Here is a 72,089-nt window from a genome sequence, read left to right as displayed (position 1 = left end):
GACGGGGAGTCTTTGTGGATTGGCCCGGGGACGGCGCAACCATTGCAGTGCGGTGGGGCGGGCAACGGGGTTTTGGACGGGGCCACGGATGGCAGAGGCAGGCTGCTCTGCCGTTGGTCGCTGGCTCTTCGGGGAAGATTCTGAACAGTGTCAGCTGGGAGGCACAAGACGGCCATCAAGCCATCCGGCATAGATCGGACAGTACCAAAATAAAATAAAATTGTGTGACCCCAATTTAGTCTTCAGTCAACAGACGTGTGACCACTCTCGTACCTTGCTGTTGATCTCTTAGTGTATTTTTTCGGATCAAAGAGATATGTCGTTCTTAACTTTATGCGTTATCTGCATCTTCAGACACATCGTCTTCCGACTCACTGCAGCTGCTCCAACAAGGTAAGCATACACCAGAAGGGAGCTACAGTCCCCACTCAACAGTTCCCTGCATCGAATGCACGTGCCTGACATGGACAGCCACAACAATTGCAGGGCCATCGACAAGTCAGCACATGATGCTCAGTCCTATGGATGGCAGCCAGATAGGTTGTACCCTCATCTTACTTGTGTGCAACATTTATGGCTTTGTTATTCATCTGAGCACGGAAAATAGATCATCACATTTCACTGTATATTCATGTTGATCTCTTACGGGTCTTGTTCATGAGTTCACGCTGTTCCATAGTTCAGCTAAGATACTTGTTCTTTAGGTAACGTTGTTCCATAGTTATCATCCATCAGCCAATGCTATCCCATAGGCTGGTGATAATAGTATTATACCACTTCTAGTATTACCTATGTTGTTCTTTCATACTTTTGTGTGCCATCTAGTTAATCTCGAGTACAAACGATACATATTTTGTAGCTTTCATCTCTGTTCTCCCTTTAGTTTATGAGACCTGTTGCTGCTAGTTAATCCCAGTCCTACTATTTATGTCGTCTCCTACAGGCACTCATTTAAATAAATCTAACTACTAGTTGTCTTCCATGCATGTCAGATATAATTGCACACACTGATATATCCACAAGAACCTCACGGAGCAATGTGAAGGCCAATAAAATTGATGTCAATGATACCCAATATGATGGAACATGTAAAGGCAGTTCTTCAGAAGACTTGCAGAAAGATGATGAATCCTCTTCACCCCACAAGGTCCTTGCTCTAACTTAGCCTGTGATATGGGTACAACATGCATATAATGTCCTGGAGTGTATCTACTCTGTTGCAATGCCATGTGCTTAGCATGCTGATCATGCATGTAAATATGCCATGCCTTCCTGTTTTTCAGTACCTATTCCATTCATGATAACATGTTTTCAAATTCAAGTACTGTCATTCTACTCTATCGCAATGCCATCTGCTTAATTTGGACATCATGCTTCTGAATATCTTATGCATTGTTATTCATCAGTATGTACTTCATCTGTCTGCCATACCATGTTTTTTTACATTGAAGTGATGTTCTAGTGCTCTGTTGCAATGCCATCTTATTTTCCCAATCATACACGTGTATGTTGCCTTGGTTATTTCTGTACGTATTCCGCTAGCATATAGTTTTACATTCAACTAGTTTTTTCTGTTGTGTTGTCCTGTCGTATCCCTAGCTCTTACACCATACTCCCTCCATCCAGATTACATGTTACCGAAATGGATAAAAAAGGATGTATCCAGAACTGAAATACGCCTAGACCCATCCATTTTTTTCCGGATGGAGGGAATACATGTCAATATGTCATGCCTTCCTATTCTTCAGTACCTATTCCATCTCTCTGCTGCCGCATGTTTTATAATTAAACCACCATTCTTCTATACAAGGCATGCAAGGGGAAGACGACTATATTAGAATCAGAAGGGTTACAAACAAAGCCTTTGCAAAAGATCCAAACGCCGGGAGATAATAAACCAACTCCAGTTTTTATAGATACTTCTCCAGCACAGAGAAACCCAACAACTACTGATAATAAGCAGATTCCAGTGGCCAAAGAACTAGTCCGCTCCAGTCGAGCAAAAATATGTCAACTCAATTCTAAGAAGTGTGTGCGTATCCTTTCATCATGAAATTTTATAGCATGCTGATCATATTTTCTACATGTTTCTTACCCATCTCTCTTTTAGAAAATAAGCTTAACAGATAGAAGAATTTCTGCAATGGTATCGTTTGTGAGGAAAGATTCTTGCAGGAATTCTCTGTGCTCCAATGTAGATGTAAGTACCTGTTGTATATCACTATATTTTTACATCAGCATGTATTTTGTTAATCGGCGTGAATCCAACCTTTATCTGATCTAAATTTAGTTGTAGCAAAATGTATGATTAAAGGCCACAATGTTGATTTTTGTAAGGAAAACTGCCTGGTAGTTTTGCATCCTGAGCTGCATGAGTTTACTATCTCATATCAGTGGGTTTGAATACTTTGGTTCTGAAGTGGGTTTTCAGTGTTTTTTTACTGTGTTGTCCTGTCATATCCCTAGCTCTTACATCATACTCCCTCCGTCCGGATTAAATGTCGCAGAAATGGATAAAACTGGATGTATCTAGAACTGAAATATGCCTAGACTCGTACATTTATTTCCGGATGGAGGGAATACATGTCAACATGTCATGTCTTTCTATTCTTCAGTACCTATTCCATCTCTGCTGTAGCATGTTTTATAACGGAATCACCATTCTTCTATATAAGGCATGCAAGGGGAAGACGGCTCTATTAGAATCTGAAGGGTTACAAACCAGGTCTTTGAAAAAGATCCAAACGCCAGGAGATAATAAACCAACTCCATTTTTCATAGATACTGCTCCAGCACAGAGAAACCCAACTCCCACTGATAATAAGCAGATTCCAGTGGCCAAAGAACTAGTCCACTCCAGTCTAGCAAAAGAATGTCAACTCCATTCTAAGAAGCGCGTGCGTATCCTCGCATCATGAAATTTTATAGCATTCTGATCATATTTTCTATATGTTTCTTACCCATCTCTCTTTTAGAAAGTAAGGTTAAACGATAGAAGACTTCCTCCATTGGGATCGTATTCGAGGAAAATATCTTGCGGGAATTCTCTGTACTCCAATGCTGATGTAAGTACCTGTTGTATATCACTATATTTTTACATCAACATGTATTTTGTTAATCGGCGTGAATCTAACCTTTATCTGATCTAAAATTAGTTGTAGCAAAATGTTAAAGGCACTAATGTTGATTTTTGTAAGGAAAACTTCCTGGTAGTTTTGCATACTGAGCTGCATGAATGTACTATCTCATATCACGCACATTACTGAATTGTAGTGTTTCTCTGGTTGCCCATTCATTCATTGTGTCAATGTTGCTTTCGTACTACCTTACCTGGCTGATGATAGTTGTGCTATATTGTGTTAATTTGGTGTAGGCTACTTGCCCAAACGTTCATTGTGTCAATGTTGCTTTCCTATTATCTGACTTGGCCAATGATAGCAATGCTAGTGTGTTAATTTTGTGCAGGCTGTTGAAGAAGAAGACAAACTCTGAAAACAGCAAGGCAACCCCATTGTCTCTTTCCAGTAAATCTAGGCCAGGTAATATGGCAATAACTCATGATTAATCTGTTTGGTTCCCGTCCTAATTTATGTTATGATGCAGTGGTCGAGACACTCTCCACTATCAATAATACAAGCCTGCCAAAATCGCCATCTGAATCTGTTCAGTATCCTCTGTCTCGAATGCAACGAAATAAATGTATGTTTGTGAACTAATTAATGGCTGAAGCAATGATGGAAATGGTGGATGAATCAGAGGTGCAGAGTCGTGCGACACAACAACTGATCAATGTTTTCAGAGACAGTGTAGCAAAGCAGAAAGAACTTGCCCACATGCTTATGGGCGTCATCTGTGCTGATGTTGCAGATTGTGACGTTGTAGATGGTTAGGTTCTTCTCATTTATTTGCACTGGTATCGACCTTTGATTGCCTAGTGGATGTAATTTCCTGTAATATATGCTGGATGTGCAACGTTATTCCCTATATGTCGTACCTTTGCATGATCGGTTTTGGTCCTGTGCATAATTGCACGTCGTAATGGGCTCAAATTATCTAATTTAGCCTAAAGACATGTACGAACTTTAGTGGGCCCATTAAGTTAATGGGCCGTTACTAGGCCGAAAGTTAATGGTCGGCCCTCTTACCTCCCGGGTCGTTAACAGGACGACATTGAAGCGGGCAACAGGTGGCCCCAGTTTATTTCACGGGCCGTTAACAGGACGTTACTAAGTTTGAGCTACATATGGCCCAACTATAATGTAGGCCTTTAGCAGGCCGAAAGAGACAGCGGGCTTGTACTGGACCATGAAGACCATGGGCCGCTAAGAGGCCGAAAGTCAGGTCGTATTGTAAATGGCCCGACTGTGTTGTGGGCCTTTAGCAGGCCGAAAGAGAAACCGGGTTGGTATTGGACCATGAAGGGCATGGGTCGTTAAAGGGCCAAAACTAAGGTCCGACTACAAATGGCCCAACTCATTTATGGTCCGTTAACAGGCCGAAAGTCACACAGGGCCGGGAATTGGCCCAACACTTAAATGGGTCGCTAAAAGGCCAAAACTCAGGTCCGACTAAAAATGGCCCAACTGATTTATGGGCCGTCAACAGACTGAAAGTGACACCGGGCCAGAAAATTGGCCCAACACTTAATTGGGCCGCTAAAAGGCCGAAACTCAGGTCCGACAACAAATGGCCCATCAGATTTATGGGCCATCAACAGGCTGAAAGACACACTGGGCCGGAAACTAGCCCAACATTTAAATGGGTCGCTAAAAGGCCGAAAGATGTACATCCTGAAAATTGGCCCATCCATTAAACGGGCCGTTAACAGGCCGAAATCTCATCAGGCCGATATTGAGCCCAGATATATAGCGGGCTGTTAACGGGCTCGAACTGACGATGGGCTGCAATGCTGTCAAATCTGTAACGGGCCATTGACGGGCCGAATTGGCTCATCTCGTATGGGTCGTGGGCTTAAATGGACCTGACACAAGTAGGCCTTATATGGGCTAGCCTGCTAATTTTTACTGGGCCGGCCTTTTCACATGAATGGGCCTCTGTTGGGCCGTGCCACGTGTCGACGTACCATAGGCGTCTTCCGTCCAATGAGTGGATGACATCTGTCCCAACGGTGAGCCGACATGTGTTTCCTCCAGCCAATGATGATTTTACATGTGGAAAATTCCCATTGGTCGGGGCTGTTAATGGGTTATCGGATCCAAAACCCGACCCAATAGCTTAACGGCGTTCCGTTACGGTGGATGCCACATGTCGATCACCCTTGACGAAAGCACTTCTGTGACGCGCGATTTATCATCATGGAAGTGGACACTTCAGTGATGATAATTTTGGTAATGTCATGGAACATTTCTACGACAGCACAGGTATGACTATCTTGATTCTGTCATAAATTTGTCATGGATGTACATGCATGACAAAAAACGCGACCTACTGTGACAAACACGTATCATCACGGAAGTGTATTTTTTTTTGTAGTGATGACTTATTATCCTACAAAAGCAAATCAGATTATAACTGCACCAACTAATCCTATTATGAGCATGCCAGGTTCGGTGGCAACGCCGAACCCAACCCTAGCTACAGCTGCAACCACTCGACCACTAGTAAATTATGGGTCGACATACATGCCACAGTTCCTACCAACAACTAGTAGTCCTACTCCTCCTATGCCACTGCCACAAGTTTCATCGTCCACTATGGATGATGGTCTAGCTAATCTTAGAGAGGAGATGGCTAAGATGCTTCGAGAGAATTTTGAAGTTGAGTTACCTCGGAATCGGATTTACCAAAAGCCATACCCCGAGTACTTTGATGCCATCCAGTGCCCTCCAGGATATAAAATTTTAGATTTTGTTAAGTTCAATGGAGAGGGCACAAAAACCACATGGGAGCATGTTAGTCAATACTTGACACAATTAGGTGAAGCAGGGTCACTAAATGAGTTGAAAGTGCGTTTATTTCCTTTTCATTGACTGGTACTGCATTTTCATGGTTTTCTTCTTTACCACATGGTTCCATTCGAGTTTGGTCGCAGCTAGAGCAGAAATTTCATGATCACTTTTACAGCGGTGACAATGAACTCAAGTTGTCACACCTAACATCGTTAAACAAAAGCATGATGAATCGGTCTCCGATTACGTCAAGAGATTCAGAGAAACGAAAAACAGTGTTTTAGTTTGGTGATAACCGAGAGAGACTTGGCAGACCTAGTGCTGAGTGGTTTGGGAAATCCCATTAGAGAAAAGCTAGAAGGCTATGAGTTCTTAAATATTAACCAAGTCTTACAAAGAGCTTTGGCTCAGGAAAGCCGAAGCAAAGATCTCAAAGAAGTTCATAGATACAAAGCCGATCGTCCAAAGATGAATATGGTTGAATATGATAGTGGTCACTCAGACGATGAGGGTGATGTTTTTGCTACTGAATTTGTTTGGCCATCTAAGGCCAAACCCTTTACTTCGAATGATCTGAAACCGATTCATAAGAATCGTGATGAAAAGATGAAGTTTACTTTTAACATTGCTAAGTGTGATAGAATATTTGATGCTTTGTTGCAGGCTAAGAATATTAGAATATCTCATACTTTACCCCCTTTGAAGAGCTAAAACAGCGCGCTTATTACAAGTATCATAATTCTTTTTCTCATGCTACTAATGATTGCAATATTTTTCGACGACAGATACAATCGGCCATTAATGACGGACGATTGAACTTTTCTGAGATGCAAGTTGATAAACAGCCCTTTCCAATGAACACCATGGATTTAGAAGGGAAGAAGCTGCTCATTCGGCCGGAGGTAGCCGAATCTGCTAATAAAGATAATGTCATTGTTGGTGATCCCAGGAAAGACAAGGAGGGCGACAAGGTCCTGGGGAGACATGTTGTGCTTGATAAGCAACTCGATGGCAAGGAAGTGATCAAAATCACCATCAAGAATCCTACACTCGGGGGGAAAACACAGGTGCAGCAGGACACTCGAGTTAAATTTGTTAAGCCCAAGAGTCCTGAAGTTGGCAAGTGGAAGATGAACAAAGCTAAAGTACAGTGCAAACGAATCAAACCAACTTTTGATATGTTGCTGTCCAGGTACGCCAACCAGTCGGCTGGTTCTAGCTCTAACCGGCCATCACACTTGAAGCGACCAAGGTCACCATTAGATGATATGTTCAGTCGGTATACGAAACCGAGTGGACCAAGGGCGCAGTTTTTAGAAGAGCAGAGGCAATATGTGTGGGATCGACTTGATTACTCATAAAACGGTCGACTGAACATTGGTGACTATCAGTCGGCTGGTCAAAATATGCGACAGAATGGAAACTATCCTAGTGTAAGAATGCACCCAGGTGGAAGCTATCCGAATGAAAAAATGTGGCCAGGTAGATTCCATCTGAGTAAATACTATCCGAGTGGATTCCATCCGAGTGAATTTCATCTGAGTGGATTCCACCCGAATGAAATCCATCCGAGTGGATTCCATCCGAGTAAAAAGGTGCGCCCGAGTGGAAATTTCATGCATATGGAAAGTCAACTTAAAGAATGGCGTGTTAAGTCACCAAGTGTTGCAGCAGTTGAGTCGGGAAAAGGCAAGGAGAAAATGGATGTCGACTCACTTATCTTGGGCGCCGAAACATTCCCCATACAGCAGCCAACTGTGCATAACCACTCGACTGAGACGATACTTACTATCGCGCCAAAGCACTTGGCTAATGACCCTGAAGCAAGCACCAGACAAATAAAGATGAGAGATCCTAAATACACTCAGCTAAAGTGGTGTCCTCCAGGGCTAACAAAGACATAGAAGAGGAAACTGCAGAGGTTAAGGAGTCAAGAGATGGCAGAGCAGGAGGCCGAGAAGCAAAGGGATAAGTTGTTCAATGATACTCGGCCCATGGTTCCAGCAAAACAAGTGTGGAGGCCTAAACAAATACAAGATACATTAGCTTCTACATCTATCACAGAAGTACCTACACCACCCAAGGAGGATGATGCGAGAGCTATTACATCGTCTGCGACAGTTCTTACTTCTCCTTCACTCGGACAGATTTCAGAATCAGTCGATCCACTTGAAGAAGAGGCTGATATGTTGGATTATGAGTCCACGCCGGTTCATGAAGGTATGGATATCAATATGGTATATTACTTACCTGCTGAGTTTCGTGTTGTAGATGAGGAAGGGGAAGTGGCTCAGCTGGATTTTGGCCCTAAAAATGCAATATTCAAGAAGCCAAAAGACCCAGTAACGCATCTAAAACCGTTGTATCATAGAGGTCATATCAATGGGTCGCCGCTCACTTGGATGCTTGTTGATGGAGGTGCCGTGGTAAATCTTATGCCCTATTCAGTCTTCAAGGAATTGGGTTTGCCTGATGAAGAATTGATCAAGACCAATATGGTGCTCAACGGATTTGAAGGCAAAGAGAAAACTGAAGCCAAAGCTAGGTGTGATGTATGTGGAGCTTACAGTCGGAAGCAAAACTTTGGCTACTGCATTCTTTGTCGCTGAGGTGCAAGGTAACTACAACGTCATACTAGGCCGTGATTGGGTCCATGCAAACCAGTGCGTACCATCCACTATGCACCAGTTTCTGATCCAATGGGTTGATGATGAAGTGGAAGTCATTCATGCGGATAACTTGGCCTGTGTTGCTTTGGCCGATGCATCGGTGGATTGGAAACATCCCAATGCTACTTGCTTGATAGGACGTGACTTCTTAGAGTTTGATTTTCTCAACGCGACCATGAATGATTTCGTGCCCATCTCTTTAAAGCCGACTGAATGCAGTCGGCTCCAAGGTATGATATGTTTAAATGGATTCTAGTTCCGAGTGGTTACAAAAGTGTCTTGAAAAATATCGGTCCAGCGAGAACGATGTGTATGAGTCTATTGTGGAGTTGGATGACATGGATAAACTTGGACAAGGTTTTACATCGGCCGATCCGTTAGAGGAGGTAGATATCGGAGATGGTCCAGTCAGCCAACCGACATTTGTAAACAAAAATTTGAAAGCCGATTGTAAAGCTAAGTTAATCGAGCTATTGAAAGAATATGTTTGTTGCTTTGCATGGGAATATCATGACATGCCAGGTTTAAGCCAAGAACTAGTGGAGCATCGGTTACCTATAAAAGCCGGTTTTAGACCTTACAAACAATCGGCCAGAAAGTTTAATCCAAAAACATATGACCGAATCAAGGAAGAGATCGGTCGTTTGCTTAAAGCTAATTTCATTCGACCTTGCAGGTATGCCGAGTGGATTTCTAACATTGTCCCAGTGGAGAAGAAAGGATCTGGCAAGTTGAGGGTGTGCATTGACTTCAGAGATTTGAATAGGGCTACACCCAAAGATGAGTATCCCATGCCAATAGCCGATATGCTTATTAATGATGCCTCTGGACATAAGGTTATTAGCTTTCTAGATGGTAATGTCGGATACAATCAAATTTTTATGGCCGAAGAGGACATGTCCAAGACAGCTTTTCGATGCCCTGGTTTCCTTGGTTTATTCGAGTGGACAGTGATGACATTCGGATTAAAAATGCTGGAGCTACGTATCAAAGGGCTATGAATTTGATTTTTCATGATTTACTCGGTGTCATACTTGAAGTTTATATTGATGATATTGTTGTCAAATCGGATGCTTTTGAATCTCACTTGGCCGATTTGCGTTTAATTTTTGAAAGAATGAAAAAATATGGACTGAAGATGAATCCTTTAAAGTGTGCATTCGGCGTGTCAGCTGGCAAGTTTTTGGGTTTCATTATTCATGAAGATGGCATAGAGATTGATCCCAAAAAGATAGAGGCCATACAGAAAGTAGAGGCTCCAACATGCAAGAGAGATATGCAAAAATTCCTTGGCAAGGTCAATTATTTAATAAGGTTCCTAGCTAATCTATCAGGGAAAGTTGATGCATTTACTCCTATCCTTTGGTTAAAAAATGATGTTGATTTCACTTGGGGGGCAAAACAACAAGAAGCCTTTGATATGATCAAGAATTATTTGTGCACTCCTCCGGTGATGAAAGCACCCAGGCATAGGGAGCCTTTTAAGCTTTATATCGCAGCAGAGGAAGGTGTTATTGGTGTTGTTTTGACTCAAGGTACCGAAGTAAAAGAGCATGCCATTACATATTTGAGCAGACGCTTATTGGACGCCGAGACAAGGTATACATTTATTGAAAAACTATGTCTATGCTTATATTATGCTTGCACAAAATTGAGACATTACCTAGTGCCGAGTGCTTGTGTAGCGCTTGTCAAACTGATGTCAGTAAGTACATGTTGCATAGGCCAATTCTTAGTGGTAGAATTGGCAAGTGGGCTTATGCTTTGATTCAATATGATTTGGCTTATGAATCTCTAAAATCCATGAAAGGCCAAATTGTTGCTAATTTCATTGTTGAACATCGGATTAATGACAAGCATGATGTTGATATAAACCTTGTTTCATTAGTACCTTGGAGATTATATTTTGATGGTTCAGTTTGTAGCAATGGCCAAGGTGATGGTATTGTTTATATATCTCCTCATGGTGCTGTTTTCGAAGCCTCATGCCGCCTAGAATATTTTTGCACAAACAATCAAGCCAAATATGAAGCATTGTTATTCGACCTAGAGATGTTGCTTGCTATAGGTGTTACACATATTGAGGCTTGATTCGTTACTAGTGGTACAGCAAGTATCCAAAGTCTTTAAGTGTTTGGACGAATCACTTAATGTTTATCTTGATAAATGTCTAGATATAATTTCTACTTTGGATTGTTTTAGCATTGCTCATATATCTAGGCATGACAATTGGAAAGCAAATGATCTGGCACAACAAGCATCTGGATATCATGTTGATCATGGCATGTTTCATGTCTCTCAAAGACCGATGTCTTGTCTTGCCAATATGGGAGAGGCCGAACCCAAACATACTGATTCGGCCATTAACAAGAAATCTAGTGCAGGTGACATTTCCGACTGGAGGAAGCCCATTGTTGATTACTTGTGGAATCCGAGTGAAAGGGTGGACAGGGCTGTTCGGCGTATGGCTTTCAAGTATACAATGAGAGATGATGGTCTTTATCGCCAAACAGTCAATGATGTTCTTGTAAAGTGCTTGGATGAGGATCAGGCGAGAGTTGCTATGGGAGAGGTACATGAAGGCATTTGTGGTACTCATGAGTCGGCACCCAAGATGAAGTGGTTATCGCGACGTGCTGGGTTTTATTGGCCGACTATGATTAATGATTGCTTCAGATATTATAAACGGTGTGAAGCTTGTCAAAAATTTGGTGATATTCAATTGGCTCATGTTGCTATGTTACATCCTATTATCAAGCCGTGGCCTTTCAGAGGATGAGGTTTAGACTTTATTGGGCAAATCCATCCGTCTTTCTCAAAAGAGCATCGGTTCGTATTGGTGGCAACTGATTATTTCACTAAATGGTCTGAAGCAGTACCTCTCAAGAACATGACACACACGGAGGTAATTCAATTCATAACCGATCACATTATTCATAGATTCAGTATTCCTCAAACGTTAACTATAGATCAAGGTTCATCTTTCATGTCACACCAAGTCAGAGAGTTCGCCGAAACTTATAACATAAAGTTGCTCAATTCCTCTCCGTATTATGCCCAAGCTAATGAACAAGCTGAGTCTAGCAATAAAATTTTAATCAAACTCATCAAGAAGAAGATTGAGGATAATCCAAAGAGATGGCATGAGTTGTTGTCTGAAGCTTTGTGGGCACATAGAATTTCAAGGAATGGTGCTACCAAGGTGACTCCATATGAGCTTGTATATGGCCAAGAGGTTGTTTTACCAGTGGAAGTAAATTTGAATGCTTTGAGAATAGCCAAACAAAATGATTTATCGGCGGTAGACTTTTATAACTTGATGATGGACAATATTGATGAGGTTGCCGATAAACGTTTGGCTGCTTTGAAGTCCATAGAGAGAGACAAGTTGAGGGTTGCAAGAGCTTACAATAAGAAAGTCAAGTTAAAGAATTTTCAAGTTGGTGATCTCGTCTAGAAAGTGATTCTACCGATTGGTTCAAGATATAGAAAACTCGGGAAGTGGTCTCCAAGTTGGGAAGGTCCTTTTAGGATTACAAGAGTAGTTCCCGAAAACTCTTATTTGGTGGAATCCATACAAGGGACGGTGTTACCAAGGGCTCTCAATGGCAAATACTTGAAGAAATACCACCCGAGTGTGTGACAAGAAGCATAAGTAGGCAATGGCCGATATACGATTATCGCCCTTAGCACAAACATGGCCGATACATAATTATCGCCCTGAAAAAATAAATGGCCGATGGAGTGTTGACATCATCCTTAGAACAAACACCGTGCATATTATTTTTTGGCATGCAAGCTTTACCGAAAAACAGGGGGCATGTGTTGACATCAGATTTTGGCACGGCATAAAAAGAAAATGAGATGGCTTCGAGTGAAAGGATTTTCAGCATCAAAACTTTTGCGTTGTCGAATGGAATAACTTTGATGTTTAAGTTATCGACATCCGACCTCATCTTAGGGGCCGAAGCTGTACTCCGAGTGACAGAATTTAGTGTTCCGAGTGTTTTTCGGCCAATTACGCATTCAGGACTACCTCGGATGAAGGAGTACTCTAAAGGAATTGTCTTCGTCTCGTTGAGGCAATTGTTTTTTATATATAAATCATCTTAATCCGAGTTCATATGCAAAAGTTACAGTCGATACGGTCTGGACAGGCCAGGGACCAAAATATTACGCTTGACACCAGAAACACATTGATGAGTGTCTGATGCAATGCGTGAGCAATTAGACCCTCAAGACGCCCTTGAATCGAAAAACCTTCAACACGGAAAAGTTTCGCCTTGTCGAGCCGATCGATTTTCATATATAATTCGTCTCAATCCGAGGTCGTATGAGGCCTGGAGAGACAAATCAAGATCAGGCTATGTTTTCTGTCAGAAAATTCGAGTGAAAAGCTTACCATCCGAGTGAAAACTTACTGATCCAGTGAAAGCTTTCCGTCTGAGTGAAATTATTATCATCCGAGTGAAAATATAATCATCCGAGTGAAAAGATTACCGTCGGAATAAAAACTTGACGATCGAGTAAGAGATTGTCTTCCGAGTGAAATATGGTCATTCGAGTGAAAATTGTCTTCCGAGTGAAAGATTCTAACATCCGAGTAAAAAAGTCCAGTCGGACGATCCGAGTGGATGAGCTCGAATCCGAGTGAAACTGAACATGTGCCCGAGAGTTTATCAAGATGACCTCAGATGGAGAAGTGTTCAATAAGGAAGTTGTGCGTATGGTCAAAACAATAAACTTTGGTTTTGGAGTCATCATCATCAGAGATAGTATATGGCATATAAATTCACTACGAGACTCGAACAATCCAGATGCTACAAGACCGAGTTCGACTGGAAGGCAAAGATGACGTCAAAAAGTATTCAAGATGGCCTTATTTGAAAAAGTGATCAACTTGAGAGTTGTTCATCTCGTCGAGGCGCACAAGTTTAGTATTTGGGACGTCTTGATCGGAGATCATATGCAAGCTCTATGACCCGTGCAAAGAGGAAGACAGAAGTTGGGCCAGATTCGAACTGAATCCAAGTTGGAATTGAACTAGGACTCTAGGACGTGAATTGATATAATTTCTTGTAAGGAAAGCCTAGATGAATCATTTACTTGTACGGGAAGTCCAGCCGCCTCTTATATATATTGGATGATGGCCGATTGAACAACACACAATCGAACAAATCAATATACTACTTTTTCAGTCTACGTTTTATCTCTCCACCGTTTTTGTCTCTCGTTCTTCGTTGTTCTTCGTGTTTGAGAGCTGCGAATCCCGAGGCTCTAGGGGCGAGCGAATCGACCTAGGGCAGCCCATAGCCGCCACAATCCCTGACGGGGTCCCTCCCGGGTGCTTGGGGTTTTGGGTCTGCAAAAGCGCCCGCCGACTGTCCGACGTATCGCGTTGTCGGTCGGGTCTCCTTCGACGTGAGCTGCGGTGCATCATCCCCGGCGTCGAGGGTACACGTGACGTGTTCGTGTGTCAATACTTAATCATCCTTTTTCTCATTTATTTGTGTGTGCCTCAACAAAAATGCCTAATTGGCATGCATGATATTGTCTATGATACTTCCGTGGTGAGCAGCTTGAGGGGGTTCTTCACACGATGATGAGTTTGAACTTCATGATTCATCTCAACTTCAATGCATCTTTTATCACTCGTTACTAGTTTAGTTTAGTCGTTTTATCACCGTTTAGCATCTCTTGGTTGCTAATGTATATTTAGTTATTAGTCGTAATTATATGGAAATTCGCCGGGGCACGTGAGTGCGGGGGCACTCACCAGCCAAGCCCTATCGCCAACTCGATTTGCCTCGCGATTTGTGAGGTAGTTGATCCCGCACGAGGGCACAGTAAAAAAATCCCTCAATAAGTTTAAGTTCCAAGGATGAAACTTACGGCATTTGCATCTAAAAATGCCAAGTTTAAGAGATATAATTTTAAGCAGTTATTTCTATTGATTGTCCAAAATAATTGATTTTTATCGGCCGCTCATACTAATTGATTCTTATCCGTCGCTCGTACTAAGTGCCAACATTGAAACTTAACATATTTTCAAAAATCACCAAAATATATTCAAAATTGATCTTCTTTCAAAGTGTTGGTCACGAGAAACACGAATATGAAAATAGAGCTTAATTTGAATTTTTGTTTAAAAGATATAGAACTTAAAAAATCGGAAGCCAAAATAAAAAGGTGGCACCAGAGCATGAGTGCCCCACATTTCCGTGACGCAAATCCTCGTCCTATAATTATTTGTCGTTTGACTACGGGACTATAGAGTATGTGATGCTATGTTTAACCATATTTGGAAGCTTGCAATGTGGACTATGAATTGTGTGAAGCTATGTTTAATCTAAGTTTGGGGAAAAAGTGCGGTTTGCAGAACATGGGGTTGAAAAATGGGTAGTTTCTCCTTAGGTATCTCTACTTTTTGGATAAGTGTGGATGTCCACAGATATTTAGGGAAGGCCTCTTAGCTCGATATATTAAGATAGAATTACCACAAATGTTTGGATGAAAGAGTATGTCAAACGAAGGTCGAGAGAGAGAGAGAGAGAAGGGTCTCCAAGCCCCCACCCCCACCCCGTGCCATCTCCTCTGAGGCGACTCGGGGGATAAACCTAGCATCGTCGGAGCATTACCCTCATCCTTTCTCTTCCCTCCACGACTGCCAGAGGGGCTCTGCGGCGCGGGTGCACAACCCTAATGAAGGTGGCGGCAGGGATCTGGTGGCTCCATCGCATATTGTGGACCTTGGCTCCCGGGGGGACGGCCCAGATCGGTATCGTGCGATGCGGCGGGCATTACCGGCTGGTTCTGGTGTGTCGGCTTCCACGGCTACACATGCGGCATGGAGGCGGCGGTTGGCGTCGGTGCGACGGTTCCTTTCAAGTCTATCGGAGTTCCATGAGGAAGATTCTTCTCCGACTCTATCTGCTTTGATCCGTGACGGCGCCGGCCCCTGGCAACTAGATTCATCTTCTACCGTGCTAAATCGACGGATCTAATAGGTGGGCGTGGATCCGAGGGAAACCCCTGGCCGTCGCGGCGTCCTCCCCAAAGTCGACACCTTGCGATGCCAATCCCTACCTGGAGGCTTTAGTGTGATCGTATCCCTCCTACCTCCTCCTTGAGCTCAGGCGAACCTGTGCTTTAGGCGATGATTGCACATGGGTGTCGTGCTCCTTCCTTAAGGCGTCGGCCGAAAACTGCTCAAGGTGGTGGAGTTGTTGGTGATTCGGAGTCGACGAGTGATGGCCTGGTCTATGTGTTGCATCCCGCTCGGCTCCTGGTGCTCCCTCAACTGATGCATGGTGATGCCCTCTTCGTGGATATGCGCCCTCATTCGACATCTCGCGTCCGACACTCTATCTTTCCGCTACCAACGTCGGTGCTCATTTGGTCGACCATCTATGTATGTGGGTTTGCTGCTTTGCTTCTCCTTTTGTAGCTTGGGCACCTTGATCTGGGTTCTAGTGGGAACCACTCTGCCGTCCACCGATGCGGCCCCCGTTGAGCTTGAACGAACGGTTGTGGCCCTTTGCGGCGGTGGAAACAGATCAGGTGCTAGCGTGTTCGTATTTGGCCCTTTGGATGTAGTAGGCGCACGATGCTTGCACGGTGGTGCCCGCCTCCCGAGACTTAGTTTGCTAGTTGGTGTTGGCAGCACTGGTCGTCGACAACGGTGCTCTATGCTTTGGCTCAATGTTGTAGTTGCCTTTGAGTTGTTGTGCTTAGCACTTTTTTCGTTTTGCTTTTATTTCTTCTATATTGTGGTGACCTTTTAATCCTAGCCGGTTGATGACTTTATTAATTCAAACTCCTCTCGGACTCGGCCCACGTCTTTTCTCTAAACAAAAGTATGTGTGAGCCGGTACAACCGTAGTCGTTTACTACTTTTATTGAACGTGAAAGGATTTTTCAGCCGTTGGATTGTGCTTTGGACCGGTGCTAACATGCATTGCCGGCCGATGCCCGATATGTCCGGCCGCGACCAGTGATACACACTAGCTAGAGCGTTAGAGCATCCACAGCCGGTTTTCTGAAATCCTTCTCAAACGTTCGTTGACACGCCCAGTCAATGACCGGACATGAGAGAGGGGAAAGAGGACACCGTCAAATCCCTTACCCGTATATATTTGGGTTGTCCGCGAACTCTTATATTGAGGACAAATGTATGAAGGATACAAGTGCTCATGGACACGCCCGGTCAGTCCCTCGCGTAGGACGCGGCTCATATAGTCATATTTTCTCTTCCTTTCTTTTTTCTCTCTTCATCCTCACTAATCAAGTGCAAGTGAACGAAGATATGAAGAAGAAAATGAAATGTATGGGTGCATGAGTGGACAAATAAGGACTCAGAACACACACCCGATATTTGATTGGACGCGTCCGCGGACATTTAGGGTCAGATTTGCTAAATCCGGCTGCAGACGATGCTCTTAGACGACGCATGACACCAGCTAGCTGTCCCCGCGCCCGTCCGGAGTTAGGCGACGCAGCGTAGGTCCCCAGGGTCAATTCTTTCGACTCTGTGTCATTTGATGTCTGCTCGGAAAAGGTGGTAAATTTGTCCTGTCGGCGCTCGGTCTCGATCGGGCTCCTCTAGTCACGCGCCGGTGATACGGTCTGGATTTCTTCGTGATTTCCGGTGAATTTCCAAGTGCCTTGGGACGGAGACATTGTCATTGCGATGCATTTCTTTTATTGACCACGTCGTCGTCTTGGGACAGGGGCCTTTTGGCACGAGAGATCGGAGGAGACCTGAGAGGAGACTGGCTAGCTAACACCCAAGCTGTCTAGCGTAATTAGTTGGTTCTCCAATCACTGGTCTGGAACACACAAGTCGGCGGGATCTTCTGGTCGATCTTGAAAATGGATGAAAAATGGTCTGTGCTTACTTTCAGCGTAACTGCTCAACCAATAAATGAAGGGTGTGTGACACGTGGATGGAGCCTAACTCTTGTTGTTTGGTGGTGCACATCATTAGTCCAACCTAGCTAGGCTCCAGGCCGTGATCCACAGACCTCATGCCACGCATCAATAACTGCACAAATCCAACCACACTACGTACTCCCTCACGTCATTTTTATTCTGCATATAAAAATTGTCTGAAGTCAAACTTCATAAAGTTTGACAATATTTCTATGAAAAATATCAACACCATCAGTGCTAAAGCTATACAATATGAAAATTTAAGTCATGACGCATCTATTGATGTTGATTTCACATTATGAATGTTGTTGTTTTTTCTAAAAAGTTGGTCAAACTTTACGAAGCTTGACTTCAGACAAATCTTATATGCGAACTAAAAAGGACCGAAGGGAGTATTACACATGGTATATTCGTATGTATCAACACGTTAACACCTACGTCCCGGTCGATCTCTCTAGGCCTACCTATAGTTCTATACTACTAACAAGTGCACTTCTATAGGGTTAAGGTTGTTCCACGAAGAGTATACTATGCATCAAATTTGTTCACTTCCGTGAAAATCCGTTCAAATTGTAACCGAATATTTACGGCCAGTGGCAGAGCCGCAAAAATTTGATTAAGGGGGGCCAAATGATGCTAAAACGGTCGGGGAAGGTCAAGTACTGAAAAATGAGCTTTTAGCAGCAGATGATCGTTAAACAAGTGGTGTTCATAAGCAAATTAGTAGCAAATCACTGATATTAGGGGGAGCCAGGGCCCCTGCTGGTCCACATGTCCCCGCCACTATTTACAGGTAGCTTTGGATGACTGGCTCCTGCAACATTGTCTGCAGACTAGTCCCATCGGTTCATGGACGGATAGGATGTTTGATTTGAGGGTCCGCGTTGAAGATGGCCTATCATATATGTGTGGATAGAAGAATAAATCCTATACAACGACGTTTATCTACTGTGTTTTCAGCCGTTAGATTGCGTGCTAGGATGCATTTGGAGACCACCACCACACATGCACGAAACCCTTGGTTCCCTCGTGAACCCATGTTCCATGCACGTGCAATGCACGACCTGCGTTATGCACGCATGCACGTGGGATGGGTACACGAGGAAAGAAAACCCGCACGTGTTGGTGTTGGTATTGGTTTCTTTCTCAAAGCATCTTCAACAAGCGTTCAAAAAGAGCTCCGTGCATTAAAAAAATTATTTTTTGGGCACCGAACAGCTCTAGTAGAAGCTGTAGCGCTAAAAAAATTTGCGCTCACTGAAAAACGCTATCGCGCGTAGCATATTTTGGGCTTTGGATTGGGCGCGCTTCATAATTTACACTGGTCTAGTCGAAGCGGTGCGCAAAGTGTACAAAGGCGAGTCTCACGGGCAGCGGCACGTGAGGGGTCTCCCGAACTTCATGGAAGACGCAGTTAGGGAGTTCTTTTTGAGCGCGCGCTTTTGGGCTTCTGCTAAAGTAATGTTGGGTCCGGCGCACTAAAAGTACTACAGTGGCACGCTAAAACTATTTTAGAACCCAAAATTTTTGTGCACCTGTTGAAGATGCTCTCAGACAGATAACAGATGGATGCATGCCATGCCGATGGCCGAGCTGATCGAGGCAGCTTGCATTTTCGCCTTGGTCGACTGGTCGGGTCTGTCGTCTTGTCCCCGTACGGTCTCCGAGCAGGCGCGGGATCGCGGCGCTCCGGGACAGGGTTTTCGGCATGTGCTCGATATGCATGTCTGGCCGCGGCCAGTGACACCAGCTATAGATCGTGTTAGACTATTACTAGGAGTAACATAAATGATAACATCACACACATATATAGATAGATAAAATAGATGATGTGGCAACTAATTAATAAAAAAAATGAATCTTGTGATACCATAATATGTTACCGTAATATCACACATATCGAGATAAGATGTATCTATATAACTTAATAAATAAATATTGCATGACATCATACATAAATTACACGTACTACCTCTGTATTGAAATACTAGTTTGCCCAACTACAAATATTTTGGTGCGGAAGGAGTACCTATTATAGAGGTATTAATATAGATTAGTAAAATATGCACGTTAGTAGCGTAAGTACCTTGACGAGAAGTCAGGCGAGGCGGCGCAGCAGCCCCGGGGTCAATTCTTTGTCCGTTTGTCAGATGATGCCTCCTAAGACTAGCCACAATGGGAGTAACTTCGGTAGTAACATCGAGTCCAACTCAGCAAATTTGCTTATGTAGGAATGAGTTAATGAGGAGAGATATAGTACTAGTAACTTAGCTAGTTACTGTAACATCACATGTCCCAATGTAATATGAGTCTATAACCTAATAAATGAAGCTTTGCATGTTACCACACTTATGTTACTACCCACTATGAAGGTACTCCCTCCGTCTAGGTGTGTAAGTCATCTTATGAAAACCAAATAATCCCAAAACACTTAGGCGCGGTGCATTAAATTCTACTCCCTCCGTCTAGGTGAGTAAGTCATCTTAGGTTGTGCACCGTGACCAAGGAGGAGGAGAAAACGAGAGAACTTAATGTTTATTTGCTAATTAATAGCATTGCATGCAATGAACTAACCACTGCATGTCGTGTTTGGTAGTTTCAAGTCATTAAAAGCATGCACACCCCACATCTCTTATTGGTTGATATGTCAAGAAACAAGAAACGAGATAGAATTTAATGCACCGCGCCTAAGTGTTTTGGGATTATTTGGTTTTCGTAAGATGACTTACACACCTAGACGGAGGGAGTATCTCGTTTCTTGTTTCTTGACATATCAACCAATAAGAGATGTGGGGTGTGCATGCTTTTAATGACTTGAGACTACCAAACACGACATGCAGTGGTTAGTTTATTGCATGCAATGCTATTAATTAGCAAATGAACATTAAGTTCTCTCGTTTTCTCCTCCTCTTTGATCACGGTGCACAACCTAAGATGACTTACCCACCATTGTGGCTAGTCTAAATCGGAAATTAAGGTGGTAAAATTGTCCTGTCGGCGGCCGGTCGGTGTCGGGCGGTCGTCACTCACGCTGGCCCGGGATACGCTCCGGATTGCTTCGTGTTTTCCGGTGAACCTCGTGCATGCATGCGCAAGTATGTTGGGACAGGGACACGTCTTGGTGACTTTTTTTTTTTTGAACTTTACGTCTTGGTGACTTGGTGGTACTAGTACACTATACGTTGTGATGCGCAAGTGCATTTCTTCTACTGCCGCGTCGTCTTGGGACAGGGACATTTTGGCAGAAGATCGGTGGAGCCAGCGAGCTACACCTGCCCCTAGCTTACACCGACCGTAGCGCCATGATTCTCCAATCACTGCCTGCTCTGGAACACAAGTCGGCGCCATCCTCCGGTCCATGATGAAAATGGTTTCTGCCGCTTTCAGCGTAACTACTCCAGCCAGCCCAGCAGGTAGGCACGCTGCTGACTGACCATCTCGATCCATCGTGGAGACAGCTTATGATACTACGATGGGCTATTGATAATCAATAAACGGAGCTTGCGTGACACATGGATGGAGCCTAACTCCTGTTGTTTACTACACACCAACTGTGGAGGTGCATATCATTAGTCCAACTCCAACCTAGCCAGGCTCCCCTACGTGATCCACACAGGAGATGCCACGCACCAATGATTGCACAAATCCACACACAAAACCCACATACACATGATGTCATCTCGAAAGAAGAAGAGGTACACGTACGTGATATATATTGATATGTATCATCAACATGTATGTTAACACGCACCGGTCGATCGATCTTTCTAGACCTATCTATACGTACGTAGCAGAGATGCAGTAGCTGCCTTAGAGCATCTTCAACAGCGATGGCAAATATCGCGCGTGCGGGAAAAGTTAGTTTTAGCGCGCGCGGAGCGGGTTCGCGCGCTTCAGCGGGCGCAGGAAATTCCGGCGTGTGGGAAAAGGCGACCCTTCTTGCGCTAGATTTGGCGTGTGGCGTCCGGCGCGCTCTACAAACACACGCGTCCGTTGCCGCCAGCCGCACACTCGACTGCTCCCGTCGGCCCTTTCTTCCCCTCGCCGCCCCTCTCTTCTTCGCATCCGGCGCCCCGCCGCCGCCGCCGCGCCCTTCCCCCGCTGCCGCGTCGACGAAGCAGCTCGGGCTACTGCGGCGTTTGCATCCGCCCTTCTGGCTGTTTCTACGTGGAGACCCGCTCCGGCAACGTGCGTCTCAGTCTCGGACGTTCGAGACCGCACATGAGGCCGCCCGCGCCTACGACGCTGCGGCGTGTCGCTTCAGCAGGCCACACTCGCAGGTGAACTTCCACGACGCGCAGACGTGCCAGCAGGTGCAGGACCTCGCGCCGCCGCCCCGTCTTGTAACAGACGAGGGCCGTGAGGAACACCGTAGATCAAGGTGGTCAGAATCGCGATTCTCTTATACGATTCTATGACTTTACGATCCAAACTAACCCCTCTGATTCTACGATTTTACTTCATAGAATCTACGTTCCTACGACCCTAATAGTGAAGATTCTATGATTTGCGATCCTACCGTCGGAGCTCCGATCCGATTCAAAATCACGATTCTGACAACCTTGCCGTAGATGCCAGTGCCGCCTCCTCATTGCCAAGTCGGACGAGCTAGCCATGGTGGAGTGGCGCCAGCGCTACCCACAGGATGTCGCCGACGAGAACGCCTTCTGGGCGGAGAGGACGGCAAAACGCGCGTGGAGCGGGCCGACAGGCGTCGGCAGAAGGCACTCGCGGAGGCGCAGTGCGATCTCGTGTCCGCGGGACAGGGTCGTTCTTTGACGAGGACGATCCTCGTTGGGAAGACGCGTGGCTCGATACCTCGAACGACACCAGTGAGAATGATGAGGACGACTCGAAGTAGGTTCTAGTTGCTCGTATTGGACTAGCTTTTTTATCTATCTATGCTATGATGAAGTATGTACGCTATGTGAACTATCTATGTATCATTTTTTATCTATTTTAATATATGCTTATGTTTTATATTTGTTTGGAATGCATATGTTGTTCGTGCGAGAGCGCGCGCTGCCCAGATTTGCAGCGCCTGCTGGAGCGACTCACGCGCTAAACTTTCAACAGTCGCTGGAGCAAGCGCATCGCGCCGCGCAAAAACTGACGACCCGCGTGCTTCAAAAGGGTTTTTAGCGCGCCGCGCGTAACTTGGCTGTTGGATGCTCTTATACTACTAACAAGTAGTGTTATACTAGTGCATTTGCACAAGGCTAAGCTAGTTCCACGAAGTTCCTTCCTTCATATGCTAGCAAAGAATGAATTAACTACACAAAGTTCCTTCCTTCATATATGCGAGTGAGTTCCTAGCGGGGTCGTGCCTAGCCTCCAAACTGAGTTACCAACCAAAGGCTGGCCGGCGGGAAAACCAGAGGGCCCAATGCCAGCCCACTAGTGCAATTCTCAAGTATTTTATGTGCCAATGATTGGATCATCTTTGCTCACAAGGACCGCGCGCGCCAGTGCCAGTGAATCTTCGCTCCGGCGAGCTGGCTCCTATATATACCGCCTCCCGTGCGGCTCCTTCCCTCACAGGCAGCACACACCCCACCAAAGTCCGGAAATGGAGAGCTCAGTCCAGAGCTGGTGGGTGCTTCCCCTCACCTTGCTCCCGGCCATCTCCGGCGTCCAGCACGACGGCACCACCGGCACCACACTCGCCGCCGTAGCCACCAGCTTCGCCTACGTCGCCGTCCTCGCGTGCCTCGCGTGGGCGGCCGCCGCGCTGCTCTACTGGGCGCACCCGGGCGGCCCTGCATGGGGCCGGTACTGGCGGGGCAGGGGCCAGGGCGCGGGCCTACGACGTGTCATCCCGGGCCCGAAGGGGCTCCCCGTCCTCGGCAGCCTCGGGTTCATGTCCGGGCTGGCGCACCGCTCGCTGGCCGCCGAGGCGGCGCGCCGGCCCGGGGCGAAGCGGCTCATGGCGCTGTCCCTCGGCCCCGTCCGCGCCGTCGTCGCGTCCCACCCGGACGTGGCCAAGGAGATCCTCGACAACCCGGCCTTCGCCGCGCGCCCGCTCAACCACGCCGCCTACGGCCTCATGTTCCACCGCTCCATCGGCTTCGCCGAGCACGGGCCCTACTGGCGCGCGCTCCGCCGCGTCGCGTCGGGCCACCTGTTCGGCCCGAGGCAGGTCGACGCCTTCGCGCCGTACCGTGCGCGCGTCGCCGGCGACGTGGTCGCGGCGCTGCGCGGCGCCGGGGCCGGCGTGGTGGAGCTGCGCGGCGTCCTCCGCCGCGCCTCGCTCTACTACATCATGCGGTTCGTGTTCGGCAAGGAGTACGACGTGTCGGCGCCGCAGTCGTCGTCCGGCGAGGTGGAGGAGCTGCTGGAGATGGTGCACGAAGGGTACGAGCTCCTCGGGAAGGAGAACTGGTGCGACTACTTCCCGGGGCTCGCCGCCGTCGACCCCCAGGGCATCGGGGCGCGGTGCGCCGAGCTCATGCCGCGGGTGAACCGCTTCGTGCACGGCATCATCCGGGAGCACCGCGCCAAGGCGAAGACCTCCGCCGCCAGTGGAGAGGCGCCGCGTGACTTCGTCGACATATTGCTGTCCCTGCAGGACAGCGAGGGGCTCGCCGACGCCGACATCGCCGCGGTGCTCTGGGTACGTACGTACGTACGTAGCATATCATCATGAGCAACAAATACAACTTCTTCACCAAATTAACACGCACATAAATTATCAGCATGGCATCGGTTCCATTTGGAGTAGTATTACGTATGCAGATCACGCCTACTACTTTTGTTGTGATAATAATAATCTTGACAAAGCGGCCAGTGAACGTGACACTTTTAAAAAGCTAGCTAGCGTCCATGCAAAATTCCACCAGCTTTTTCTTCTTTGTTTAGTTTCGAATCATTTTAATGGATAGAGCACTGGGTGTAAAAATACAAGAAAATGGTGGCTGTTTTTTTTCCAGGAGATGATCTTCAGAGGAACGGACGCCATGGCGGTGCTGATGGAGTGGGCCATGGCGCGGCTCGTGCTCCACCGCGACGTGCAGGCCAAGGTGCACCGCGAGCTCGACGAGGTGGTCGGCCGGAGCAGCCCGGTCGCCGAGTCGTCCCTGCCGGCGCTGCCGTACCTGCAGGCGCTGATCAAGGAGGCCCTCCGCGTGCACCCGCCGGGGCCGCTGCTGTCGTGGCGCCACAGGGCGATCTCGGACACGTACGTGGACGGCCACCTCGTCCCCGCCGGCACCACGGCCATGGTGAACCAGTGGGCCATGAGCCGCGACCCGGAGGTGTGGGACGCGCCGCTCGAGTTCCGGCCGGAGCGGTTCCTGGCCGGCGGCGAGGCCCCGGACGTGTCCGTGCTCGGCGCCGACGGCCGGCTCGTGCCGTTCGGGTCCGGCCGGAGGAGCTGCCCGGGCAAGTCCCTGGCCATGACCACGGTGACCGCGTGGATGGCCACCCTGCTGCACGAGTTCGAGTGGGCGCCGGCGGCGCCCGGCGTCGACCTGTCGGAGGTGCTCCGCCTGTCGTGCGAGATGGCGGCGCCGCTCCAGGTCCGGGCGCGCCCGAGGCGCGACGCGTGATGTGCTCGTCGCGCCATGGCCGGCCGGTCGACTCGACCCACCGTCCCTACTACAGTACGTAGCTCGTAGCCCGTGACCCCGTGCTTCACGAAAGTGAATAATTAAAGCTGCCGGCGTAAAATGTACGTGCGCCGAGCGCAGCTCAGTGTTGAGTTTCTTTCTAACGTGTGTGATGTCTGTGCTATGTAATGTAACCCATCAGGTGTGAGCGTGAGAGTGACTGAGTGAGGTTCCACATGGTGTACAAAATTGCAGAACAAAAATCTATAAGAGATTTTGTGCGGAGTGTGCTATAGTACACCGTTGCTTGTCATGTGTAAATGTGCACGTGTTTTGGCTTTTGGGTCGCACTCCAACCTCAGCAACTGTTTTGTGGTTTTTATGGTCTCCTGAATCTTAAAGGAATGGCGGAGTTTCCATGGTTGGGTTTGCTGAACATTAGATACCTGGAAGAAAATATCACGGCAGTCACTTTTTCTGCGAAGCGCGAAGGTGGGGGCGGCATGAGGAACTCCGGCCATGGCGAGGCCGAGCCGTGGACGTGCGGCAGCCAGCGATAACCGGTGGGAGTGAGTTCGAAACTTGACGCGAGGGCGGGGAGGGGAGGTGCGGGGGGTGGCTTAGAGGGGTGGCCGGGGCCAACTGCCAACACGACGGTGGGCGGGGGCAGGTCGAGGTAGGGTGAGGCGGTGCGCAACTGCGTCCACCGGCCATGGGGGACGAAGGCCGGCGATTGGTCGCACGTGAGGAGGAAAGGGAGAAACTGTCACGGGTGGAGAAAGAAGAAAGAGAGGATGAAGAAGAACAATGCACGCACGATGGTCGTTGGATGTTGATGGACCGATGAGTGTGGTCTGTTTGGGCGTTTGACCAGTAAGGTGTCCAAAAAATGAATGCCCCGTTGAGAAACGGAACTCAAACGTGCTCAAAAACAAGTTTGGGTGGCGGATCGGCTGAGCCAAACTCTGTAGTTTGCCCTTTGTGCAACCGAACTCCAGAGACAGCAGCACACTTGCTCTTCCAGTCTAATACCTCTGTCCTACAATATATGACATTTTTACAAGCTATGTTTAGCTTGCAAAAGCGTCTTACATTGTGAAACGGAGGAAATAAATTTATGTCCGGACATTACTCATTTTGTTTTGACCTTCAGGCTAGTACCCATTGTTAAACTCCTACTACTTATTAATAAACGTGGCAAATACATTGCATCTTTAGAGAAGTCTTTCCTACGAAATAGCAACGCTGTTCAAGCAAACCGTGATCTACACCAATTTTCTTTTCAAGTTTATTAAAGTGGGCAGTAATTTGACAAAAATAGGAGCATGCACAGACTTTAGAAATCCCAGATGCGTGGAATTAATTTTTGTTTCTTTCAAAGATCACGATGCGACGTGGATGAGATACAGAACTATTCTCCAACAGGATCACGACGAACCATTTCTCAGAGCTGGCACGGAAGAGATATACAGAGAAGAGACAGACAGACATGGATGTGACGAGCAATTCTGAATGGGGTGAGAACAGCGAGACACGAGCATTTCAGATGGGAATCTGAATAGACTCGCCACGCAACCGAGACCAAACCACAATGGGATTCATTATTATCATCATATCAGGTAGCCCCAATTATTCAGGGCCGCGCCAACAAAAGGTGCAAGATCCGGCACACACAAACAACATACACCCAACATCCCGGACCCCCAACTCTATCAACTGGTGGGTACATAAAAGGGATAAACCAACCACTGCCTGTCCAGGGAATACGTTAGCTGAGCACAATATCCGGCGCTAGATATCGAAATCTCCTCAGGCAGTCCACATGGGGGTTCACTTTGCATACGTTTTTTTCAAACTCGGGTCGCTTCTGTGTATGATGTACACACTACAGCGAGCATAAGTTCAGATGCTCACACTGAGACGGTCCATTCTAGAGGAGAGAGCATGGCCGACCTTGCAGGAAGCCTCACATTCCCAGCTCCGACAGAAGCTTGCGCCACCTAGGAGTCTCCTCGTCAAATATGTAGGTCAGTTTCGACACCAAGACGCCGCTGCCACCAATCTGCAATTCCAAGTTCACAGGAGCACATACAAGTATTAGATGTATATGTCATTACATAAAGAACCATACTGTATGCTAAGTACCAATACCATATGTGTGTTCTAGAAACAAGTTCTATTATGAGCTCTATCATCAAGTTGTCCTATTGTGGAATGTTCCAAATCCTGCTTCACAAACTGTGGACCATCAATCATAGCCTGCACCATTGGGTATCTACTGGACAGTTTGATTTGTCAACAACAACAAAAAGCCTTTAGTCCCAAACAAGTTGGGCTAGGCTAGAGCTCAAACGCATAAGATCTCGCAACCAACTCATGGATCCGGCACGTGGATAGCCAGCTTCCACGCACCCCCGTCCATGGCTAGATCTTTGGTGATACTCCAGTCCTTCAGATCTCTCTTTTCGGACTCCTCCCATGTCAATTTTGGTCTAACCCGACCTCTCTTGACATTATCAGCACGCTTTAGCCATCCACTATGCACCGGAGCTTCTGGAGGCATGCGTTGAATATGCCCAAACCATCGCAGACAATGTTGGACAAGCTTCTCTTCAATCGGTGCTACCCCAACTCTATCACATATATTATCATTCCGGACATCTTTCCTTGCGTGGCCACACATCCATCTCAACATGCGCATCTCCGCTACACTAACTGTTGAACATGTCGCCTTTTGGTCGGCCAACACTCAGCACCATACAACACTGCAGGTCAAATCGCCGCCCGATAGAACCTGCCTTTTAGCTTTTGTGGAACTCTCTTGTCACAGAGAACACCAGAAGCTTGGCACCACTTCATCCATCCGGCCTTCATTCAATGGCTCAAATCTTCATCGATATCACCATCCTTCTACAGCATTGACCCCAAATATCGAAAGGTGTCCTTCTGAGGTACCACCTGCCCATCAAGGCTAACCTCCTCCTCGTGCCTAGTAGTACTAAAACTGCACCTCATGTACTCGGTTTAGTTCTACTATAAGCCTAAAACCTTCCGATTCCAGTTTGATTTGTCAAATTAGAACATTTTTTTACTTGGACCACTTCCTAACTGGCTCTGGGCCAGATGTATAGTTCACTGACTGAATTCAGAATTTTTAATTTACATATCAGGATTTATTCTCCCAGCACCGGCCAGGATTTCTGGTTCCTGGTCCTGGTTGTAATGAACGGGTTCCCTCCAGGATTTGACACTGCTAATAGTTCCACACTTATAAGTTATATCTGCTGAATGGAGCTTACTCAGTAAGATTTGAATACTAACACTCAAGGTGCAACATGGCAAACCCATTTTGTTAATTACTAAGATATGTTACTTAGTTGAGAATAACTGCCTGCCTCAAACACGGCATTAAATTATTGCCTTAAGAATAAATTGCTGCCAACAGGAAACTGATAAGAGGAGGCAAATGTTTCCATAGAAAAGCACGAGGCAGACAACTTACAGATCTCAGTTGTTGAATAGACTTGTAAAGCGACTTTTGGGGAACTACAACATTAATAGCATAGTAGTCCACGGCAACCTTGCCATCAAGTGTGCAATACACTGGACTTATAGTTGGGCCCTGTTCACATAAAGATGGACCAAATGGAATCATAAGTTTGAGTTCAAAATATAAGGTTCATATCACCATATTTAACAATATTGCAGTGTGGATTAGCAATCAAGAGCAAACCTATTAGTGAGTTAGTAATGCATTATTAGTTTAACTGAAGGGACCTAAAAGGCTACAAGGCTACAAGACTACAATTGGAATTTGGCCCAGTCAATGGATGCTACAGATGTCACAATGTTAACACATTAAATGAGAGATATTATGGACCCCAACAGAAATAATAGATGTTACACATCCACTTTCGCTTCAAAGGGGTAGAAATTTTGTGATCAAACATCTGCATCGTTTATTTCGTGGGCACAGGCTATAATCATGCAAACTAATAAGACGCAGATAGAGGTGCTACATTTGTAGAGCGAATTTAATTATATTTTCAGTTATGGATACTGCACTGTATGTTCATATAGTAGAATAGAACTCTGTTTGAAATATAAAGCTAAAATTCTACCATCTACCTGCACAAATGTGTGGGGTTCATGGCTAGTTTTCCAAAATAGAAATGTTCTTTGCTACTGAAGTACTTATAAATTATGATGATACCTGTAATCCACATAATGATGTTTGGCTGAGAACTCTCTCTGCCACTTCTTCTGCACTATTGCCCCTCATATTTGCTGTTACCTTATATGATAATTGAAGGTATCTAAGTTAATCAATCAACTGGGTGTAATAATGTGACATCAAAGATGTAAATATTTACCATTATCTTGCCAGACGCTGTGAGGTGAGCCTCTAATCTTTCAAGCATTTCATGTGAAATCTCTAACACACCTTCACGCCTGTTCAGAGATTTCTTACTTGCTACAAGTGTTGCCTGTGTAGTATTGGACACATAACAAAGTGAGCACAGGTTTTCACTTTGAAAAATTGAACATCACTTGGAATTATCTGTCCTTTGCGAGCCCGCGCCTGTGTGCAAGAGTACCTGGCTTTCCAAAATGATTCCACCATCAATTTCCTTCAAATTATTCTCACGCAAAGTCGTTCCACTACTCACAAGATCCACGATAGCGTCAGCCATACCCATCTTCATAGAGAAAAAAGGAGTTAATATAGTATATTACCCTTAATAGACTCAATAGATTGTGCCCCAATTCAGAAATTAGCAAATCAATATCGAGACAACTATGCCAATATACCACAGTGGCAAAGACGACTACATTTTTCATTGCCACGTATGAATCAAGGCTTGGATCTCCACAATTCACATCCGGTCATATGCAGTATACTCATAAAGCTTCGTGTAATACTGCTATCATACTTAACAAAGGAATAAGAAAGGAAAAAAGTACAGCCTTACAAATAGTACTGTGCAATAGCATAATTGGTAGAGAAAAAAGTGACCGGCATGTTCTAAGTTGGTCCTTGAGTTCTCTTGAGATCTATAGAGTAGTGGTGGACTGAAATGGACAACCCACAACGTTCTGCCATCCAATTTATTTTGAAATAAATACATGAAATAATCAAATGCAAAGGGAGGAGAGGCAATCACATTGAAGCAGACTGAAATTTAATTTAAAAAAATGAATTAAATTAAAGATAGCAATCTCACAGCAGGATATGACTCGAGAGCACCATCACCAGCTAAAAATGAAACATGTTTGAAACCCTTTTCTTTCAAAAACTTTGCACCTACCTGCAATAAAATCAAAAAATCAATGATCAACAAACCAGTTTCCATGAGGGGAGCGGACTAACAAATTAAAGTTTATTCATGACCATACATAACCAAATCCTGTAACGACACGCATGGGTCTTTCTTCAGTCCATTGAGGCATATTTAACAAATCCTCCAGAGTATTGATGCTATCAAAAATACCTTCCTTTGGCACCTGATCATAGAAATGGTTTTTTTCTATGAGTATAGTTAGGCTGTTAGTAATAAATGTACTTGGATATACCATACCGCAAGGGACAGGCGACAATGTCCGAAATCGAGAGCATCATGAATAATAACTAGATCATCATTGCCCTGTCATAAAAAATCTTAAATGTATATCAGCATATATCAAAGGAACTGAAAACAATCAATCAGTAGATCTTAGTCCAGCAGAAACTTCTAAAACTAAAGGTAGCCATACACTGGGCCAAAAGATTTAACATTATTCCTCAAAATTTTACCTGCGCGTATTCACTGATTATGTCATAACCCACAATACCAAGATCAAGATCCCCTGAACATAGTTTACGAACAATATCAGTGGGCCTCTGAAACCAAACCTCCAAATTTGGAACCTGCATACAAAAGTGTATTAGAACTTTACCATAACCATCTATTACTCCCTCTGTTTCACAGTACTTCAAACCACCACAAGTATTTCTGTAGATTAATTAGATATAGGCAGATTTTACAGACACAGCGAATGTAACACTATTTCTAGGCATGAAAGTGTATGCATAAACACTTATAGATTTTAGCTGCCCACCATGCGACAGAACAGGATTAGCAGGGAATCGCTGGAAGTTATATTGTAATTTGTAAACACAAATAGGTCATACAAAAAAAAGGCTCAATATCCCACACTGAAATTTTCAGATACTCAACAGACATGAAGATGCAGGTTCGACATTCTTATTTTTGCTTCCCTGATTTTATCAGATTATCTACTCCCTCCATCCCAAAATAAGTTGAGACACTTATTTTGGGACGGAGGGAGTACATGGCAATGGTGCAACCAAATACGCATTACCCAACAAACTAGTTGTTTTGAACAAACTCCAAACCTAACTGTATGAATAACAGACAAATACCAATTACCCAACAAATTAGATTTATGGGTTGGATGTTGTTTTGAACAAACTTCAAACCTGACTGTATGAACAGCTGACGAATACCCATTACCCAACAAATTAGATTTACAGGTTTAATTTTGTTGACTCTATGAATAACTGGTTGCATAAGTTCCCTTTGCAGAGCTTTGCTGATGCAAAATAGTTAATCGGAAGGGTAAGTTTTACATGAACCAGTAAGGATTTTTTTTTCTATACAGTGAAACTACAGTTTAAGAAGAGAGTCATTGAGCACCGCTTAAGAAGAATGACAAGTATGACCAAAAATCAGTTTGGTTTCATGCCTGGGAGATCGACCATGGAAGCCATTTTCTTGGTACGACAACTTATGGAGAGATACAGGGAGCAAAAGAAGGACTTGCATATGGTGTTCATTGACTTGGAGAAGGCCTATGATAAGATACCGAGAAATGTCATGTGGTGAGCCTTGGAGAAACACAAAGTCCCAGCCAAGTACATTACCCTCATCAAGGACATGTACGATAATGTTGTGACAAGTGTTCGAACAAGTGATGTCGACACTGATGACTTCCCGATTAAGATAGGACTACATCAGGGGTCAGCTTTGAGCCCTTATCTTTTTGCCTTGGTGATGGATGAGGTCACAAGGGATATACAAGGATATATCCCATGGTGTATGCTCTTTGCGGATGATGTGGTGCTAGTTGACGATAGTCGGAAGGGGGTAAATGGGAAGTTAGAGTTATGGAGACAAACCTTGGAATCGAAAGGGTTTAGGCTTAGTAGAACTAAAATTGAGTACATGATGTGCGGTTTCAGTACTATTAGGTGTGAGGAGGAGGAGGATAGCCTTGAGGGGCAGGTGGTACCTCAGAAGAACACCTTTCGATATTTGGGGTCAATGCTACGGGAGGATGGGGGTATTGATGAAGATGTGAACCATCGAATAAAAGCCGGATGGATGAAGTGGCGCCAAGCTTCTGGCATTCTCTATGACAAGAGAGTGACACAAAAGCTAAAAGGCAAGTTCTATAGGACGGTTGTTCGACCCGCAATGTTGTATGGCGCTGAGTGTTGGCCGACTAAAAGGCGACATGTTCAACAATTAGGTGTGGCGGAGATGCGTATGTTGAGATGTATGTGTGGCCACACGAGGAATGATAGAGTCCGGAATGATGATATACGAGATAGAGTTGGGGTAGCACAAATTGAAGAGAAGCTTGTCCAACATCGTTTGAGATGGGGTTTGGGCATATTCAGCGCAGGCCTCCAGAAGCTCCAGTGCATAGCGGGCGGCTAAAGCGGGCGGAGAATGTCAAGAGAGGCCGGGGTAGACCAAATTTGACATGGGAGGAGTCCGTTAAGAGAGACCTGAAGGATTGGAGTATCACCAGAGAACTAGCTATGGACAGAGGTGCGTGGAAGCTTGCTATCCATGTGCCAAAGCCATGAGTTGGTCGCGAGATCTTATGGGTTTCACCTCTAGCCTACCCCAACTTGTTTGGGACTAAAGGCTTGGTTGTTGTTGTTGGTTGTTGTTGTTGTTGTAGTGAAACTACAACACAAAGCAACACAGCACAGCAAACCTAATAAATATTTTAGATTGTTAATGTTCCAGTTGGTCTAAATCTCTGAACATCTTCCAATTTATTATTTATTATGTCAAAGACGGGACACATATTATTATTCTGCAATATTATGGACAATCGATGGATCATCTTGACAGAACTGTTGGGAAAAAAAATCAGATATGGAACAAATCTCCTGATGTATCACATCTTGGCTGATGCAATAAACCGATGCTCCTCTAACTATTTTAAAATAATCAGAAAATTAGAAGGCCACCTCATTGATATGCCCAAATAGAGAATGTTTGTATTGTGGTATTAAGCCCCATGCTAATGTCAATTGTAGATGAAACAAATGCAGGACATGCCGAGGTACAGTGTTTAAGCATGAAAGAGACGCTGCATACGAGCAATGATACGTTAAACAAATCCAATAAACTGTCAAACCACGGTGTCTCTAAACTGTGCCGTCCTATCAATGAGCCAATCAGGGCCTGAAGACTTACTGATTCAGTCCCTGCTCACAGCAACAAAACACTTCTCATGCCTAGATACGGTACACAGTGATGCCGAGGAGACGGAGATGAGAACTCACCTGTGGGATGTCGGCGGTGTATTGCCGCGGGTTGAGCTGCCTCACCGACAACTGGCAACTCTGCACCAAACACCACCACAGCAACAAAATCAGCAAAAACCATCACAAAATTCAGTCCCAGAAATGGAAGCGAGAGACTGGGCACGGGGACGGGACCTTGAGGAGGCTTAGGGTTAGCTCGGCCATGCGGCCCTTGCTGGGGAGCCCGAGGCGGACGACGGAGCGGTCGGCGGACAGCGGCGCGGCCGCCGCCGGCTTGGCGGAGACGGCGGTCGCCGCGGCGGCAGCCCTCGGGGCGAGCAAGCGGGTCCTCGCCGCCGCCGCCGGAGAGGGCGGGGAGGTCCGGAGGCGGAGGGCGGAGGAGGGCGGCGAGGGCGACGGGGAGAGGAGGAAGGGCGCCAGGTCCAGCCGCGCCCCCATCATCGCCGACATTCCGGTATCCCTCTCGGGGTCGAGGCCTGCTCTCCGGGGCGGAGTGGGGAGTGCAGAATGGCCTCTGGCTGCGGCGAAGCGTCGGGCTGCGGCTGCGGCGGCGGCGGCGAGAGGGAAGGGAGTGGGTAGGTAGGTGGGGTGGGGTTTTGGACGGGAGTGGTGGGGTGGGGCTTGGCGGTGAGCCGGTGAGCGAGGACGCGCGGCAGGATGACCGTCCGTTCCGTCACGACACGGATGATGGATGGATTTTTTTTTTTTTTTTTTTTTTGAGAAAGGATGATGGATGGATATTCGCGAGCGGTTCGGGATCAAGATGGAATGGGCCGGCCCAGAATTTCATGGTTAATGTTCTTTTTTATTGGTTATTTCGTATTGTTTTCTCAAAAAAACAAAGATTATTTCGTATTAAAAAAGGGCCAAAATCACTTTTTTTACCTTGTTAGAAAATTTTAGAGCAAAATAACCTTCTTCGAAATTTTGAACATGATCTGACCCTTTTCAGCAACACCATGGCTTGCTGCGCTTCTAACCCACATAGAAATGCCAAACCGCCTGTCGTTTCTGGCCTGGCCATGATCTGGTCGAGTAGCAATTGACCACCTACATGGCAGGGCGGAAACGCTAAACCATATGGCGTTACTGGAAATGCCATGGGCGGTGGCGTTTCCAGCAACGTGTGCCCGTGGCAACTTATCTATTCTCAGAAGAAGCTTTGTTGGGTTTGGCGTGTCTGGGTCGAGCAAAAACGCCACAAGTCATGGCGTTAACAAGAGGATCATATCGTGCTACAAAATCTGAAATGGTTCAAATCATGCTAAAAAAATCCTAACACGATCAAAATAGTGATTTTGGCCTAAAAAGGGCTAGGGGGTCAAGCCACACTAGGGTGGTTCATCAGGTCGAGCAACTTGACCTGGATTTGGTTTGTCCAAAGTTGTAGCATGCATATCACATGCATGTGTGATGGCTAACGGCCTTGCGCTTACATCTCCTCATACTGCTTCATTCCAACAACTGCCGAGAGAGATGATTGGATAGGCGAGTTGCCGCTCCCAACCTCCATCTGCAACGTCGTTGGTCCCTGCCTCCTACGTCGTCTTCTCCGATGACTGGAGGGGGGTAGGGACCTCGGCAATTCAGCCCCGACACACAGTTAGGGTAGGCTTCGTTTGTGGGGCGGTGCTTCTGACCATGATGATGATAATGCATCCAAAAATAATGCCCAGGCTCCAGTCATGTCTCAATGCCTCAATAGCGTCCATGGCAGTTTTGAGGAGTCGATGGGTTATGTCTTTCGTCGACTCTTCAATTCGGCATGTTTAGGTCTTTGACCGGTGGTTGTCGTACCTAGCGACATCACTGGTGGGCAAGAGCGGGTGGCGGTTGCAGATTTGGACTTGAGGATTGATGGTGCCAGATCTGGTGCCCAACCTTGAGCCCTCGACGACGTCAATGGCTGACGAAGGCTTTGGGACTCGAGATGAGTCGGGATGATCCTCGGTGACACATCACAGCAACAAAGGCCTTGCCGGCGACATGCTTCTTCGTCAACTCACAACACCCTTCTGGGCTATGTCTCTCCTCTAAGTCCAAGTCCGACAATGGTTAGCAAAGACGATGGCGATTGCAGGATTACCTAAAGACTCCGTTGTATTTTTCTTTTCTTGTACAGGTTTTCTGCAAAATTCTTCGGGCGTGTTTACCCTCAGCCCTTCTGGTCGGTTTCGCATGCATGCTTTGCATTCTTCTTGTTTGTGATAAATGATACACGTGGTTACCTGGAAAAAAATGCCTTGTGCTTATGGAAAACTTTCGGACTATTGACCCATAATTGCTTTTGTTTTACAGTTAAAAATATGATAACCGGATGTAGAAGCCCACGGTTGGTCCTCAAAGGTAAAAAAAAAGCATGTTGTAACAGAATTGATCTTGTTTTTAATGAAATGCAGAATTACGATTTTTCCGATACTGATGCATTCATGGTAGAAATAGAAATGTGGTTACATATATGTTTTTTTTCTCTTTGGATAGAAAAGCTATAAACATTACCTCGCTATTAGATACTCGCTCTGTAAGTTAATGTAAGATGTGAAAATGTCTTACAATAAGTTACCGAGGTTGTACTTCATGATCTCAATACGAGCATTTTCTCTTCTATTAGGGCGAAGACGGAAATAAGTACGACCATGTACTAGGGCACAAAATAGGGACAGTGTCAAACTGAGCTGGAGCTCGTGCGAGCTTGAGGTGAATAATAAAATAAAATGGTAAAATTTTCAGAAAGAGAAAATCTGCATGGCGGGACCAAATAGCCATCGTCAGACGCCTGCACGGATACTGCTAAGGAGATAATGTGGCGGCGAGCAGGTGATTTGCGGACATGTACCTTCTTGGGAGAGGAGATTTTTTTTTTAGGGAAAGCCTTCATGGCGCACTTTATTGACATTTGAACGAAGTTAAATCGTTTATTACATCTGAAACAATAAAGCTTGGAGGATTATCAGTCCAAAAAACACTAGAACTGGTGCTAGCTGCATGTCTAGCTAAATTGTGCGCCACCAAATTTGCTTCCCGATTGCAATGATGCAATGAAGTAAGCCCAATGCTTAGAGCTAATTGAAAACACTCTGCAAGTATCGCTGAGTAAGGAGTGAAAACTGGAGCAATTCCATTGAAAGCCTGAACTAGCTCGAGGGAGTCTGATTCCATAATGACCGGCGTACATCCAACTTTTTCAACGAGCTTGAGCCCTTCCTGTAGGGCCGTTGCTTCAGCCGTAGCCACATCTAGTAAGTGATTTAGGGGTGTACATGAGCCAGCAATTGCTTCTCCCTGATCATTACGAATAACAGCTCCTGCCCCTCCCGTTCCATCACTAGAGAAAGATGCGTCCACATTCAGTTTGTACGTGTTCTTTGGTGGCTTGCTCCATAGTATTTCATTTGTGACAGCTTTAGGACCTACAACACCAAACTCACTTGCTATTGCCTGTATTCTGAACGCTGATCGTGCCGGCGGTGCAACGTACGCATCCTTGACAAACTTCCTCCGTTGCCACCAAATATACCAGGATCCAACAACAATTAATTCTTTCAGCCCAACATGACCAAGTACAGGAGACTTGTTGTTTGGTCGCCGCAAGATCTCTTCCAATACAATTGATCCAGACCTATCAATGCGTGTACCTTCTTCAATTATGTCCAAAATGCCCAAGGCTCGCCATACCTGCTTTGCTCGATAGCAAGTAAACATCAGATGCTTGATGTCCTCCGCACCCTTTGTACATATCGGGCATTGGCCCGTAGTCGGAATATGCCTGTTTGCCAGTACAGCCAAACCTGGGAGAATCCCATGCAAGGCCTTCCACGCGAATATTTTCACTTTGCTCGGAACCCTCAGTTTCCATAGAATGTCCCATACCGGATTCCGACCTGATGTCCCTTGTCCATCCGCTCGCGTCAACCTGTGACGATGAGAGCGATCCCATTCAATATAATACGCGGATCGGACGGAGAATGAATAAGATTTTGTATAATTCCAAGCCACAAAATCTTCTTCTTGGTGTTCGCTTAATGGAATCGGCAAGATTCTGTCCACATCTATAGGGTAAAAAATATCACGGATTAAACACTCATCCCATTTGCCAGTCGTTGGATCAATGAGCTCATTAACTTTTTGCAATAATATTTGTCCCTTGGGAGTCTGTATCATGCGATTTATGCTACCTGGAATCCAGTGATCCTCCCAGATGTTGGTCGTCTCCCCTGAACCCACTCTCCAAATGTGTCCTCTACAGAAGGTACGTAGACCTGCTACTATGCTTTGCCAGGTAAAAGATGACCCCTTCTTCGGACCCGCCTTCAACAAGTGACAATTTGGGTAATATTTAGCTTTAAGAACTCTGGCACATAGAGAATCTGGATTTGAAATCAGTCTCCAAGATTGCTTCGCCAACATAGCTAAATTGAAAGAGTGCATATCACGAAAGCCCATACCTCCGTCTTTCTTTGGGATGCACATTCTCCACCATGCCATCCAATGCATACGCTTTTGGTCCTCTGTATCTCCCCACCAGAATTCAGACATTGCATCCGTCATTTCTTTGCATAATTTCTTTGGTATGTTAAAGACAGACATAGCAAAAACTGGAATGGATTATATAACCGCCTTGAGTAAAATTTCCTTTCCTCCCATAGACAAAAAGTTTTCTTTCCAGCTTTTGAGCCGCACTATAATTCTCTCCAAGAGTTGAATAAAACTGTCACTCCAAGAGATTAGTCTAATCGTGCATCGTGTACTAGAAGAACAAGAAAAAAGTCTAATTTAAACTCTGAACTCATAGAGGTTCGGTGAAATTAACCCTCAAGTCAAAATCTCGATCGATTGCACCCTGAACTATGCAATCCCGGTCTAAATCCAACCCTGGCATCGTTTGAGGCATAAAAACGCTAATGTGGCAGGAATTCATCTGGCAGGTGGGCCAAGGAGCAGCAGTGTTGACTACAGTGCGCACCCGCCCTCCGCGATGGGCAAGTCCATTTGTATTTTTTTATGTATTAAAAAAATCCTTTTTTGCTATTACACTGCTAAAAAATACACGGCCCATTTGTATTTTTTTGTCCGTTGAAAATGTGTTTTTTTCTGTTACACTGCTAAAAAAAAGGGTGCACGCACGAGGTGATTCAAACTCGTGACCTCTCCTTTCGGTGCAAATTATCCTTACCAACCACGTCACCTCACCTCTTATGACTAATATATTCCAAAATTTTATTTTCTTTTTTATTTTGTTCGAAGCTCCTTATATAGTACTCCCTCCGTCCCAAAATAAGTGTCTCAAACTTAGTACAACTTTGTACTAAGGTTAGTACAAAGTTGAGACACTTATTTTGGAACGGAGGGAGTATTTCTTTTTTATCTAATGCATGAAAACAATTTCAATTCAATTTTTTAAATTCGTGAACATTTTTACAAAACTCATGGACTTTTTTGAATCAATGAACTTTTTTCAAATACATAAACTCTTTTTCTTTTTACATTTTTTCCAGAATCCGTGAACTTTTCTTTTTAAAATGTGTGAACTTCTTTCAAAATTGTTGAAGTTTTTTGAAATCTGTGATTTTTAAAAAAATCTGTGACCTTTTTGCCTTTTGAAAATCTGGTTCACGATGTTCTTTTTTTGTTTGCTATTTCCTACTAAGATGACCATGAATTTCGGAAAAAAAGAAAAAAAAGAAAAAAAAGAAAAGAAAGAAGAAAAAGAAAAGAAAGAAGAAAAAGAAAAGAAATAAGAAAAGCGGGGCAATTGAACACAACAGATTTGCTGTCCTGGTGTTTTCTTCCGTCTACTAAAGAGCATCTCTAGCAGACCCCGTATAATTGGTCAAACCCGCATAATTTTTGCGTTTTACAGTTTGGTCGAAAAAAGTGTGTAGAACAGAAATCGTAAAAATGATACAACCCGTAATTTTATTAAGGGCTACCAAAAATGCACACCTGAAACCCTTATATTTGGAGGTTAGAAGGCCGAACCTAAGGGGCCCCGTATACCGGTCAAACCTCGTCGGAGCAAACACGTCGCCGCGGAGTTTGCCGGAATCCGCCCTAAACTCGCCAGAATTCATCACCGCACACCGGAAAAGGCCGCTAGACGCCGCAATTGATCGCTGTCGGTTCGAATTGGACGAGGTCGGCATCGTCGTGGCTTCCCATGGCCTCAGCCTGGCCGCCGGAATCCTCTCGACGCGACAGGCAAAGGGGCACGACTGGCAATAGAGCAAGGCGCGGACGGCGGAGGCGACGGGGCGTGCCCGGCGAGGCTAGGCGCGGTCGACGGGCGACGGGGCACGCCTGGCGGGCGACGGGGTGCGGCCGGCAAGGACGGGGTGCGGTCGACGGGGTTGGGCGTGGCCGGCACAGCCGACTGGGGGAAGGGGGGACAGCAGCGGACTTGAGGAAGGAGCCCTTTATCCCAGTTTTACAGTTTGTTTTATAGTATCTGTTCGGCCGTAGCTAAAATGAACCTTTAAAATGCATTTTTTTCAATCCGTATCCTAGTTTTACAGTTTGCGATTTTAAGGGGTCCGCTAAAGATGCTCTAACAACAGGTGGTCTCGGGTTCAAGTCTCCCTGCGTGCTTATTTTTGCAGTTTTAAACAGGAAAAAATAACTGCGCGTTTTAATAAAGAAGGAAAAGAACTGAAGCAAGCGGCCCAACAGGGACAGTGCGGAATGGCACCAATCCGCTTCAGTTTTTTGCAGTTTTAAACAGGAAAAAAACTGCACGTTTTAGTAAAGAAGGAAAAAAAACTGAAGCGGGCCGGCCCAACGGGGAACTGTGCGAAATGGCACCAATCCCGGCCATCCATCGGCAATCCTCGTCTGCCAAACGATTTCGGGTTCAGTTTAGACTGGGATTTCATAGTTCAGGGTGCAATCGTCCGGCATTTCGACTTTAGTGTTCGTTTCGACAAACCGCTACGAGTTCAGGGTTTAAATTAGGCTTTTTCCGAAAAACAATCATCAGATCCGTGCACCGAAGACCGCATGAAAATGGCAGGTTTTATTAGAAAACCATGTGATACGAGAAATAGCTTTCATGTGACGAACCGCTAGTTGGCTGGCTTGCTGGACGCATGTGCGTTATTTATAAATCATAGTACACGCTGGTAGGAGTAGGATGATTGCAGGATGCGGCATGGAGCATTGTAGCACTGGGTTCTCTGCACCTGGACACATTGCTACAGTGACTTGTGACTCAGTTATGCTAGCTGCTGCACATTATCCCCACGCGCATAGTACATCCAAAATAGCGTGCGTCGGTGAAACTGTAGTTGAACATGCATCCCCGCGGGCCGGAAGCATCTACGATTGCGATGGGCAAGTCCCGCCCCCTCACAACGTCCGGACAGTGATCAATCACGCCTCAAAAAAATATATTTCATATTTGAATATCTCAAATTAGAAACCTTAAATCCATATTATACAATGCAATGCACGATCTTTGAGTGAAGCTTCGTCCGGTTTTCGCTCCGCCGTGGCCATGTCTGGCAGCCGGCTGCGCCTCTCAGAGTGTTGGCCCGGTCGCCGGTAATGATGGGTAGGGTATGAGGCGGGTAGCGCAATATCGCACCCATACACATGCAGTCAATGGGTACAAATTCCTACCAATACCCATGGGTATGAAACTTTACCCTTACCCATACCCGACGGGTACCCATACCCATTGGATACCAACGAGCAGATCAAATAGTACACAAGTTATTCATAATTTTTCATTCATCTATAGCACATTTGACAAAAAGTCACTAAGCTCAACTCAAAAACAGATAGATGAGTACATGATAATTATCTCAATCCAAATTGACAATTGGTGACACCTTTAACATAGGTTTACAAGCTCACGACAAAACTCTACTATAGGTACACTTGTGAATCACGGGTAAGATTCAGATTCACATGTCAGTATAAACGGGTAGGGTATGGGTATATCCATGGGTAAAAGGCTATACCCGTGGCCTACCCATGACTTAACAGATAGGGTATGGGTACTACCCGTGGGTATAAAATTATGCCCATACCTTGCCCATGGCGGGTACGGTATCAGCGGGTACCCATACCCATGGGTAAAATTGCCATCCTTAGTCGCCGGTAAGGTAGAGTAGGGCATGGGGCACGAGCCGGCTCACGAGACTCAAGGCACCGCTGTCTCCCATGCCCTACTCGTCCTCGTTGGAGCCCGGAACCTGCTGGGTGCCGGTGGATGTTAGATCGATGATGGATCTATCCTGGGACGAGCCGGCGACATCCACCACGACGCGGTTGCGGCGCCCGGACGGGTGCACCATACAGGGCACCGGAGAATGCGACTCCACCTCATGTTTAATGCTCTTTTATGATCGTTTTCATTTCTTGGTTGGTTGCTTCTCAATATTTTTGCTAGCCTTTCCCTGTACTAAGTAGGAATACTACTTGTGCATTCAAAATCTTTAAACCCGTTTATGATATACGAGTCCACCATACCTACCTATATGTGGTATTTCCTTGTCGTTCCAAATAAATTTGTATGTGTCAACCCTAATTTCAAAATGAATTTCCTTTTTGTGTGCCCGTACCGCTCATGAAGCGGCAAAGGGTGGCCAATTTTTTTCATGCTAGATGTGTTATTCTCAAGATGATTGTTTATTCACTTGTCATTGCACGAGAGTGTGACGGTAATAGGGATGCTCAGTCCCAAAATGAAAAAGGAATTTACTTTATGTTGTCAAATAATAAATTCCTTGGAAAGTGTTTGTATGGAGGGCACCCGTGGATACAGGAAGCCATGGATTGTGAAAGAATGGTGAAAAGGGAATAAAATTTATTTTATGTTTGGGAACCGCCTATGATGTATCTAGCATGGAAAGTATTGGGAATTACTCGATTATTTTCGTTAACAGGAAAAGCATGCCTCTCAAAATATTTTATCTTTCAATTTAAGCTTTGAGCTCTGGCACCTCTACAAATCTCTGCTCCCTCTGCGAAGGGCCTATCTATTTAATTTATGCAATTTTTATTTTTATTGAGTCTCCATCTTCTCCTATAAACCACCAACTAGGGAACACTATTATCATACTTGTGCATTGGGCATAGTTAATATTGTAGTGTGTTTCATGAATGGATCAATGATTGAGCATAATGGGCTAGGGATAGCTTTCTTTAGCGTTGATATTTTGAAAGACATGGTTGCTTGTTAGTATGCTTGAGTATTGATGTCTTCGTGTCAAATTATAGACTATTGCTTTGAAACATTCAAGTCCAAATGTCCATGCTACAAAAGAAAGAATATATGATGAATATGATAGGTAGCATTCCACAACAAAAATTCCATTTACAATTGGTACTTTATCATGATGAGTTTTATGAGAAAGAGTTGTTGTTATGATGCTAGGAAAAGTGGTTGAGATTATCATTGATCAAACTTATTGAAAAAACATGCGGTTCCCCCATGTTTGGTTTTGGTAATTGATGACAATCTCTATGGACTAATTGTTGCCTTGAGTTATATTTGAAGGATTTGTCCATAGGATTTTCTTGGAGTCCATTTGTTGGTTTCAAGGAGAGTTTGTGATGACCAAGGTGCTATTCAAGGAATTGCCTAAAGATTGGTCATGTGAGAGGTTGATCAAGACTAAGTCAAAGAGTAAATCAAAGTGATCAACACTCAAAGCATACAAGATGTAACAAGGGATCAAGTGATCCCATGATATGGTAAGCATTGTCCATTACGCTTTGTATGCTAACCCATGGTATTCGTGAGAGTTCCTTGTGGGGTTAGGTTGGGGTGTGCAAGTTCAAGAGAAGCATCACGAAGAGATAAAATGCTTGAAGCTTGCCGTCCATTGTGGTAAAAATGGATTTGTGAAGTTGTGCAGAAGAGTGGCTCACCCATAGTGGAGTATGGGGGGCAATCAACTAGTCTTCATCGAGCCAACGCAATCAACACTAAAAAAAAGACACATCCATGACATTTTGGGCTGAACGAATTTTTTTCCTGTCATACTTATGACACTTCTATGACGATAATTGTGACAAAACCCGGTATCATCATAGATGTGGTGGGCTCCTACTTTTATCACAAAAAATCATGACAGAAAATGGGCTTTTTGTCCTGGGCGGGCCGGAGACGCAACTGCATGACATTCTTTGGGCCGTCCATGATGGAAAAAACCGTGGTAGAAGCGAGGGCGAGGAAAATTTTGGGTAGTTCCCGGTTACGGTGGGTGGTCGGGGGCCGAGCGATGCGCGTTTCTCTTATACACGTACGCGCGTGTGTGCGAGGCGTTGGCTCTAACTGAACCCGAGCGAGGCGTTAGGCTCTAATTGAACCCGAGCGATTGCACTGCAGGCTATGCGTTACTGAACCCGAGCGATCGATCGATGGCTGTTAACTGAACCCGATCGAGCGATTCCTTCGCTACTGCTGCTAACTGAAGCCGATCGATTGGATGAACAGTGAGCATTACGGGGGAGGGGGGGGGGTTGGATGAACAGTGAGCGGTGGGGGTGGATGAACAGGACCCCGTGGTATTGCCTCTGGATGAACAGGACCCCGATCGATCGAGCCGGTTGGGGCTGGATGAACAGGACCCCATGGAGGGCTGGATGAATAGGACGACCCCGTGGAGGGCTGGATGAACAGTAGACGATGGAGGGGTGCCCATGGAGGGGTGGTTGAACAGTAGCCGGTGGAGTAGCGCACGGTGGAGGCTGGATGAACAGGAGCCCATGAAGGCTGGAGAAGGTCGACGGTAGCCCGTGGAGGCTGGAGGAGGTCGACGGTGGAGATGAACAGTATCCCGTGGAGTACCGTTTTGCGGTACGCCACACCCCTCCCGACGAACAGGACCCCGTTTCGACCGTAGCACTCCAACACAAGTCCGTTTCGTCCGTTTTGCGGTACGCCACACCCCTCCCGATCAACAGGACCCCCGTTCCGACCGTAGCGCTCCAACACAAGTCTGTTTCGTCTGTTTTGCGGTACGCTACACCCCTCCCCATCAACAGGACCCCCGTTTCGACCGTAGGAGGTCCGTTTCCTCCGTTTTGCGGTACGCCATACCCCTCCCGATGAACAGGATCCCGTTTCGAACGTGGCCGGTCGAACACAAGGCCGTTTCCTCCGTTCTGCGGTACGCCAGACCTCGTTTCCATTGCCTGTTCCATCCAAGCCGGTTGGCTCCCACGCGTTCCGTTACCTCCCGATGAACACCACGCATTCCGTTGCCTCCCCATGAACACGACGCATTCTGTTGCCTCCCCATGAACACGACGACGACGTGGTTTCTCTATTCCGACCCAGCCATGTACACGAGCCCTGGCCGTACGTATGCGCGAGTAGGCGTTCGAGACCCCGCCCGTATGTACACATATGCGGCCGTATTTTCTTTCTTGCACAATGGCCGCTGTACGTACGTGTACATGCTACGTGTGCGCCTCTACTACGACACGTGCGCGCCTCTACATCGACCAGTATATATGTACGTACACGTTCGCGACCAGAATGACAACACTACATACGCTTCAACCAGGTGGGTCCCGACTGTCAGGCAATTCCTTGTGTGCGAAGATGTAGCCGGTGGGTCCCAGCAGTCAGGGGGCCGAATCGTTTTTTTTTGCTCGGACACACTTCTTTGCGTGCGAAGATGTAGCTGGTGGGTCCCAATAGTCAGGGGGGAAATGTTTTTTTCGCGAAATACAGTGGCCCGTCCGGTGGGTCCCTGCTGTCAGGTGGAGGTATCATTATTTTCTGCGTAATAAGGAGGCACTTCCTTGCTGCTACCGTGGACCCAGCTGTCAGCCTCTCCACGTACAATCCATGTCCGATGGAAGTCGTTCCTTGACCATGTTGACCACGCCGTGCCGAGAGCACCAGGGCGGTGGACGATGGCGAGGCCTAGGAATGGGACGACGCGGAGCCGGGGAAGACGCGGCAGTGGATGCCCACGCGTAGAGGAGTACGAGGGTTCACTCATTCGGCTGTGTTGTGAGGCTGCCGTCGCTGCAGGGCTTAACCAGCGGTGGGAATAGTAGGGGGCGGTGAGGCCTCTGCGGCAGGACAACCGGCCACGGGAGGCAGGAGCAGGCGGCACGACCGGCGCTGCTTTGAGCGGCTGGAGCAAGAAGGCCAGAGGTTGAAGAAGCACTATGGTCATTGGATGGACATCGTACGGTCACTGGAGCAAGAATCGTTCATATTGACTAAGTTGACAAAGCCCTCCATCCCCGTCAACTTAGTAGGCCCACAAGTCAGCCTCCCACCAAGGTGGGTCCCAACTAGCAGGGGGAGTATTCATTTTTTTGTGCGTAATAGGGAGGCACTTTCGGTGGGTCTAAGCTGACAGCGGGGGGAACGTTTTTTCGCGAAATACGATGGCCCGTCCGGTGGGTCCCAACAGTCAAGGGGGAAACATTTTTTTTTGCGAAATAAGGTGGCCCGTCCGGTGGGTCCCTACTGTCAGGTGGAGGAATAATTATTTTGCGCGTAATAAGGAGGCACTTCCTTGCGGCCATTGTGGACCCAGCTGTCAGCCTCTCCACGTACAGTACTCTTTCGATGGAAGTCGGTCGTTGACCACGTTGACCACACCGCGTCGAGAGCACCAGGGCGATGGACGACAGCGAGGCCTAGGAAGGGGACGACGCGGAGCCGGGGAAGACGCAACAGTGGAAGCCCACACGTAGAGGAGTACGAGGATTCACTGGTTCAGCTGCGGTGTGAGGCTGCCATCGCCGCAGAATAACAGGGGGTGTGGGTGAGTGGAGGGATGGCCTGGCCAGCGGTGGGAGTAGTATGGGGGCGGTGAGGCCTCCGCGGCAGCACAACCGGCCACGGGAGGCAGGAGCAGGCGGCACGACCGGTGCTGCTTTGGGCGGCTGGAGCAAGAAGACCAAAGGTTGAAGAAGCACTATGGCCATTGGATGGACATCGTACGGTCACTGAAGCTAGAATCGTTTATATTGACTAAGTTGACAAAGCCCTTGGTACGCGCCAACTTAGTAGGCCCACAGGTCAGCCTCCGAAACGGTGCACCCCTGATGTGAGGGGAGGAATCATTTTTTGGGAGGCCGAAGCTAAGAATATCCGAGATTGAAGAAGAAGAAGCACGACATTCGTTGGATAGACATCCAACGGCCACTGCTGCTAGAAACGTGTGTTGACTATAATAAGTTGACAAAGCCTTGCATACGCGTCAACTTATTTTTTTAGGGGACGCGTCAACTTAGTAGGTCCACAAGTGTGTGGCAGAGAACTTATAGTCCGTTTGCGATTTGTAAGAATGTACAACCTATTTTGGAATTCTAATGAAATTTACTACAACCCATTTACAGTTTGTTAAAAGTACAACCCATTTTCTAGCTAGGACAACGATTAATAATTTCAACCAACCGTTGAAGACAGAATTCAATAAAATTTCCCATATTTTGATGGGATCCGAAATATTTTTATCCCGAAATTTCTAGTCAGACTAAATACAAATTTGTATTACGTAAAAATCCAACAAAATATTGCGCGCAACAATGAAAATTTAAGATTTTCAAAATCCATAAATAATATTTTATAAACTAATTTTGTGTTTGCTGCATTTTTTTATAGTTACTGCCCAGTTTTTATAATTACATCCCATTTATTATTTTTAAAGCTTATTTTCCTGTTAAGCCTAATGCATCCCTCCTAGGAAAGATTTGCAGCCCAGCGGGGCACAGAATAACAAGTTGACCTTGCCTGGGTATTCCTCAAAAAAAAACGTATAGCTGGGCTAGCCATTTTCATCTTGAAAAAAATAATATCTGGACTGGATATCTAGCCTGGGCTAGACGGGCCACAACCCGCCCAGTTAATACCCTGCTCTCCTCTGAACAACAACGAAATCATCGCCAAGAAAAACTCTGCAGTGCTCACGCCTCAAAAACACAAATACTGCTTGAGCTGCTTGGTCCCAGCTGTCGGCCACACCTTGTGCAATTCTCTCGTTTATATTGACTACATAGGTTGACAATGGTGTGGGACCGTGATGTCAGGAAACCAGGAGGAAGCAAAAAAAAATATAGTTGTACATAATAAGGAGGCACTTGCGTATGTACGGCTATGGCCCTAGTGGGTCCCTAGTGCCATCCAGTCAAAATAAAGTCATCTCTTGAATCCTCATGTTCGTTGACGATGTTAACAATGCTCGGTGCCACGGCGAGCGCAACAACTCGAAGGACGACGGAGCCCTACGGATGGTCTGATACAGCACCCGCTGCTCATCCAGGAAGCCAGGATTATCGTACACCTATGAGCACCTTCGAGAAACTGAGACGGCATGAAACGGTAAGGCCGCTCTTGGGAGCTCTGGTTTATTTCAAACTTGTATTAACATACAAGTGTAATTTACTCGTCATCGGAAACAACGCATAAAATACAGACATAATGAAACCGAGGGCCCGAGGTCTGTAAGTAAAACCGGCGGGTTACGCGTGTAATTTGAGAGACCAGTGTATATTTTACGAGCACTGCTATATGGACGACATTACTAGACGATACATGCACGACGTGTGTATCATGCCATCCATGGGCAAGGCTGAAATAGTAGCTAACAGCTGGATTAGCAATCGTCCAAGTGTCGTTCAGCGTTTTTATCGTGTGTGAAGTACTTCCGATATTTTACTAGTCGAAATTGACCAACCAAGCGCTTCGCCTGAGACCATCTGCTTTTATTTACAAGCGTCAGTTTTACAAGCGGTTTTGGTTGGAAAACGACGATCCAATCACGGCCTAATATCATGAGTTGGTCGGAAGATCATATGATTTCACGTCTAACCTACCCGACTTGTCGTATAGGCTATGAATGAAACATAAGACGATGAACTTCTTAAGCACGGAAACAACAGAAGAGGATGATCTTCTTAACAAGCAAATCACTCGCATTAGATCGACATGCAAAACAATACGAAGCATTATTCTCAGTAGACACGGTGAACAGCTCGTGATGCCGCATACCACAACATTCCAAGCTCAACTTTTCAATCAAACACATGGCCTGGCATTATATAGACAATATTCAGAACAAACTCTTAACACAAGAATATCTCAGCAGAGTAACTATTTACTTCTAAACTGAACACAGGAATAGGAAAAAACAATCGACGCTGCTCACAGCAAGGGCGTCCCACTCAAAAATATCAAATGCATGTCTTCTGGATAACATAAGTGAGAAAATTTTGACAAGGTTTTCCCATTCCAATATATTAAACTAACGTCTTCTTGCTAACATCAATGATTAAACTTTGACAAGCTTTTCCCATTCAAAGTATGTAATGCCTATGATCGTGGAGTCCTGTCATAGCTTCTTGTACTTGTTTGGGCACTTTTTGCCTAGTGCACTCCACGTGTTGTAGAATTGCCAATGCTCTCTGCAGACTAGTCATGTCACCAGCATCTAATAATACTTTGTAAAGCTTCTTGGTCATTCCTACTGTAATGTAGTGCAAACAGTGACTGCTTCTTTCTGCAAAGTGGAACGACCAACTGGACCCAGTAATGCAGCAATTTGCCTTGGACACATTGGCTTCTTTTGTGCAGTTCAACTAAAATCGAAGTAGGAATAAAACCGAGCTTTAATTTTGATATCCATGTAAGCAACAATAGGTATAAGGGAAACAATTACTGAGAAATAACGGTTGATGACTTGTACTCCCAGAAGAAAAGCATCTACAGATCTATCTTATCTTAATGGGAAACAAAGCAGAAGAGTAGCAATTCTCCATCAGTGTGATTCATTCATATTGACTGAGACATTATCTTAACAATGCCTTGTTTCAACATGTATAAAGAACGACAAAGCAGAAAAGTACCATTCCTAAAACAATGCAACTGATTCATTTTAACAGAGACATTATCTTAACAATACCTTGGTTAAACATGTAGAAAGAACTACAAAGCAGGATAGTACCATTCCTAACAAGTGTTGCAGTTTTGAACCAAGATTCAGTAGTTAATTAATTCTGAGAGTGGCATTGCTTAATTTTACCAGCGGGATTAGATTAACGAAAAGCATAAACAGTTCCAGGGGAGAGTGGGTGCAACAACAATATGTGCTTCCATCTACTTATAAATGGGGTGATGCGGAGTTTGTTGTAACAAAGCAACAAGCATCATGTCTGGGTTGGTCCCATTTTTGTTCACTACTTAATGGGAAAAGACAGCAATACAGTAGCTTCAATTCAACATTTATTTAAAATAGTACCAATACAAGTAGCACAACATCTCAAAGTACACTGCACAATCATGTGGATGAAGGCATGTACTGACCTTTCATGAGACCACCATCATAAAATACGAATCTACCAACACGAATAGGAAATCCAATCTCGTTTTGTGCAGTTGCACTAAAATCAAGCAAAGTGTTTCGCGTAGTGAAGCAAAATGTTGCAATAGCAACAAGTTGAATAGATATCCGTGTTTAAACAGAGGCGAAAAAGGAATCAATTACTGGCTAATAAAGGAGGATGAAACATGCGGCCACAAAAATGGTAATCCTGCCAATCCCTAACAAGTGTTGCAGTTTTGAAATAAGACTCAGTAGTTAATTCTGAGATTGTGGCCTGGTTCACCTGGACGAGCACCTCAGTAGAGAATGCCGAAAACTGACTGTCATGATACAACGCGAGACTGGTTAACTACTCGATGACCCAGCGGAATCTTCATGATTCCTCAATATTAACGAAGGTCCGGTTTCCCGGTCACGTACATACGTGCACCACATTCGAAAGTACCAGGGGCTATATAGTGGCCCCACCGTCAAACTCCTATGGCTAAGTGAAAGTGTTAAAGCTATATAGTCCGATTGCCTGGTTCGCCGCGCTGTCACCTCCTTAACGGACCAAGACTTTGTATCAAGTGTGACTACGTGTTTTCTCGAACACCCCCGCATTATATGCGTGGGGGCTAAAGCCGACGACTGCAAACTTTCAGGTTATATACATACATAAACGGCCGCACAGGAGGCATTATAATACTTTCGGGCAAAAGTATAAACACAACCTTTATAAATCAAAACATCATTGTCTTTACAATCGCGATACATGTCATTCGAACATGGCACTCTTCCAACACTGAGCCTCTATTAAACAGGCGCCCTCTAAGACTTCTTCGAAATAGTGCTCGGCCGGGTCCTGGACTTCTGCCGCACTCCGGGTCGCAACAACGGTGGTTCCATCCCAGCCCAGTATGTTTTAGCACGGGTAAGAGCCATCCGCGCACCCTCTATGCACGCCGACCTCTTCACAACATCGATATGCGACGCAACACCAAGGAATTGTTGCACCAATCCAAAATAACTATCCGGCCTTGGTCCTTGTGGCCAAAGATGATCCATGATAGACCTCATAGCAAGCCCAGACAACCTGTGGAGTTCGGCCCATGCGTCCATCTTTTCATTCAGTGGCAGCGGACGTGTCGGGGCACTGAACTGCGACCAGAATAACCTCTCAGCCTTATGGTCTTTCCGATCTTTGAAAAACTCGGTCGCATCAGCAACACTCTTTGCCAGGTCCGCATATGAGTCTGCCGCACTCCACAACTGATCCGGAGGGGCATACTTCGGATCTCGAAATTTCATCCGCAACAGATAGGGCTTCCCAGCCACGGTATCTCCGGCTTCATGAAGCTCCTCCCTCATCCCCCTCATTTCAGAGCAGGCTTCCTTGGCTGCCTCCAGGGCCTTCTTCAGGTCAGCCGCTTTTGCTTGATTTTCCTTTTCAAGGAGCTCATGGCGGTTGACGGCATCTTCCAGCTCGGTAGCCATCTGGGCTATCTTTTCTTCGCTCCGGCGATGAGCAGCCTGTTCGGCTCTTAACTCTTCGACCGCCTTCAGAGCGGCCGCATCACTTATCCGGGCTTTCTCCTTGGCTCGGGCAAGCTCCACCCGAAGGATCTCCACGGCAGCAGCTCCATCTGCAGTCACAACATATTATAGATACTAGCATCATGCTCCTCTTAAACATTTGCTGACAAGCCGAATATACATACCCTAGGCCTCGTCAAGCCGCTTGTTAACAAGCGCGATGTCGGCATCGACCACGTCTAGCTGCCACTTTAGTTTGGCAAAATCAGCAGATCGGTCGGCCGCCGGACCCTCAGCCACCTGCACATAAAGCAGCGCGCTTATTACTAGAGATAACGATCCTATGTTCGCCACGTTGATGGCAACCAGAGTCTCAGGGGATACTATCTATACAGAGCACACTTAGCATGTGCGGAACTATCAAACATACATTTTTTGCGTACCTCAAAGCCTCTTAGTAGATTCGTAAAAGCTTCGTTCAAACCGCTTTTCACGGATGAAATCCTCTCAACTACCATGCCCATTAAGGCACGATGCGTCTCAGAGATGGTCGCTCTCTCCAGAAGGCCCATTAGTGTGTCCGGCTGTGTGCCGGACAATCCCGGACTTCTCCCGAAGCTCTCTTTGGGAGCCGGATATCCCAGACTCCGGGAAGCTGAAGTGTCAACTCCTAGCCTTGGTGGATCAGGAGAAATCCTCCGCGATGACACTTCGGGGTTGTCCGCCCCATGTGACAGGGAGGCAGGGGGAGGCGACTCGCTCTCCGTCATCTCCGGAGGAAGATCCCCCGAGGACGAACTCTATGGAGAAGGGCTACTAGCCGGACTGCAACAAATATGTTTCGGTCATTATCCTCAGAGACTAAATGGGGTATGTCTACCAAAGTACTCTTTCACTTACGGCTCGGTGGAGGGCCGGTCCCCTTGTGAGGTCTTCTTCCCTCGTTTAGAAGCCTTCGTTTCCAAATCTTTGGAGGCGGCCCTTTTCTTACCTTGGGGAGAGGGGATTTTAGATTCCCCTCCCCGATTATCCTCCTTCGCGGAGGCACTTACTCCTCTGATTTGGATGCGTAGGACATGAGGCCCACCTATGGCTTCTCTGTTCCTCCTCTCGTCTTCTCTTGATGGCACCTGATACAGCACGCGCTCTAGCATCTTGGTCAACAAAGGATTCGGCGAGCCTTCGGGGAGGGGGCCGGACACCTAATCATCTCCGCCTTCTTCAGCCAGTCCTGGCAGAGAGCGATTTTTTAGAATGATGTTATAATAAACATAAAGGATGGTGTGTTCGGCAACAGAAGTATTTACCGGGGTATCCGGACGGTTACAATTGAGATCCGCGTCCTCGGTGGTGTCCGGACACTTTATTCATGATCCGAAGAATAACTCGTACATCTCTTTGAGCGTCATGCCAAAGAATTGTTGAACGGTTTGCGGTCCTTCTGGGTTGAACTCCCACATACGGAGAGGACGACATTGGCAGGGCAAGACTCGACGAACCAGCATCACTTGCATTATCTTGGCAAGACTGACATCCCTCTTGAGAAGGTCTCGGATGCGGCTTTGAAATGTCGGCACGTCATTATCCACCCCCCAGTCCAGCCCATTGTTGACCCATGGCACCAATTGCGGTGGAGGGCCTGGGCGGAACGCTGGAGCAGCCACCCGCTTTGTACCTCGGGGAGCGGTGATGTAAAACCACTCTGGCTGCCATAAATCAAAAGTCTCCATGAAAGAACCCCTTGTCCATTGGGTGTCGGCGCATTTGCTTATTATAGTGCCTCCGCACTCTGCGTGACGCCCGTCGATCACCCTCGGCCTCACATTGAAAGTCTTGAGCCATAGGCCGAATTGGGGGTGATGCGGAGGAAGGCTTCACACACGACGATAAACGACAAGATGTGAAGGACGGAATCCGGAGCTAGATCGTGGAAATCTAGTCCATAGTAGAACATGAGCCCTCTTACAAAGGGATCAACGCTAAAACCTAGCCCTCGAAGAAAATGGGAGATAAAAACAACGCTCTCGTTGGGTTTGGGAGTGCACGACCTACCCTTGAGCAGGTAGCCTGTGCGGAATCTCGGTGGTGAGATACCTGGCCTCCCTAAGCTTCCGGATGTCCTCCTCTGTGACGGAGGAGGCTGTCCACCGTCCTTGAAGATTGGAGCCGGACATGGTCGAAGGACCAAAGTGCTTTAGCTTGAGCCTTGGGTGTTAGAACTCGAGGTACGAGAGGGGAAGGATCAAGCGTGGGTAGAAAAGGGCAGGCCTTGGCCCCTTTATAAAGAACACGAATATCAAGCGTCCCCTGCGTGACCGTTTGGGACTTGCCTAAAATCAAGGAGTCATATTAAACAAACACGGTTGGGTTACCCACACCCTTATTGATGAGAATCCCGTGATAAGGGGGGCACGATCTCTGCTTCGACGAGACGTGCCAATAAAACCGCCTCGCAGCTCGTGTAGCGGCTGGTTGGGAAAAACGGTTCAAATAAAAACTAAGCTGTGGTGGGACGTCACGCTATGAAAAGCTGTCAGCAGATTAGATCTGTGGAAAATTATACTCTCTACGGTGGTATGTGGAATTTGTTTTGCAGAGCCGGACATGGTCCTCGTGATCGAAATCTTCTATGGAATATTCGGAGAAGGAACCCGCCTTGCAATGCCGAAGGAAATTTGCGCGCCGGACTCATCATCATTGAAGCCTGGTTCAGGGGCTACTAAGGGAGTCCTGGATTAAGGGGTCCTCGGACAACCGGACTATATATTTTAGCCGGAGTGTCAGACTATGAAGATACAAGATTGAAGACTGCGCCCGTGTCCGGATGGGACTCTCCTTTGCGTGGAAGGCAAGCTTGGATATCTGGATATGTAGATCTCCTTCTCTGTAACCTACTTTGTGTAACCCTAGACCCCTCCGGTGTCTATATAAACCGGAGGGGTTAGTCCGTAGGCAACAACAATCAGAATCATGGGCTAGCTTCTAGGGTTTAGCCTCTACGATCTCGTGGTAGATCAACTCTTGTAATACTCATATCATCAAGATCAATCAAGCAGGAAGTAGGGTATTACCTCCATCGAGAGGGCCCGAACCTGGGTAAAACGTCGTGTCCCCTGCCTCATGTTACCATTAGCTTTAGACGCACAGTTCGGGACCCCCTACCTGAGATCCGCCGGTTTTGACACCGACACCCCCTTTTCGCCATTCGAAATCCCAGGCTGCCATCACCTATCCGCTCCAGCCACGAAACCCCACCCTCCTCCGTCCGCCACCTCACCGCTGCCCTGCCGGAGCCTCTTCCCCGATGATGTCGTCAACAGCAACAACTTGACGTCCCTCGTCCACCTCCCCGGATGAGGATCCGTTGTCCATCTCGTCGTCCTGCCGGTTCAGCCGCCCCGTCCTCCACCTCCAAGGAGCTGCTCCGACGATCGCCTCGTCTATCACGGCTGCTCCATCCCCACAGATCCGCCTTAACCCGCTCCACCGGAACTGCAACATCCTCACCGACTCCTCAGACGAAGCCGAGGCCTACTCGGCGCCACCAAAGAGGTTGTACACTCATCGCATCGCACCTTCTCCTTAACTCGACCTCCCGACAACAACGGTGTTCCATCCTGCACCCCCATGGAGCGACTACCTTGAAGCTGGCGCTGCGGGTGACATCTTGATGTCTACTACACAACCTTCTTCTTGTAGACGTTGTTGGGCCTGGAAGTGCACAGGTTTGTAGGACAGTAGCAAATTTCCCTCAAGTGGATGACCTAAGGTTATCAATCCGTGGAGGCGTAGGATGAAGATGGTCTCTCTCAAACAACCCTGCAACCAAATAACAAAAAGTCACTTGTGTCCCCAACACACCCAATACAATGGTAAATTGTATAGGTGCACTAGTTTGGCAAAGAGATGGTGATACAAGAGCAATATAGATAGTAGATAAAGGTATTTGTAATCTGAAATTATAAAAACAGCAAGGTAACTAATGATAAAAGTAAGCGTAAACGGTATTGCAATGGTAGAAAACAAGGCCTAGGGTTCATACTTTCACTAGTGCAAGTTCTCTCAACAATAATAACATAGATAGATCATATAACAATCCCTCAACATGCAACAAAGAGTCACTCCAAAGACACTAATAGCAGAGAACAAACGAAGAGATTATGGTAGGGTACGAAACCACCTCAAAGTTATTCTTTCGGATCAATCTATTCAAGAGTTCGTACTAGAATAACACCTTAAGACACAAATCAACCAAAACCCTAATGTCACCTAGATACTCCATTGTCACCTCAAGTATCCGTGTGCATGATTATACGATATGCATCACACAATCTCAGATTCATCTATTCAACAAACACAAAGTACTTCAAAGAGTGCCCCAACGTTTCTACCGGAGAGTCAAGACGAAAACGTGTGCCAACCCCTATGCATAGGTTCATGGGCGGAACCCGCAAGTTGATCACCAAAACATACATCAAGTGGCTCATGATATCCCATTGTCACCACAGATAAACACGACAAGACATACATCAAGTGTTCTCAAATCCTTTAAGACTCAATCCGATAAGATAACTTCAAAGAGAAAACTCAATCCATTACAAGAGAGTAGAGGGGGAGAAACATCATAAGATCCAACTATAATAGAAAAGCTTGTGATACATCAAGATCGTGCCATAGAGAGAACACGAGAGAGAGAGAGAGATCAAACACATAGCTACTGGTACATACCCTCAGCCCGGAGGGTGAACTACTCCCTCCTCGTCATGGATAGCGCCAGGATGATGAAGATGGCCACCGGTGATGGGTTCCCCCTCCGGCAGGGTGCCAGAACGGGCTCCTGAGAGGTTTTTGGTGGCTACAGAGGCTTGCGGCGGCGGAACTCCCGATCTATCTTGATATTCGATGTTTTTAGGGAATGAAGGCTTATATAGGCGAAAGAAGTCGGTCGGGGGAGCCTCGAGGGGCCCACGAGAGGGTAGGGCACGCCCAGGGGGGTGGGCGCGCCCCCTATCTCGTGGGTTCCTCGATGCTCTTCTGACGTGACCTCCAAGTCTCCCAGATCATATTCTTCCTAAAAATAACGCTCCCGAAGGTTTCATTCCATTTGGACTCCGTTTGATATTCCTTTTCTTCGAAATACTGAAACATGCAATAAAACAACAATATGGGTTGGGCCTCTGGTTAATAGATTAGTCCCAAAAGTAATATAAAAGTGTATAATAAATCCCATAATCATTCAAAACAGATAATAATATAGCATGAATGCTTCATAAATTATAGATACGTTGGAGACGTATCAGCATCCCCAAGCTTAATTCCTACTCGTCCTCGAGTAGGTAAATGATAAAGAAAGAATTTATGAATTGTGAATGCTAGAAGGTGCACATGTTTGATCAATGATAATTTCAATCACCTTTTCTAGCATGATTATAAGCCATAACAGTAGTTCATCTCATAAAACTTCTCATGAACAAGTAACAAGCAATTCACATGTTAAAGCATAGACCATAAACTTTCTTGAAAACTAGCAAACTTCATTCTTAGTCATCAAACAATTGCAACTCATCTTATTTTCAGGAATAGCAAACTCCACATACTCAACTATCATATAGTCTTATATAATTGCTAACACTCACGCAATACTTGTGGTTATGAAGTCTTAATCAAACACTGAGAAAGATAGGGGCTTATAGTGTTGCCTCCCAACGTATTCACCTTTGGGTGATGTCAACAATAATAGTTCATGCTAACTTACATTCAATTGGATATATATATCAGGATCACCCCAACACAAAGTGCTTGCCAAAGGATAAAATGAAAAAGGGAAAGGTGAAGATAACCTTGACTCTTGCATAAAGTAAAAGACATAAAGTAAAAGATAGGCCCTTCGCAGAGGGAAGCAGGGGTTGTCATGCGCTTTTAGGGTTGGATACACAAAATCTTAATGCGAAAGAACGTCACTTTATATTGCCCCTTGTATATGGACCTTTATTATGCAGTCCGTCGCTTTTATTGCTTCCATAACAAGATCGTACAAAGCTTATTTTCTCCGCACTAATAAGTCATGCATATTTAGAGAGCAATTTTTATTGCTTGCACCGATGACAACTTACTTGAAGGATCTTACTCAATCCATAGGTAGGTATGGTGGACTCTCATGGCAAAAACTGGGTTTAAGGATATTTGGAAGCACAAGTAGTATCTCTACTTGGTGCAAGGAATTTTGTCTAGCATGAAGGGGAAAGGCAATCTCAACATGTTTGAATGATCCATGACAATATACTTTAACTGAGATGTGAGAAAACATAACCCATTACGTTGTCTTCCTTGTCCAAAATCAACTCTTTAGCATGTCATACTTAATGAGTGCTCACAATTATAAAATATTTCTAGGATAGTATATTTATATGTGAAATCTCTCTTCCTTCAACATTCTTTCATGAATTGTTCAAATGACCAATACAATGCTTGCTAACCTTAAATAAACCTCTACTTCTTAGATGTGAAGTCATTACTCCCCATGGGATAAGCAAATTATACATATATAATTTCAGATTTATGACATTAAACTCATTCAACCATTTACTCATAGGATATATGTGAAGCACACGAGTAAATGACAAACTACTCCAAAAAGATATAAGTGAAGATCAATGAGTAGCTAAATAATTATGCAACTATGTGAAGACTCTCTCTCATTAAAGAATTTCAGATCTTGATATTCTATTGAAACAGCAAGCAAAACAAAATAAAATGGCATTGCAAGGATATCACAACTCATGTGAAGAAGCAAAAACTTAGGCTCAACCGATACTAACCGATAGTTGTTAAAGAAGAAAGGTGGGATGCCTACCAGGACATCCCCAAGCTTAGATGCTTGAGACTTCTTGAAATATTATATTGGGGTGCCTTGGGCATCCCCAAGCTTGAACTTTTGTGTCTCCTTAATTCCTCTCATATCATGGTTTCTCTTTTTATCAAAAGCTTCATCCACAACAAACTCAACAAGAACTCGTGAGATAGGTTAGTATAAACCAATGCAAAACCTTATCATTTTCTACTGTAAAAATCACTAAAATTATTATTCAACATTGCATACTAAATGCCTCTGCATATTTAACACTCCTATCTTCAAATAGAATCATTAAACAAGCAAACATATGCAAACATAACAACAATCTGCCAAAACAGTACAGTCTGTAAAGAATGCAAGAGTATCAATACTTCCCTTACTCCAAAAATTATGAGAGAAAATTCCCACTGTAATAAATTTATCAGAGCTTAATATGCAAAAAGTTTCAACATTATACCATTCTCTAACTTTTCTAGGGAATTTTTGGAACAGCGGTAAACTTTCTGTTTTCAAACAGCAACATGTATACTAGCAAAATAAGCATGGCAAAGGCTATCCTTGACTTTTTATTGAAAATATAGATGCAAAAAATTATTCTAGATAACAGAAAGCAAATACTAACAAAATAAAATGACGCTCCAAGCAAAACACATATCATGTGGCGAATAAAAATATAACTCCAAGTAAAGTTACCGATGAACGAAGACGAAAGAGGGGATGCCTTCCGGGGCATCCCCAAGCTTAGGCTCTTGGTCGTCCTTGAATGTTACCTTGGGGTGCCTTGGGAATCCCCAAGCTTAGGATCTTGCCACTTCTTATTCCGTAGTCCATCGAAACTTCACCCAAAACTTGAAAACTTCAACCACACAAAACTCAACACAAAACTCGTAAGCTCCATTAGTATAAGAAAATAAAACCACCACTTAGGTACTGTAATGAACTCATTCTAAATTCATATTGGTGTAATATCTACTGTATTCTAACTTCTCTATGGTTCATACCCTCCGATACAACTCATAGATTCATCAAAATAAGCAAACAACACAATGAAAACAGAATCTGTCAAAAACAGAACAGTCTGTAGTAATCTGTATCAAACGTATACTTCTGGAACTCAAAAAATTCTGAATTAAATGGGTGGACCTGAGGAAATTGTCTATTAATCATATGCAAAAAGAATCAACCTAAAATCAATCTTAAGTAAAAACCGGCAGCTATTCTCGTGAGCGCTAAAGTTTCTGTTGTTTACAGCAAGATCACATAAACTTCACCCAAGTCTTCCCAAAGGTTCTACTTGGCACAAACACTAATTAAAACATGAAACCACATCTAACCAGAGGCTAGATGAATTATTTATTACTAAACAGGAACAAAAAGCAAGGAACAAAAGTAAAGTTGGGTTGCCTCCCAACAAGCGCTATCGTTTAACGCCCCTAGCTAGGCATGATGAAATGATGCTCACATAAAAGATAAGAATTGAAGCATAAAGAGAGCATCATGAAGAATATGACTAGCACATTTAAGTCTAACCCACTTCCTATGCATAGGGATTTTGTGAGCAAACAACTTATGGGAACAATAATCAACTAGCATAGGAAGGTAAAACAAGCATAGCTTCAAAAAATTTAACACATAGAGAGGAAACTTGATATTATTGCAATTCCTACAAGCATATGTTCCTCCCTCATAATAATTTTCAGTAGCATCATGAATGAATTCAACAATATAACCAGCACCTAAAGCATTCTTTTCATGATCTACTAGCATGTAAAATTTATTACTCTCCACATAAGCAAATTTCTTCTCATGAATAGTAGTGGGAGCAAACTCAACAAAATAATTATCATGTGAGGCATAATCCAATTGAAAACTAAAATCATGATGACAAGTTTCATGTTTATCATTATTCCTAATAGCATACAAGTCATCACAATAATCATCACAGATAAAAACTTTGTTCTCATAATCAATTGGAACCTCTTCCGAAATAGTGGAATCATCACTAAATAAAGTTGCCACTCTTCCAAATCCACTTTCATGTTCATCACAATAAGATTCAACATCCTCCAAAATAGTGGGATCACTACTTCCTAAAGTTGACACTCTTCCAAACCCACTTTCATCAATATAATCATCATAAATAGGAGGCATGCTTTCATCATAATAAATTTGCTCATCAAAACTTGGGGGACAAAAAATTTCATCTTCATCAAACATAGCATCCCCAAGCTTGTGGCTTTGCATATCATTAGCATCATGGATATTCAAGGAATTCATACTAACAACATTACAATCATGCTCATCATTCAAAGATTTAGTATCAAACATTCTATAGATTTCTTCTTCTAGCACTTGAGCACAATTTTCCTTTTCATCATACTCACGGAAGATATTAAAAAGACGAAGCGTATGAGACAAACTCAATTCCATTTTTTGGTAGTTTTCTTTTATAAACTAAACTAGTGATAAAACAAGAAACAAAAATATCGATTGCAAGATCTAAAGATATACCTTCAAGCACTCACCTCCCCGGCAATGGCGCCAGAAAAGAGCTTGATGTCTACTACACAACCTTCTTCTTGTAGACGTTGTCGGGCCTGCAAGTGCACAGGTTTGTAGGACAGTAGAAAATTTCCCTCAAGTGGATGACCTAAGGTTTATCAATCCGTGGGAGGCGTAGGATGAAGATGGTCTCTCTCAAACAACCCTGCAACCAAATAACAAAAAGTCTCTTGTGTCCCCAACACACCCAATACAATGGTAAATTGTATAGGTGCACTAGTTTGGCGAAGAGATGATGATACAAGTGCAATATAGATAATAGATAAAGGTATTTGTAATATGAAATTATAAAAACAGCAAGGTAACTAATGATAAAAGTAAGCGTAAACAGTATTGCAATGGTAGGAAGCAAGGCCTAGGGTTCATACTTTCACTAGTGCAAGTTCTCTCAACAATAATAACATAGATAGATCATATAACAATCCCTCAACATGCAACAAAGAGTCACTCGAAAGACATTAATAGCGGAGAACAAACGAAGAGATTATGGTAGGGTACAAAACCACCTCAAAGTTATTCTTTCGGATCAATCTATTCAAGAGTTCGTACTAGAATGTCGAACCCAACGAGGAGCAGAAGGAAACGATAAGCGGTTTTCGGTAAGGTCTTCTCTGCAAGCACTGAAATTGTAGGTGATAGATAGTTTTGTGATAAGATAAATAGTGACGAGAAACAAGTAAATAAAGTAAATAAAGTGCAGCAAGGTGGCCCAATCCTTTATGTAGCAAAGGATAAGCCTAGACAATTCTAATAATGAGAAAGGAGCTCCCGAGGACACATTGGGAATTATCGTCAAGCTAGTTTCATCACGTTCATAAGATTCGCGTTCGGTACTTTGATAATTTGATATGTGGGTGGAGCATCACTTGGGTACTGCCCTAACTTGGACAAGCATCCCACTTATGATTAACTCCTATTGCAAGCATCCGCAACTACAAAAAGGAGTATTAAGGTAAATCTAACCACAACATTAAACACATGGGTCCATATCAACCCCTAACGAAGCAACGCATAAACTAGGGTTTAAGCTTCTGTCACTCTAGCAACCCATCATCTACTTATTACTTCCCTATGCCTTCCTCTAGGCCCAAATAATGGTGAAGTGTCATGTAGTCGACGTTCACATAACACCACTAGAGGAAAGACAACATACATCTCATTAAAATATCGAAGGAATACCAAATTCACATGACTACTAATAGCAAGACTTCACCCATGTCCTCAGGAACAAACGTAACTACTCACAAAGCATGTTCATGTTTATAATCAGAGGAGTAATAATATGCATAAAGGAGCCGAACATATGATCTTCCACCAAGTAAACCAATTAGTATCAACTACAAGGAGTAATCAATACTACTAGCAACCCACATGTACCAATTTGTGGTTTTGATACAAGATTGTATACAAGAGATGAACTAGGGTTTTGAGAGGAGATCGTGCTGGTGAAGATGTTGATGGAGATTGACCCCCTCCCGATGAGAGGATCGTTGGTGATGACGGTGATGATGATTTCCCCCTCCCGGAGGGAAGTGTCCCCGGCAGAACAGCTCTGCCAGAGCCCTAGATTGATTCCGCCAAGGTTCCGCCTCGTGGCGGCGGAGTTCCGTCCCGTAAGCTTGCCCATGATTTTTTCCAGGGAAAGAGTGATGATATAGCAGAAGATGGACGCCGGAGGCCCACCAGGGGGCCCAGGAGATAGGGGGCCGCGCCCTACGGGGGGGGAGGGGGCGTGCCCCCTGTCTCCTGGACAGGGCATGGGCCCCCTGGCCTATTTATTTTGCTGATAAATTCTTAATAAATCCAAAAGGTTGTTTCGTGGAGTTTCAGGACTTTTGGAGTTGTGCAGAATAGGTCTCCAACGTTTACTCCTTTTCCAGCCAGAATTCCAGCTGTCGGCATTCCCCCTCTTCATGGTAAACCTTGTAAAATAAGAGAGAATAGCCATAAGTATTGAGATATAATGTTTAATAACAGCCCATAATGCAATAAATATTGATATAAAAGCATGATGCAAAATGGACGTATCAACTCCCCCAAGCTTAGACCTCGCTTGTCCTCAAGCGGAAGCCGAAATCAAAAAATATGTCCGCATGTTTTAGAGATAGAGGTGTCGACAAAAATAAAATACGGACATGAGGGCATCATGATCATTCTAATAAGAGCAACATATATAGATTTTGTCATATGATTTCCTATGCTCAAGTAATAAGTAATTCACAATGTCAAGTATGGTTCATAAACTTCATTGGGAACTAACAAACTATAATCTCAGTCATTGAAGCAATTGCAATTTACCGTAACATCAGAAAGAGTCAATAATAGAGCTTTTCAACAAGCTCACATACTCAACTATCTCGTAGTCTCCCATAATTGCTAACACTCCCGCAATACTTGTGGTTCTAGAGTTTCAGCCGGACACTGAGAAAGATAGGGGCTTATTGTGTTGTCTCCCAACGTATTCACCTTTAGGTGATGTCAAGAATAATAGCCTATGCCAACTTACATCCAATTGGATATACGTATCATGATCTTTCAAACACGAGGAGCTTGCCAAAGGATAAAATGAAAAAGGGGAAAGGTGAAGATCACCTTGACTCAAGCATAAAGTAAAACATAGGCCCTTTGCAGAGGGAAGCAGAGGTTGCCATGCGCATTTAGGGTTGATGCACGAAATCTTAATGCAAAAGAACGTCACTTTATATTGCCCCTTGTATGTGGACCTTTATTATGCAATCCGTCGCTTTTATTACTTCCACAACAAGTTCGTACAAAGCTTATTTTCTCTGCACTAATAAGTCATACATATTTAGAGAGCAATTTTTATTGCTTGCACCGATGACAACTTACTTGAAGGATCTTACTCAATCCATAGGTAGGTATGGTGGACTCTCATGGCAAAACTGGGTTTGAGGATATTTGGAAGCACAAGTAGTATCTCTACTTGGTGCAAGGAATTTGGCTAGCAAGAGGGGGAAAGGCAAGCTCAACATGTTTGGAAGGTCAATGACAATATACTTTAACTGAGATGTCGGAAAACATAAACCATTACGTTGTCTTCCTTGTCCAACATCAACTCTTTTAGCATGTCATACTTAATGAGTGCTTCAGAATCATAAAAGATGTCCAAGATAATATATTTATATGTGAACCCCTCTTTCCTTATCACTTCCTATTAATTGCGACAATGTCAACTCTCAACAATTTTTATGCCTCATACTTTCTATGTGTTAAGTTATCACTATCCATAAGATCAATATGAACTCTTTTGTTCTTTCTACTTTCTCAAGATCATAGCAACATAGCAAAGCCCTTGACTCAACACTAATCTTTATTATAGATAGCACACAGACTCGCTTACATAAAGAGATCACAATGCAAAACTCAAAACTACTGGATATCAAAACTTCAATCTACTAGATCAAGATACTACTAAAGGAATCGAACTAAATAAAGCGGTAAAGATAGGAGTGTGAAGGTGATACAATACTGGGGCACCTCCCCCAAGCTTGGCAGTTGCCAAGGGGAGTGCCCATACCCATGTGATTATTTCCTCGGAGGTGATGGAGTAGGAGTTGTTGCATTTTTCTTCTCTAGCTTGCGTCTGAGGCTACAATTTTCCTCCCTCAGATCCTCATTCTCGAGCTCAAGTTTCATTATCTTTTTGCATGGTGCTGCCTTGCTGTCCTACAAAAGACGTGGTGGGATAGATTGGACCTTAGGGAGGCTTGACTTCTTGAACTCCACATGCATATCACTAGGTTGAGGTAGTGGATCGTCCTCTTCATCGGAGCTTGTCTCCTCCTTCCTCTTTGGATTATAGTCTTCTTCTTCCTCTGTGGTCCAGCTATAATGTTCGACATCCCCGTATACTTTTGGATTTGCAATATAATCAGCCATGTAGCTCTTTCCCTCCGAATCTTGGGACGACATCTTGTTCCAAATCTGCAACAAGAACAGTTCGAAATGAAAACAGAGGATATTTGCGTGATATGGTGGTCAAAACCTTCGGGAGTATAAATAATGAATTTTTACCAACCAAAATACGTAACATACAAGAAAACGGAGTCCGGGAGGCACACGAGGTTCCCACGAGACAGGGGGGCGCGCCCTACAGGGGGGCGGCCTCCTCTCTCGTGGGAGCCTCGTGTCCCTTTCGGACTACTTCTTTCTTCCTAAAATTCTTAAATAATCCAAAACTGATAAAAATTGCCATTAGAATTGTTTTGGAGTCGGTTTACTTACCGTACCACGTACCTATGCCTTTTCGGAGTCTGGAACATTCCGGAAAGTGTCTCTTATGTATTCCTCGGGGGTTATGGTTTCAATAATATTAGTTTCAACATTTATAGGATTACCTGAAATATAATGTTTAATTCTTTGACTGTTTACCACCCTCGGATTTGTACCATCGAAGTTGTTGATTTGTATAGCACCAGAACGATAGACCTCCTCGATAACGTAGGGACCTTCCCATTTTGAGAGAAGTTTTCCTGCAAAAAATCTTAAACGAGAGTTGAATAATAACACATAATCTCCTACGTTAAACTCACGCTTTTGTATCCTCTTGTCATGCCAGCGTTTGACTTCTTCTTTGAAAAGCTTGGCATTCTCATATGCTTGGGTTCTCCATTCATCAAGTGAGCTAATATCAAACAACCTCTTCTCACCGGCAAGTTTGAAGTCATAATTGAGCTCTTTAATAGCCCAATATGCTTTATGTTCAAGTTCAAGAGGTAAATGACATGCTTTTCCATAAACCATCTTATATGGATACATACCCATAGGATTTTTGTATGCAGTTCTATAGGCCCATAATGCATCATCAAGTATCTTGGACCAATTCTTTCTAGATCTATTCACAGTCTTTTGCAAAATTAATTTGAGCTCTCTATTGCTCAACTCTACTTGACCACTAGACTGCGGGTGATAAGGAGATGCGATTCTATGATTGACATTATACTTAGCAAGCATCTTACGGAAAGCACCATGAATAAAGTGTGAACCACCATCAGTCATAAGATATCTAGGGACTCCAAACCTCAGAAAAATAACTTCTTTAAGCATTTTAATAGAAGTGTTATGATCAGCACTACTAGTTGGAATAGCTTCTACCCACTTAGTAACGTAATCAATAGCAACTAAAATATGTGTATAACCACTGGAGGCAGGAAAAGGTCCCATATAATCAAAGCCCCAAACATCAAACGGTTCAATGACAAGAGAATAATTCATAGGCATTTCTTGACGTCTACTAATGTTACCTATTCTTTGACATTCATCACAAGATAAGACAAACTTACGAGCATCTTTGAAGAGAGTAGGCCAATAAAAACCAGATTATAGTACCTTGTGTGTAGTTCTATCTCCAGCGTGGTGTCCTCCGTAAGATTCAGAGTGACACTTGCATAGGATTTGTTCCTGTTCATGCTCAGGCACACAACCTCTAATAATACCATCTACCCCTTCCTTATAAAGGTGTGGATCATCCCAGAAGTAATGTCTTAAATCATAAAAGAACTTTTTCTTTTGCTGGTATGTGAAACTAGGCGGTATATATTTAGCAACAATGTAATTAGCATAATCAGCATACCAAGGAGCAGTACGAGAAGCATTGACAACCGCTAATTGTTCATCAGGAAAACTATCATTAATAGGCAGTGGGTCATCAAGAACATTCTCTAACCTAGACAAGTTGTCTTTAACGGGGTTCTCAGCTCCCTTTCTATCAATAATATGCAAGTCAAATTCTTGGAGCAAGAGAACCCATCTAATGAGTCTAGGCTTAGCATCTTTCTTTTCCATAGGGTATTTAATAGTAGCATGATCAGTGTGAATAGTAACTTTGGAATCAACAATATAAGGTCTAAACTTATCACATGCAAACACACCTGCTAAGAACTCTTTTTCAGTAGTAGCATAATTTCTCTGGGCAGTATCAAGAGTCTTACTAGCATACTAGATAACATTCAATTTCTTATCGACTCTTTGCCCTAAAACAGCACCTACAGCATAATCACTAGCATCGCACATAATTTCAAAAGGTAAATTCCAATCAGGTGGCTGAACAATAGGTGCAGTGATCAAGGCTTTCTTAAGTGTTTCAAATGCTTCTACACAATCGTCATCAAAGACAAAAGGAATATCTTTTTGCAATAAATTAGTCAGAGGCCTAGAGATTTTAGAGAAGTCCTTAATGAACCTCCTATAAAAGCCGGCATGACCAAGGAAACTTCTTATACTATGTCCTTGGGACATGGCATCTTTTCAATAGCATCAACTTTGGCTTTATCAACTTCAATACCTCTCTCAGAGATCTTGTGCCCCAAGACAATGCCTTCATTAACCATAGAGTGACACTTTTCCCAATTCAGGACGAGACTAGTGTCTTCGCATCTCTGCAAAACTCGATCAAGGTTGCTCAAACAATCATCAAAAGAGGATCCATAGACGGAGAAGTCATCCATGAAAACCTCACAAATCTTTTCACAAAAATCAGAAAATATAGCCATCATGCATCTTTGAAAGGTAGCAGGTGCATTACATAAACCAAAAGGCATACGTCTATAAGCAAAAGTACCAAAAGGGCAAGTAAAAGTAGTTTTAGATTGATTCTTTGCGGACACATGTATTTGAGAGAAGCCAGAATAACCATCTAGAAAGCAAAAATGTGTGTTTGGATAGCCTCTCTAGCATTTGATCAATAAAAGGTAAAGGGTAATGATCTTTCTTAGTAGCTTTATTTAACTTACGGAAATCAATTACCATCCTATAGCCTATAATAATTCTTTGCGGGATCAATTCATCTTTATCATTAGGAACAACGGTAATATCCCCCTTTTTAGGGACACAATGGACATGGCTTACCCATTCACTATCAGCAATGGGATAAATAATACCTGCCTCAAGGAGTTTTAGAATCTCGTTTCTTACCACTTCCTTCATTTTGGGATTTAATCGTCTTTGAGGATCTCTAACTGGTTTGGCATCTTTATCCACTAAAATTTTGTGTTGACATAATGTGGGACTAATGCCCTTAAGATCATCCAGAGTATATCCAATAGCTGCATGGTGCTTCTTCAGAGTTTTCAATAATCTTTCTTCTTCTTTCTCTGAAAGGTTAGCACTAATAATAACAGGATATATTTCTTTTTCATCAAGATAAGCATACTTAAGATTATCAGGTAACGGTTTGAGTTCGAACATGGGATCACCCTTGGGTGGAAGGGGATCCCCAAGAATTTCAACGGGAAGGTTATGTTTTAGCATAGGTTCTTGTTTAAGGAAAACTTCATCTATTTCTTCCCTTTCCTTCATAAACATATCGTTTTCATGGTCTAACAAATATTGTTCTAACGGATCAGTTGGAGGAACAACAATGGAAGCAAGACCAATAATCTCATCCTTACTAGGTGGTTCCCTTTCACGGGGTTGTCTACTAAACTTAGCGAAATTAAACTCATGAGACATACCATCTATGCCAACAGTGACAATATTCTTTTCACAATTAATCTTAGCACTAGTAGTATTCAAGAAGGGTCTACCAAAAATAATGGGACAAAAATCATCTTGTGGGGAACCAAGAACAAGAAAATCAGTAGGGTACTTAATCTTCCCACACAAGACTTCAACATCTCTAACAATCCCAACAGGTTTAATGGTGTCCCTATTAGCAAGCTTAATAGTAACATCAATGTCTTCTAATTCAACATGTGCAATATCGTGCATAATTTCTTTATAAAGATCATAAGGTATCGCATTAGCACTAGCACCCATATCACATAAGCCATGATAACAATGATCTCCTATTTTAACAGAAATAACAGGCGTGCCTACAACTGGTCTACGTGTCTTAGTATCGGGTCTAGCAATGTTAGCAGTTTCACCCAAGAAAGAGATAACATGCCCATCTAAGTCCTCATCCAAGAGATATTTAATCATAGCAATACCAGGTTCAACATTAATTTGCTCAGGAGGTGTATAGGTCCTAGTATTACTCTTACGAACAATAGTCGAAGCTTTAACATGATCTTTTATCCTAACAGGAAAAGGAGGTTTTTCAACATAAGCAGTAGGAATAATAGGATCACTATATGTAACAGTCTTTTCTTCGACTGTAATAGGTGCAACTACTTTCACTTCAACAGGAGGATTATATTTAAACCACTTCTCTTTAGGGAAATCAACGCGAGTAGCAAAAGTTTCACAAAAAGTAGCTACTATCTCAGAGTCAAGTCCATACTTAGAGCTAAATCCACGGAAAGCATCGGTATCCATAAAAGATTTAACACAATCGAACTTAGGTGTCATACCTGACTCCTTACCATTGTCGGAACCCCAATCTTCAGAGTTGTGTTTAATTCTTTCCAATAAGTCCCATTTGAAATCAATAGCCTTCAGCATATAGGAACCAGCACAGGAAGTATCGAGCAGGTTGCGATTATCAAGAGAAAGCCGAGCATAAAAATTCTGAATAATCATTTCCCGAGAGAGCTCATGATTGGGGCATGAATATAACATTGACTTAAGCCTCCCCCAAGCTTGAGCAATGCTTTCTCCTTCACAAGGCCAGAAAGTATATATGTAATTACGATCACGATGAACAAGATGCATAGGATAGAACTTCTGGTGAAATTCCAACTTCAGTCGCTTATAATTCCAAAATCTCGTATCATCACATAGCCTATACCATGTCATTGCATCTCCCTTCAAAGATAAAGGGAAGACCTTCCTTTTGACAACATCATTGGGATACCTGCAAGCTTAAATAATCCACAAACTCCATCCACAAAGATAAGGTGTAAGTCAGGATGCAATGTTCCGTCTCCTGCAAAATGATTAGCTAGCAGTTTTTCTATCATACCCGAAGGAATCTCAAAGTGAATATTTTCATAAGGTTCAGTAGGTTGAGGAGCATCTCTTTGCTCTTCTGGTTGGGGTGAAGATACCTCAAACAAGCCCCTCAAAGGATTAGTTTCCATAGTGACAAGTAACAGAAAATTTCAGCACACTATATAAATGTTTCCTTACCAAGTTCCACTCACCAAAAGCGCTACACTCCCCGGCAACGGCGCTAGAAAAGAGTCTTGATGACCCACAAGTGTAGGGGATCTATCGTATTCCTTTCGATAAGTAGGAGTGTCGAACCCAACGAGGAGCAGAAGGAAATGATAAGCGGTTTTCAGTAAGGTTTTCTCCGCAAGCACTGAAATTGTAGGTGATAGATAGTTTTGTGATAAGATAAATAGTGACGAGCAACAAGTAAATAAAGTAAATAAAGTGCAGCAAGGTGGCCCAATCCTTTATGTAGCAAAGGATAATCCTGGACAATTCTAATAATGAGAAAGGAGCTCCCGAGGACACATTGGGAATTATTGTCAAGCTAGTTTCATCACGTTCGTAAGATTCACGTTCGGTACTTTGATAATTTGATATGTGGGTGGACCGGCACTTGGGTACTGCCCTAACTTGGACAAGCATCCCACTTATGATTAACCCCTATTGCAAGCATCTGCAACTACAAAAAGGAGTATTAAGCTAAACCTAACCACAACATTAAACATATGGGTCCATATCAACCCCTAACGAAGCAACGCATAAACTAGGGTTTAATCTTCTGTCACTCTAGCAACCCATCATCTACTTATTACTTCCCTATGCCTTCCTCTAGGCCCAAATAATGGTGAAGTGTCATGTAGTCGACGTTCACATAACACCACTAGAGGAAAGACAACATACATCTCATCAAAATATCGAACGAATACCAAATTCACATGACTACTAATAGCAAGACTTCACCCATGTCCTCAGGAACAAACGTAACTACTCACAAAGCATGTTCATGTTCATAATCAGAGGAGTAATAATATGCATAAAGGATCTGAACATATGATCTTCCACCAAGTAAACCAATTAGTATCAACTACAAGGAGTAATCAACACTACTAGCAACCCACAGGTACCAATTTGTGGTTTTGATACAAGATTGGATACAAGAGATGAACTAGGGTTTTGAGAGGAGATGGTGCTGGTGAAGATGTTGATGGAGATTGACCCCCTCCCAATGAGAGGATCGTTGGTGATGACGTTGATGATGATTTCCCCCTTCCAGAGGGAAGTGTCCCCTGCAGAACAGCTCCGCCAGAGCCCTAGATTGATTCCGCCAAGGTTCCGCCTCGTGACGGCGGAGTTTCGTCCCGTAAGCTTGCCAATGATTTTTACCAGGGAAAGAGTGATGATATAGCAGAAGATGGATGCCGGAGGCCCACCAGGGGACCCAGGAGATAGGGGCCGCGCCCTAAGGGGGGGGGGGCGCCCCCTGTCTCCTAGACAGGGTGTGGGCCCCCTGGCCTATTTCTTTCGCTCATAAATTCTTAATAAATCCAAAAGGTTGTTTCGTGGAGTTTCGGGACTTTTGGAGTTATGCAGAATAGGTTTCCAACGTTTGCTCCTTTTCCAGCCAGAATTCCAGCTGCCGGCATTCCCCCTCTTCATGGTAAACCTTGTAAAATAAGAGAGAATAGCCATAAGTATTGAGATATAATGTGTAATAACAGCCCATAATGCAATAAATATTGATATAAAAGCATGATGCAAAATGGACGTATCACAAACGAAGAGATTATGGTAGGGTACGAAACCACCTCAAAGTTATTCTTTCGGATCAATCTATTCAAGAGTTCGTACTAGAATAACACCTTAAGACACAAATCAACCAAAACCCTAATGTCACCTAGATACTCCATTGTCACCTCAAGTATCCGTGGGCATGATTATACGATATGCATCACACAATCTCAGATTCATCTATTCAACCAACACAAAGTACTTCAAAGAGTGCCCCAAAGTTTCTACCGGAGAGTCAAGATGAAAATGTGTGCCAACCCCTATGCATAGGTTCATGGGCGGAACCCGCAAGTTGATCACCAAAACATACATCAAGTGGCTCATGATATCCCATTGTCACCACAGATAAACATGGCAAGACATACATCAAGTGTTCTCAAATCCTTTAAGACTCAATCCGATAAGATAACTTCAAAGGGAAAACTCAATCCATTACAAGAGAGTAGAGGGGGAGAAACATCATAAGATCCAACTATAATAGCAAAGCTCGCGATACATCAAGATCGTGCCATAGAGAGAACACGAGAGAGAGAGAGAGAGAGAGAGAGAGAGAGAGAGAGATCAAACACACAGCTACTGGTACATACCCTCAGCCCCGAGGGTGAACTAC

General features: G+C 44.6%; 2 protein-coding genes across 2 annotated transcripts; one reads left to right on the top strand and one right to left on the bottom strand.

Annotated features, from left to right (window-relative positions):
- Positions 1-22,861: 22,861 nt before the first annotated feature.
- Positions 22,862-25,369, top strand: LOC123089433 (cytochrome P450 78A9). Its single transcript, XM_044511116.1, has 2 exons — positions 22,862-24,122; positions 24,439-25,369. Exons 1-2 carry the CDS (start codon positions 22,938-22,940, stop codon positions 25,054-25,056), a joined length of 1,803 nt encoding a protein of 600 aa, XP_044367051.1. The 5' UTR covers positions 22,862-22,937; the 3' UTR covers positions 25,057-25,369.
- A 1,265-nt stretch (positions 25,370-26,634) lies between these two features.
- On the bottom strand, positions 26,635-34,243 carry LOC123093639 (ATP phosphoribosyltransferase, chloroplastic). The gene is made up of 11 exons (XM_044515645.1): positions 33,800-34,243; positions 33,644-33,703; positions 30,851-30,964; positions 30,636-30,701; positions 30,454-30,561; positions 30,282-30,365; positions 29,655-29,756; positions 29,430-29,543; positions 29,270-29,350; positions 28,559-28,678; positions 26,635-27,118 (listed from the first exon to the last, which is right to left on the bottom strand). The coding sequence occupies exons 1-11, from the start codon at positions 34,073-34,075 to the stop codon at positions 27,023-27,025; spliced, it is 1,221 nt and encodes a 406-aa protein (XP_044371580.1). The 5' UTR covers positions 34,076-34,243; the 3' UTR covers positions 26,635-27,022.
- Positions 34,244-72,089: the final 37,846 nt, after the last annotated feature.

This window comes from Triticum aestivum, chromosome 4B, assembly GCF_018294505.1.
Source record: "Triticum aestivum cultivar Chinese Spring chromosome 4B, IWGSC CS RefSeq v2.1, whole genome shotgun sequence".
Classification (NCBI taxonomy): Eukaryota; Viridiplantae; Streptophyta; class Magnoliopsida; order Poales; family Poaceae; genus Triticum; species Triticum aestivum.
This window is presented reverse-complemented; position numbering and strand designations above follow the sequence as displayed.

Bases quoted from the DNA above. Each gene is read 5' to 3' on its own strand.
- LOC123089433 (XM_044511116.1), top strand. From the start codon at position 22,938: ATGATTGGATCATCTTTGCTCACAAGGACCGCGCGCGCCAGTGCCAGT. The intron at 24,123-24,438 runs GTACGTACGTAC...TTTTTTTTCCAG, and splicing joins ACATCGCCGCGGTGCTCTGG to GAGATGATCTTCAGAGGAAC.
- LOC123093639 (XM_044515645.1), bottom strand. From the start codon at position 34,075: ATGTCGGCGATGATGGGGGCGCGGCTGGACCTGGCGCCCTTCCTCCTC. The intron at 33,704-33,799 runs GTCCCGTCCCCG...TGTTTGGTGCAG, and splicing joins TAACCCTAAGCCTCCTCAAG to AGTTGCCAGTTGTCGGTGAG. The intron at 29,757-30,281 runs GTGAGATTGCTA...TTCTCTATGAAG, and splicing joins CTCTCGAGTCATATCCTGCT to ATGGGTATGGCTGACGCTAT.